This window comes from Odocoileus virginianus, chromosome 22, assembly GCF_023699985.2.
Source record: "Odocoileus virginianus isolate 20LAN1187 ecotype Illinois chromosome 22, Ovbor_1.2, whole genome shotgun sequence".
NCBI classification, from domain to species: domain Eukaryota; kingdom Metazoa; phylum Chordata; class Mammalia; order Artiodactyla; family Cervidae; genus Odocoileus; species Odocoileus virginianus.
Window position 1 is genome coordinate 47,129,874 of NC_069695.1, and position 72,089 is coordinate 47,201,962.

At 40.5% G+C, this 72,089-nt stretch overlaps 1 protein-coding gene and 1 non-coding gene across 2 annotated transcripts; one reads left to right on the plus strand and one right to left on the minus strand.

The window, feature by feature from the left end:
• Positions 1-9,458: 9,458 nt before the first annotated feature.
• DSEL (dermatan sulfate epimerase like) lies at positions 9,459-26,855 on the minus strand. The gene is made up of 3 exons (XM_020896711.2): positions 26,461-26,855; positions 21,060-25,603; positions 9,459-12,743 (listed from the first exon to the last, which is right to left on the minus strand). The coding sequence occupies exon 2, from the start codon at positions 24,705-24,707 to the stop codon at positions 21,069-21,071; it is 3,639 nt and encodes a 1,212-aa protein (XP_020752370.2). The 5' UTR covers positions 24,708-25,603; positions 26,461-26,855; the 3' UTR covers positions 9,459-12,743; positions 21,060-21,068.
• Positions 26,856-40,921: 14,066 nt separating this feature from the next.
• On the plus strand, positions 40,922-40,993 carry TRNAH-GUG (transfer RNA histidin (anticodon GUG)). The gene has a single exon. It is a non-coding gene; the product is annotated as a tRNA-His (tRNA).
• Positions 40,994-72,089: the final 31,096 nt, after the last annotated feature.

The window sequence follows — 72,089 nt, forward strand, 5'->3', positions numbered from 1 at the left end:
ATTTTTAAAATCATCTTACTTACTACTTCCATGCCTGGCAGGAAGTATTCACACATACTTACTTCAATGAATTTTTATTTTGTACGTTTGTGAAAAACGGCTTCCTGAGTAGTTCACAGTAAAGCTATGTCTGCAATGCAGGAGACCCAGGTTCGATCTCTGGGTCGGGAAGACCCCCTGGAGAAGGAAATGGCAACCCAGCCACTCTATTCTTGCCTGGAGAATCTCATAGACAGAGGAGCCTGGTGGACTATGGTCCTTGGGGTCTCAAAGAGTCAGACATGACTGAGCGGCTAACACACACACACACACACACACACACACACACTACCACCAAACACAAATGTTTTGAATTTTATTTTTGAATATTTTGAATTTTATTTTTCATCAAATATCCATACCAGGAAAAAAGATGAACTCCGTTTCTTTTATCAAAGTGTAACTTTAATTAAATTCACAAGATTAATGGCCAAAACTCACTGATGATGAAGGCTTGAAGATAAATTTTTAAAATATAGAATTATCTACTTTATGTTAAAAGTGAATTCAGTAAGTTAACTGAATTTACTTCAGATTCTTGTCTTCCAATCCACTCAGCATACCTGTCTCTGAGACAGTCTTCTCTGAGTGCTATGAAATCAAAACTGAGGTTAACCTGTATGAGTGGCAATGTCATTTATCCAATCCAAATTAGATCAGTTAACAAGCAAAATGTAAGTTCATCTGTCACATGAAAAAACATTACTGACAAACAGAATTGATTCAAAATGTGTACCCAGAAGTTTGATACAGGGATTGTTATTTCAACAACCCTTATTTGGTGAAAGTTGAAGAACAACAAAAAGTGATCATTGTAAAAATATTTCCTATATTAATTACCTATGTGCACAATTTCAATGAAAAATAGATATAGTTTTTGCAACAGTTTTATTTTCCTATCTATTTGATTGGATTATTGAAATGTGGTCTTATGTCTTTTGAATCTAATAATAAAATGGTTCTTATTTCATTTCTCTTTTATTTATCATTTTTCTAGGATTTTTTTTTTTTTTTACATTTCATTCATATTGTATTGGACAAAAACACAGGTACCTGACAAATGGAAATTAAAAAGAACAACTGTCCCTTACCACAGATGCTTTGGGAAACACTGCTATGAAATCCACCCCATACTTAAGGAGAATAAGCCAAAAGAAGATTAATGGTTTCTCACAGAAAAATCAAACTGTATTATAGCTAGACGCCCAAAGAATGCTAATAAATATTAAACTGCAAAGTGGAATAGTCTCTAGCAGAGTTCTACAGTATGTGTTGGCTCTTATCCCTATCTTGTTAAAAATTTGATTAATACCCAAGAGAAAGACAGATAAAGGGCACAGCTTTAAGATTTGTAGATGGCAGCAAGCTGGAAGTGATAACTAAAGCAATAGAAACAAAATCAAGAAAGGGGAAAAAGAAATGGTTTTGACCATCTGGTATGCTGTGTAGAAACTCAGACAAAAATTTATAGAAATTGAGCAGAAGTCTGGTGCTTTTCAAAACTCAGTGGTATAATTTCAGAAAAGAGGAAACTTCCTTTGCAGTAGTTCCTTTAAAAAATCTGGAGATTTGGACGTATATATACATTTTGATTAGCAGGATGAGATTCCTAAAAATGCTAACAGAGAAACGCTTGGTTTGCAGAATAGAAAGTTAATGCTAGAAGTTATATTCCTCCACCCTCCTGGGTTAAAGGGCAATTTCAAACAGTATTTTTATTTCTGCCTTTGTCAGATGAAAAGGATATTGCCTTCCATCACAATCAGTTCTCACTTTGCCCAAGTCTTAAATCTAATGGCCAAGGGGTTCATATGTAAAACCACACAACAGGCAAGGTCTAGTTCTTGCTTCTCAAATTTAAGTGAATATTTTTGCAGAGAAATTGTCTCATGATTGTTAACAATAGTTTAATAATTTTACTATTAAAACATATCTGTCTATATCATGGGATAGTCTATGACATTTTTACCTCCTTTGGTTATGAGGCTTTAAAGAAATTCTCCCTGGAGAAGGAAATGGTAACCCACTCTAATATTCTTGCCTGGGAAATCTCATGGACAGAGGACCCTAGTGGGCAACAACAGTCCATGGGATTGCAAAATAGTCAGACATGACTTAGTAACTAAACAACACAGTGTTTCATGTAGATGGACTCTTAAAAAAATAGAAAGAAACTTAGAGAAATTTGGAGTGTGTACTAGGCAGCTCGAAGGAATACCCACTTCCCTGCCTCCAGGTCCCCATTTCTCATCTGAGGATAATCACAGTACTGCATTCCCTCTTTATGCTCATATTATTGGCTCTATTTTCACTCCTTCTTGAGTAAACAAGGTTCCATCTGTTTGATTACTTTTCTACTTAAAGAACATCCCCTTAGCCTTTCTTGTAGCTCACGTGGGTTGATGATACATTTTATCAAGTTTTGTGCATAACATAATGTCTTTATATTTTCCTGAACTACCTGTTGGTTGTATAGAAACTTCTGCATTGAAAGGTTGTTGTTTTCATTCAGCACTATAAAGACATTGGCCCAATATCCTCTAAATTCTATTGTTTCTTTTTAATTAATTTATTTTTTATTGAAGGATAATGCTTTACAGAATTTTGCTGTTTTCTGTCAAATCTCAAATCTATTGTTCTTAAAGTCAGGAGTTGTTTGAATTATTTCCCAGTGTACACACGACACCACTTTGCTCTCACCGTATTTAAATGTTCTGTTGTCTTTGATTTATAGTATTTTTGACTGTGGTGTGTCTTGGCATAGTTTTCTTCACATTTACCATACTTGAGGTTTTCTGAGCTCACAGAATATAAATTTGTATCTTGCCACAAATTTGGGAACATGTCAGTTATTATTCTTTGAATATATTTTGTCCTATTTTTTCTCTCTTTATAGGACTACAAATATGTGTATGTTATTGCTTCCAAATATTACTAATATCTTCTTTAGCCTTTAAATAAGTTCTATGGATCTGTCAAGCTCACAGTGTTTGCTATATCCATTTTGCTGTATCACCATCAAGCATTTTTATTGTTTTTTTAAAAATTTCAAATATTGTGCTTTTTAGCTATGGAATTTTCCTTTTTATATTATATTTCCCAACGGAAATATTCTATTTTTTAGCTATTGCAAATTAAGCTTCCTTTATGCCGTGGAGCATGGTTATAACAGCTGCTTTAAAATCTTAGTCTGTTAATTCAAAAATCTGTGTCTTCTAGGAGCCAGTCTCAAAAAATTGTCTTTAATTTCAAATATAGGTCACATTTCTCTGTTTCTTGATATGTTGTGTGATTTTAAACTGTGTCCTGTGTGCTATGAAAAGCAATTTGTTGGAGAATTTGGATTCTGTTATTTTACCCTAAAGAGATATTTTTATTTTGTTGTGTTTTTAGTAGGCAACTAGTTCAGTTGTTCTGAAAATGAAAACTCAATCTTTTGAGTAGCAGGTATTAAAATTAAAAGCAAAATGAAGACCAGACTTGAGAATTTCCTGAGAAGACAAAACCATATAAGCCGTATAAGCAAAACTAAGTCTATTTCATGAGCACAAAAGAAAAAGCTTAGGTTATTTCTTGCAAATGCCTCTGATAATCATAAAAGAAACTTAAGTTATCTTCTTAAAAACAGTATGAAGTAATCACTTTTAAGCAATCCTTTGCCCTCCAGAAACCTCCATTGTAATCTCTCCAAAGGGTAAACAACTTCTTTGTTTTCCCTTTATAAGTCATCCTTGTAATAATGAAGCCCCTTTTGAAAGCTCCTGGTTTGCAAACGTATATGCATGATAATATAAGTAATGCTCAAAATTCTCCAAGCCAGACTTCAACAATACATGAACCTTGAACTTCCAGATGTTCAAACTGGACTTAGAAAAGGCAGAGGAACCAGAGATCAAATTGCCAACATCCGTTGGATCATCAAGAAAACAAGAGAGTTCCAGAAAAAACATCTATTTCTGCTTTATTGGCTATGCCAAAGCCTTTGACTGTGTAGATCACAGTAAACTGTGGGAAATTCTGAAAGAGATGGGAATACGAGACCACCTGACCTGTCTCTTGAGAAATCTATATGCAGGTCAGGAAGCAACAGTTAGAACTGGACATGGAACAACAGACGGGTTCCAAATAGGAAAAGGAGTACATCAAGGCTGTATACTGTCACCCTACTTATTTAAAATATATGCAGAGGACATCATGAAAAATGCTGGGCTGGATGAAGCACAACTCGGAATCAAGATTGCTGGGAGAAATATCAATAACCTCAGATATGCAGATGACATCACTCTTATGGCAGAAAGCAAAGAAGAACTAAAGAGCCTCTTGATGAAAGTGAAAGAGGAGAGTGAAAAAGTTGGCTTAAAGCTCAACATTCAGAAAATGAAGATCATGGCATCTGGTCCCATCACTTCATGACAAATCATGAGGAAACAGTGGAAACAGTGAGAGACTTTATTTTGGGGGACTCCAAAATCACTGCAGATGGTGATTGCAGCCATGAAATTAAAAGATGCTTACTCCTTGGAAGAAAAGTTACGACCAACCTAGACAGCATATTAAAAAGCAGAGATGTTACTTTGCCAACAAAATTCCATCTAGTCAAGGCTATGATTTTTCCAGTAGTCATATGGATGTGAGAGCTGGACTATAAAGAAAACTGAGCACCGAAGAATCGATGCTTTTGAACTGTGGTGTTAGAGGAGACTCTTGAGAGTCCCTTGGACTGCAGGGAGATCCAACCAGTCCATCCTAAAGGAAATCAGTCTTGAATATTCATTGGAAGGACTGATGTTGAAGCTGAAACTTCCAATACTTTGGCCACCTGATGCAGAGAACTGACTCATTTGAAAAGACTCTGATGGTGGGAAAGATTGAAGGCAGGAGGAGAAGGGGAAGACAGAGGATGAGATGGTTGGATGGCATCACTGACTCAACGGACATGCATTTGAGTAAGGTCAAGGAGTTGGTGATGGATAGGGAAGCCTGGCATACTGCAGTTCATGGGGTCACAAGGAGTTGGACATGACTGAGCGACTGAACTGAACTGAAGTGATGCATGATAAATTCTTACTAAAGACTGTTTATTGATTTAATGGTTTTAACTCTGCTAATTTTTGGACTTTTGACAGATTGAATCTTAGATTGGTCATTTTATCTTTATGTTTAAGCCAAGACTCTGCCCTTAGCTCTCATGGTTTAGGGATAGGCCAGGTATTTAGGGGCAGTGGTAAAGAATTCACCTGCCAAAGCAAGAGACCCAGGTTCGATCCCTGGGTCAGGAAGATCCTCTAGAGGTAGAAATGGCAACCCACTCCAGTATTTTTGCCTGGGAAATGCCATGGACAGAGTAGCCTGGTGGGCTACAGTCCATGGGGTCACCAAAGGGTCGGACATGAGGGAGCACACACTCAAAGATACTTAGGCAGAGTTTATGCGTGGGGTTTGTGCCCCGAGTCTCTGGCACTCCCCTTTTCCAGTTTCTTCTTTCACCAGAAAATGGCCTTTTCTAGTCTGTTGGAATTTTAGCTTCCATTTATGCTGTAGGCAAAGCCTACCTTCAAGCTAGAAGTGGTAAAATAAGAAAATCACTAGTGCCTCTTCCTTTTTCCAATAGTGAAATTCTTTCAGATTTCTGCTAATTTTGGGGTCACTCTCCAGTGCCTTCTATTAGTTGTGTGTGAGTGTGTGTTTATTATTTATTTTAAAAAGTTTTATACATGTAACTCCATGGCTGATTCATGTCATTGTATGACAAAACCCACTGAAATGTTGTGAAGTAGTTGGCCTCCAACTAATAAAAATAAATGAAAAAAAAAAAGTTTTCTCTAGAGTTAAATGCTGCTGTCTGTGGGAGGGTTGAGAAATCTTGGTTTCTTTGGTCCTTAACCAAAAGTGAACACAGGCATATGAATATTGAGTCTTAGTTAGAAAGTCTTTTCCTATACCCAGGTTGAAGAAAATATTCTAAAGTAATCAGATAACTCAAACTAGGTGACATTGATACTAATGTTTTCGCCAATATTTATTTTCTCCAGTTCTCATTACCGTTTAATTTTTTTGTTACTGATTCAATCTTCTTACTCATTATTGGTCTTTTCAGATTTATATTTCTTCATGATTCAGTCTTAGCAGGATGCATGTTTTTAGCAATGAATCTAATTTCTCTAGGATGTCCAGTTGATTGTTATATAACTGTTTATCATAATATCTTAAGAGCCTTTGTATTTATGTGGTATTAATTTTGATTTCTCTCCTTTTACATCTGCCTTTTATTTTTGAGTCCTCTCTCTGTTTTTCTTGGTAAACCATCCTACAATTTTTCATAATTTTGTTTATCTTTTTGAAGAATGAACACTTAGTTTTATTAATCATTTCTATTGTTTTTCTATTCTTTATTTCATTTATTTCTATACTAACCTTTATTATTTGCTTTCTTCTGTTAAATTTTGGCCTAATTTGTTCCTTTTCCTAGCCCCTTGAAATATGCTGTTGGGTTGTTTATTTGAGATCTGTTCTCTTAATGCAGTCACTCATAGTTATTAATATAACCTTTCCTCATAGAACTACTTTTGCTGCACCCCATGAGTTTTTTATATATTGTGTTCCATCTTGGTTTGTCTCAAGATATTTTTTTATATCTCTTTTGATTTTTTCTTTGGCCAATGGGTCTTTCAAGAGTGCATGCGTTAATATCCGGGTATTTATGGATTTTCCTGTTACTGATTTTCACTGATTAGTTCAGCTTTGCACATGTGCAGAGCTACTGTGTGGACTGTCCGCTCAGGTATCGCTGGAAGCAGGAATGCAGTCCGCGGAGATTTGAACACTGGTTGCTCTTAAGTCCCGCCCCTCTTCTCCATTTCCCCAGCTATTGAGCTCCCCGGATTCTTCCCGGGACCCCATGAGGTGAGACCAGAGGGGGCCCCCTGGGAAGTACCCTGCAATGACGGGGAAGCTGGATATCCACCTTAGATGTTCTTTCCCACTGGACTGGGTCAGGTGGTTTTCTGGCCATCTTATATCTCTATTTCCTGAAATAATCTGAATCAGGTTCCTTGGTGATTGCCGATTTCTTTCCTGAAGGATCCCAGGGCATTTGTGATCGTGAAGTGACCTGTAACGGATACCTCTTTTCAAAATCTGAAAGTAGAGAGCCCTTAAAAGTTGGTCCAGCATGGCCCTCAAAACAATTACTTGTTCAAGAAAGGACGAGAAAATACCTGAAATAACATTCCCCTGGGAGGGGATTTTAGGCTGGTAATCCAGTCTCTATAAAAATGTCTAATGGTTTTTGCAAGGATGGAGTGGAAAGTGGGAGTGATTTCTGTGTAGTATCAATACATACCTAATGGAGGCAAATTTTCTAGACCCAAGAACAGCGGTCCAGTAGCTGTGCTTTCAAGAATAAAATTAAGGAAAAAAAGGGGGGTGGGGGAGGTGAATTAAAATGAACCAGCCTTTTGTGCATGGGTCACTACTGTGAACTCTGCAGAAACAATATAAGCATGTGATTCTAGCTTCTGTAGAAAAGCGTCATTTGTTGCATTGGACAGGCCCAGTCATCTACAGTGATACATTATACCAGTGGGAAACAGGGAAAGTATTGGTCACATGGGATTAAAGCTCTTTCTTGATTTATGTTTGAAAGTAGTCCTAAACCTTCTGATTAAATCCCAAGGAATTTTAGACTTTTTCCCCTGTATTTTTTTTTTTTTTAATTTATTTAGTACTGGGAGGACAGGCCTTAAGTAGAAATAATTTGGAGGCCAAGATACAAACTGTAAAAGAAAAGGAAAGTGACAGTATTTGTACTTTGAATTAGTGAAACTGATTTTCTGCTTTATTGCTTTTAACTTCTGTCTCTTTTAAAGTTGTAATCATTGTTTGCTTACATATAAGTAAAATCTTTTCTATATTAAAGATATTGAATCTTTACTTGTTTGTGATAAAATCCTATTTTCTTTTTTTTCCATTTATTTTTATTAGTTGGAGGCCAATTACTCCACAACATTGCAGTGGCTTTTGTCACACATTGAAATGAATCAGCCATGGCTTTACATGTATTCCCCATCCCGGTCCCCCCTCCCACCTCCCTCTCCACCCGATCCCTCTGGGTCTTCCCAGTGCACCAGGCCCGAGCACTTGTCTCATGCATCCAACCTGGGCTGGTGATCTGTTTCACCCTAGATAATATACATGTTTTGATGCTGTTCTCTTGAAACATCCCACCCTCGCCTTCTCCCACAGAGTCCACAAGTCTGTTCTATATTGGTGCTTTTTTAAATGCTGTTTTTGTTAGTTCATTTTTTTATATAGGGCAGAGCAAAGCTGTACTGCTTAAAACCCTCTTACTGTAATAAATCCAGTTTGTTCTTGGTGGTTTTTGGCTGGTGGACATTGACAAAAATTAATGGGGCATATAATTAAAGATTAAAAAAGAAAAACAACTGATGTTAGATAAATAAAGGAAATACATAAGATTAGGAGCTGGGTATGCAATAGCAAATAAACATAAAATATTAGGTAAGAACAAAAAAGCTAAAAATTAGTCATTGCAAAGGACCTTCAATTTATATTACTAATAGAAAAGATAAATAGGGCTTCCCTGGTAGCTCAGTCAGTAAAGAATCTGCCTGCAATGCAGGAGACCAGGGTTCAATCCCTGGGTCAGGAAGATCCCTTGGAGAAGGAAATGGCAACCTGCTCCAGTATTTTGCCTGGAGAATTCCACGGACAGAGGAGCCTGGCGGGCTACCTTCTATGGGGTCCCTGGCAGGCTACAGTCCATGGGGTCGCAAAGGGTTGGATATGACTTAGCGACTAAACCACCACCAATATAGAAGGTAATTTAACTATATGGCCTATTATTGTCAATATCCACCAGCCAAAAGCATCAGGAACATAAAGAAATAAGTCACACATACTCAGTATTAGGGAGAGAAAATACATGTGTGGGAGATGGATAATTAGAAATGCAAATTAGGTAATTTGCATTTTAAGCAAATTTAGCTCAATAAATGTGAAAAATTAAGAGAATAGTACAGATTCCTTAAAAACATAATTTGCCAAAATAGGCTTCAAAATAAATTCATGAGGTAAATAAAAAGACCATACAACCTCCAGATAAAATTTTATATTTAGTTAAAGTGTTCCTACAAAGAAAACAGAATGCTCAGATAATTTTACAAATGAGTTCTAATAAACATTCTTGTATTAGGTCATTTCAATCCCATGCAAGCCCATCTAGAGAATATAAAAATAGAACATCCTCAACTTACTTTGTGTGACAAGTTTGTTGACTTCAAAATTAGACAAGTATATCATGAGAAAATCACAATTACAAATGTTGATATAAATATCTTAATTATTAATAAGCTCAATTCAGCCACAAATATAAATAGAATAAATCATTCCCAGTCTGGTTTCATCATAGCAAGCCAAATTTGGTTTAATCTCAAAAGAAAAAAATATTTTCACAAAATACATTGCATTAACAGATTAGGGCAAAGAAACATATTTATTTATCACAATAAATACAGCAAAAGCATGAATAAATTTCATCATGCATCGATGATAAAAAGGCAATTATCAACTGGCAATAGAAGGGAGTATCACATCCTGATAAAGGGAATCTATGAAATACACACAGCATCCATTCATTTGCTCAGTGGTGAAATGCACAATTACTCCATTCACATTAGGAACAGTACAAGAAAATTCACATTGCCAGATCCACTCAGTACTTTACAGGATGTCCTAACAAATCCAGTAAGAACATTAAAAAATTATAAAATTAAAAGGAAGGAAATGTATTCCATCAATTACAGATTACAAAATCATCTCATATAAGTATTTCAAAAAAATTTACAGGTAAATTATTAAATTAGTAATTTCCCTGATACAATATAAATACACAAAAGTCAACTGTATTTTCTACATACTATCATCAGTTAGGACATATCATTAAAATAAATATGATCCACTGTAATATATAAAGTGCTCATACTTAAATCTATCAAAGGATTAACAAATGTTATATAAAAGGAGCGCTATACCATGCTTATGAATTGAGATTAATTAAAGAGGTCAATTCTCCCAAAATTGATGTAATGCATTTACAATAACATGTATTGTTCTTTGTTTGCTTGCTTTGAGGATCTATGCAAACTAATTCTAAAATGCATATGGAAGAACAAAGTCTTAAGAAATAGAAAAAAGAAAATAAGAAGACTTGCCTTGCCAGATTTCAAGGCCAACAAAAAGACTGCAGTAATTAAGACAGTGCAGTATTGTCATCTGGTAATCAAATTTGCCAGTGGAGTACAGTAGGGAACTCAGAAATCAGCTCACACAACATGTAAGGACTTGAGATGCAGTAGAAATGGCATTGAAGGTTAGTGGAAGGGAGAGGGTACTGAATCCTTTCAGTCTAGGACAGCAGGTTATTCATACAGGGAAAAAAGAAAAACTCAGAATGGATTTAACAATTAATGTAAAGCAGATTAAATGGAGAAGGAAATGGCAACTCACTCCAGTATTCTTGCCTGGGAAATCCCAGGAAATTTCATGAACAGAGTTGCCTGGTGGGCTACAGTCCACGGGATCCCAAAGAGTTGGACTTGACTGACCAACTAAATTCGCATTAAGTATTTAAATATAAAAGGCAAAATGTGTGGCAGGGAGACTCTAAAATAAGCTCTCCATCTCCTGGTAGTCCTCTCCTTGTGGAAACCCTTTCCCCTGGGTGTAGGGGTAAGGGAACCTCTGACTAGCTTCTAACCAAAGCTGCCTGGCTGTCGCTTCCAAGATTATGATAGCGTGTTAGCAGTTTCTCTATAGATTCTCTCATCCTGACTTCATGAAGTTAACTGCCAATGGAGAAGCTCACATGGCAAGTGATTCAAGGTCTTCTGCCAACAGGCAGAAAAGAACTGAGGCTTTTAGTCCAATAGTCCACAAAGAATTCAGTCTTGCCAACAATCACATGAGCTTGGAAGTGGGTGCTTCTCAGATGAGATCCCAGTCCCAGCAACATCACGGCAGCCACATGTACAAGCAGACTGACCAAGTTCAGCCAGGCTTGGATTCCCGACCCACAGAAACTGTGAGACAATGTATGTGTGCTGCTCTAAGCCATTACATGTGTGGTAATATTGCTCGGCAGCAATTGATAATGATAGGAAAACACAGGAGAACTTTTTCAGTGTCAAGACGCTAAGATTCTTTGATAAGATGTAAAAAAGTATAAATAATAAAGAGAAATTATTTGTAAACATATTTTGTCTACAAGCAAATTAAGAACACCTGCATATCAAAATGTCATAAAAGTCATAGTACAAAGATCATAAAAATATAAGCCAAGAAGTTATTCACAGCAAGTATAACCAAAAAAGGGTTAGTATTATTAATATACAGTAAATGTCAATGAATCAGTGAGAAAAAAAAATGAATGCCATGGAAAAATGAATAAAAGACAGGGGCATGATTTCTTTTCACAAAAGAAGAAACACAAATGGGAAAAATAAAGGAATAGTGTGTGTGTGTGTACACTAGTGCATGTGCTGCACATGTGTTCTATGTTATTAACAGAACTGAAAAAAAAAACATAGCACTCTTTTATCCTATTAGACAGAAAAATATTTAAAAGTATGAAAATGCCAAGTACAGGAGAAGCTTTGGAGTAACACAAGCTTTTCAACAATTGCTAGAGTGTCAACTGGTACAAACAATCTGTGAAAATAATAATTTGGTATCAAGAATACTTGAGGATGCACTTTGAGCTTTCAATATATATATTAGGGTTCAGTGGGGCTGGATGGGAAGGTTTCTGGGTACAAAAAAAAAACACAATGACAAAATTCTTGCATTAACATATGTGCATTATATAGCACATATAAAATTTTATGTATAATGTTTAAAGTTACAAAAATTAAAAATATTCCCAAAATCCAACAAGATGAAAGATTCACAAAGTATGCTTTCTGGACAGTAGTCTATACTGGAACCCATCATGTTGGAAATAAGTGCTCTCCACCTACAAACATCAACATGCATTAGACAAAATTTTGAGTGAAGAAAAGCAAGCTGTGTAAGAATATATGCAGTATGTTACTGGTTTACACAATGTATAAAAACATGAAAAAATGCACAATGTGTTGGTAAATATAGAGACATATGTGGTGGAGCTATAAAGAAGAGCACAGGAATGGTAAACACAAAATCTAGGATAGTTGTTACCTCTGGGGTCGCTGGTAAGGGCAGGAGGATGTGGTAATGGAAGGTCAGAGGTATACGCTTTGTACCACAGGGTAGGGTGTGAGCATAGGAGTTCTGACTCAGTCCCAGCTCTGGTCACAGAGACTTATCAGTATCACAGAAGAGGGCTTCTGATAGGGTCAGCACGTCTTTTCAGCGTCCACATGCTAGCATAACCTATCCATCATACCTACAGTCGGAGAAGTGGGGGCAGCAGGCCTGACATGTGCAAGGCTCAGCAAAACAGCGCCTTCTGTTTGCAGATGGTGAGCCTCAGCCAGGGTTTGGATGGCAGTATCCAGGGAAAACCAGTCACAGAAGAGGAACTCCTGTCCTCAGTGGGATGAACCCTGTGATCGTAGGTGTGTGGCAGAGGCGCGTGCTGTCCCGGGCTCCTCGCTGGAAGGCTGAGGTTCCAACTGGAGGCTCTGGAACTGCTCCTGGGTTGTGACCTACAGCCACAGAAGAGAAAAAACATCCACACTTACAAAGCAGCAGGCAGATGATAACGTATCGTAGAACTTAACCCTGAGCCAAAGAATGTGTGTGAAGGATGTGGGCATTAAGTGTTCTGTAAAGAGTTCATTTTCTATTCAGAAAACCATTTGTTACATATGGTGTCAAGGTATATAATCATGACATGTGTAACTTGGATATGCTACTTCAGATTCTTGTTGCTTAGTTGCTAAGTCGTGTCTGACTCTTTTGCAACCCTGTGGGCTGTGGCCAACCAGGCTCCTCATTCCATGGGATTTCCCAGGCAAGAATGCTGGAGTGGGTTGCCATTTGCTTCTCCAACGGATCATCTTAACCCAGGGACTGAACCTGCATCTCCTGCATTAGCAGGCGGATTCTTTACCACTGAGCCACCAGCTTGGTCCTCACTTACTCCATCATAGCCAGTGGAGTAAATGTCATGTTCACACATAGTCTTCAACACTCCCAGCTTTTAAGCATATTTCATAATAAATAAATGAAAACATTAAAATAGGAAAAATACATTGATTATGATGCATAAGATCATAGTAATGTATCTACTGAATGAAGGTATGAACATAAAATTATGATAAATGTTATACAAATAGCTCTTGTAACACGATATAAAACTTTAAGTAATAGTATCATACTTAAATTCAATAGGCTTCCTTGATGGCTCAGAGGGTAAATAATTCTGCTGCAATGCAAGAGACACAAGAGACACAAGTTCGATCTCTGGGTCGGGAAGATCCCATGGAGGAGGAAATGTCAACCCCCTCCAGTACTCTTGCCTAAAAAATCCCCTGGACAGAGGAGCCTGTCGGCTACAGTCCATGGGGTTGCAAAGAGTTAGACACAACTGGGCAACTAAACATAAACTTAAGACAGTCTCTACCTTCATAAAACTCAGAAGGAGACACAATATTCTCTGTAATAACTCAAACCATGACTCTAGAAATAAAGCACTGAAGTAAGTGGAAATTTGAATGACTTTTTCTTAAAATGTGAACATGAAAAAAGCTCCAGATTATTTCCAAATTAATATATTAATTGCATACTTGTGATTTTACATGTTTTTACAACTCAGTTGATACATGAAACATTAAAATAGGTGTCTAACTGATCTATATGCCAACTATGTAGGCTCAAATTCTCTGGAGACATTTTAATATTTTCTTCTTGGGAGAATGGTGCATTCTGTTATATATGGGTTTGATAGAAAATGAATTGGAGGTGATTGCAAAGAGGAAACAAGTATCATTCTATTAATTTTCATGTGACTTTATTTAATCCTTATATCAACTCGGGGGGAGTTTTACAGATGGGGAAATGGTGATTTCAAATTAAGAAAACTGCCCAACACCTCACAGTTGGTCATTATTTATTGACCTAGGGATTTGTATTCAAATTTTATCAAATTTCAAAGTTCATATAACATACAAAGTGTTGTTAATATAACATTTTTAATAGAAATCTCCCTCTCCAAATTAACCAAGGAAATGGGAGAAAGGCATAAACATAGCCTGTGAAAAACCCATGAGTACAACATGTTGATTATACACAGAAAACCTTATACCTCATATGATAATGGAATCCTGCCAGATTTTCATGTGGGTGCCCAAGAAAGTCCTGGAGCAGGGAATGGCAACCCACTCCACTATTGTCTGGAGAATCCCATGGACAGAGGAGGCTGACAGGCAGTAGTCCATGGTGTTGCAAAGAGTCGGACACGGCTAAGTCACTGACTGAGCATAAAAGCAATTACCATTTAGTAATGGGGGTTTTGTTCAATAACTATAAACTCAAAATTTATAGTTAATTTTGAGTAAAAGATAAAGTATAACTGAGTGCATGTACATTTCATTTTATTTTGGTCAATCTAAAGAAGACTAACACAAGTTCTTTGGAGCACATAAGCCCACTGTGAGTGTGATATGCTTGAGTTAACACTGAATTGGCCAGGACACCCAGGTTAATGTCTGGAATAAAAAATGAAGAGCAGAACCCACCTATATCACTGTGTAGGGTTAACTTTTATTAACTGCACTCTTTATATGCAGTTGTCTTTTCATGGGTGTTTTATGGAAGCAATTTCATCACTTTTTGGTTGTATTGTGTTCTTGTAAATCTCCCTTCAAAGTTTTGTGAAATCCTGCATTAAGGCATCAAGTTAAAATGGCTCAACATAGTTTAAAAAGCCTTATTTTAAAATCCCAGAAACTTTAAAAAAATATATAAAACAAAATTAATCTTTTGGAACATGGCAAAGGAATAAATGCATACTTAAAACAATAAATAAACACTAATAAAGTTGAGCAGTTATCTTTCATTGCAGTAGAACAAAGTTTGGGAGCATTATTTCTATTATGCAATGAATAAGGTTAAGAAGTGCCTTATGCATTGTCCATAGAGGGATGTCAGATTTTAATGCAGGGATTAGACATTTCTGTGTTGTTCATTTACTCATGAAGTGAGAAAAGTGACAGTGATGGGAGCTGAATTAACTTCCAAAAGAATGGAGAGCACCATGGATGTCCCATGTGTATGAATATCTGCTTCCTTAAATCACTGGGATCATGGTATACACCCCTCACTTGGAAACAGCGAGGGAGACAGTATATAGGAAAACACCACACTATCTAGGAAGCTGTAAAACCTGACACTTAGATGAAATTCAACACCAGTGTTAATACCCTTGAAAGAAAAAATTCATCTCAAGAGTCACAGCAATACAGAAATAGTTTAAAGAAATAAGATAGAGCAACTGCAATGTACTATAGAAAAAATTTGCTCAGATTACAATCTATCCTTTTTTCTGACATTTTAGCTAGAATAATATTTCAAAGAGATTCTTAAATAGTTAACACAATAATGAGCTCAATTGTTAGAGGAACAGTTCTCCTTATGCACCTTATTTTGTGTTCAGATTTAGGTTCAGAGTTCCTTCCATTTTTCATTTCTTTCTTCTCTCCTTCCCTTTCTTCTGACATTATTTCCATAGTAGGGATAAGAACATTTTATTACCCCCCCCCCCACACACACACACATGAATTACTTTTAAAGATATTTGGTTGACTGTCTGCTCCATAGGTTTTGTTCACTGCTGCCTTCTCAGGATTGGCCGGCTCCGCCCGGTAATGTGAATCTGGAGGCACTGAGAGGGTAGGGGGAAGAAAAGAAATACTACTGGCCAGCAGGAGCCCGGAGGAGATGCTGAGTCATCCTTTACTGTTATTACCAGCAGCAATCTGCATGCACCCCGGTCCGACCACACGCACACAGCCTTCTCTTCAGGGCATCACTTGCTGTTCAGTCATGGACCACATTTCTCTATGTGAGAAATGTGTTGGGGCAATTAAGTCAGGGGAGGACTGGGAGAGAGCGAGTGTCCGCAGTTTGTTCCGCTTGTGCCTCTCACTGTTTATTGATGGAACATCCTGTGACGATAGAGTCAAATCTAACTAGGAATGGCATGGATGGTGATTTCTCTCCAAATGTACTGAAGCTCCATAAACTACTCCCTTTTCTCATAACCACCGTCCTACCACAGAGCAGCTGACACTGCGGTGCCTCCGGTAGTAATCACTACCGGTATGCCCTTCCTCTCCTTCTCCTCTGGATGAACTCCTACTAGCTCTGAAGTCTCTGGAGAGACCACCAGTTCTTCACAGGGCAGGAACAGAGTCAACTCATTTTTGTCTTCTTTCCTCCTGCAAATCAATACCTTGACGGTAGATACCCCAAACTACTGTGAATTGATAGCTGAGCTGTAAACCTGCTCCAAATGCCTTCACAAAAACAGATTCCCTGCAAAGAGAATATGGGCTTCAGATGTATCTGTAAAATCAAGACCAGTGAGTTGCTGTGAAGATTGTAACGATATACATGAAAACCTTATAGTTCTGTGCAGCACATTACTAATGTGCAGACTAATTTATAATAGATCCTTCTCTATCTTTGAAAACAAAAGTCTCCACTATGCTGACCTTTGGCACCATCTATCTACTAGAATGATTCAAGGGACCTGCGCTAACCTTCCTTTCATAGATCTCCTGCTCGAATGGAGATTCCACCAATGGTAGGAGGGGCAATTGTGGAGCCCAGGCATACAGTCCCGGGATGTTCTTGCTACTTAGTAAGTTAGGACAAAGTACAGAGAAGAGTGAAATGGACTGAAGGCAGGACTTAAAATTAACTTACAGGACTGGAGTCATGGCTTGTCCATCACTGAAGGGTGCAAGTTAAGTGGCTGAAGTCACGGGACTGCATTTCCCAATTCTACTTTCTCAGCTCCAAACAAAATCCTAGCACAGGTACCCAAAGACCTCAAGAGAGGGCTATTACAAATTATCCCAACCATAGCCAAGTTGCTTTTAGCTTTTTATTAACAGAGGAGTCACGTTATACATATAGTTGGAATAATCTGGGCTATGATCTCCAGTATGGGTTTTCTTCGCTGTGTAACTGGTTAGACGTGAAAGAAAAATGAAAATGAAGAACAAAAGCAAGACACCCGGCTAAGGTTCGGAAGCCTTCTCCAAACCTATCTTTGGAAATGGAGCTAAACATGTTACTTGGACTAAACACAACAGAAGCTCATGTAAATTACAGCTCAAGCATTTACAAGTTAGCTAGAAAATGTGAGAATCTGTTTTAAGTTCCTCCTATTCTTTGTGCAAAATAAAAAAAACTCAGTCTAGTTCTTAAAATGTTATTTGAATTTTTATGCCAACATGAAGGGAAATAATACTAGTCAAGTACTGAAAACACTGCCTTAGCAGCTATTTTTAGACTTACTTTGGTCTATATTTAAACAAGCAGTAGATAGCCCACATATGTATATTAAATTCCTAGATCTGTCTTAGAATATTAGGCTTCCTTACCTCTGTAAGTGGTGTTATAACATATTGTCTTCTACTTACACTTTTCACTAGTGCATTTTTCTAATTATGATCAGAATTAAGTCAGATTTTAAAACCATTGTCCATGTTTACTTATAGATAACTGAATGAGATAGACTTTATATAGTAGCTCAGATGGTAAAGCATCTGCCTGCAATGCAGGAGACCTGGGTTTGATCCCTGGGTTGGGAAGATACCCTGGAGAAGGAAATGGAAACCCACTTCAGTATCCTTGCCTGGAAAAATTCAAAGAACAGAGGTGCCTGGCAAGCTTCAGTTCATGGAGTTGCAGTTACACACGACTGAGTGATTAAATACACACAGCATCTATGATGATCCTAAACCAAATCACCAAAAACTCTGCTGATAAATGATGCCAATCAAAAGTCAATGGCACACAGAAGGGGTGGCATTTTTACAAAAAGAAAAAAACATACCTAGTGTGGAGGAGTCTCTTCTTCAAATATGAAGGTACTAATGGCAGATCCTATCCCATGCCTGGGAATTAGACATAAATAATTATCCCATTCCTCCCAGGCATATATAGTACTAATTATTCTGTTTGTCCAAAAAGCCAGTTAATCAAACATCTAATACTCAGGTTCTAGGCTCATTATGGAGGCGTTCAAGTGTATCTACCTAAAATTCATGCCTTTCAGGTTTCTATAGATTAAGTATAATCATAGACTTCTTTTTCCTGAGCAGGTTCTCCCATTTCCTTCCTTCCTGGAATTGTCATTATAGTAAATTCAGCTATGGATATGGACTCTCTCATCCAAAGTGAGTATTTGCATCATTTCTAACTTTTGAAAACTAGATCAACATTACCACCACCCTTAAGTTACTTTTTGGGTCAGCAAAAGTAACCCATTCTTTCAGAATTTCAATATGTAAATAGTATTATTTTAATGAATGCTTTTATTCCAATTGAGCCCAAGTTTGGGGAAATCAATGAAGGAAAGAATTATTTTTATGGAAAGAACTTTTTGTGTTTCCTTTGGAAATGTCACAAAGTCATCAGTGTTGCTTTAATTATTTTGTGATGATCAGAGTAGAAGTGCAGAGTCTGTTCACATTTTTCCTAGGATAACACTCTGGAAGTACAGGACCTTGGTGTTCTGAGATCATAATTAGGATGTTAAGGCAATGGGTCCCAAGCATGAACAAGTCCTTGCATATGCAATGGCTGAGCCAGCTTTCACCTATGTGTAACACTCCTCAGAAACAGAACCTGTGAACCTAAGGCATCTCCTCCCGCAAACTTTCCCTTGGGTCAGAAGTAGACAAGGAAATTCACCCTGACCTTCCTACGTGGTGAAAGATACCCTGTGAAGACCACCTTAAGTGCGTCCCTTTTCTTATCTATTAGTAACGCATTCTCATCTTGTTCCCATATTCATTCACAGAACTGCTTTCTTTTTCATTTTCCGCATCTCTCCCCCAACTCCTGTGCATACTCAACCTGGCTCTCTTCTGCCTGTGAGCATGTTTCTGTGCAAAGTTGAAGGCAAGGCAGTGGTCCAGAATCTGTGTTCTTTGCTGTTACCTGCACACATTGTTAATTCTTACCTAGATCGAACCTCATATTACTTTCAATCCAAAGCCTTTTTATTTGATATAAGATCACACATCCTGGGAATTGAAAGCAGACACTGAGACGCTGACCAGTAATGGAAATGGTGTTATCATCCATGTAGAAATGTTACATGCATCGTGATAACCCTGAGATAGGAAGAATAATCTTCCTTGAGAATAACAGTGCGGATTTGAGTCTTTGGTTGCCCTCTCAACCTGTATTAATACAACAGGATTTTCATTCATTTTGACATTGTAGAGAGAAGGCAGGGAGAGCTACTCCAGGAAGTAGACGTGGGGAAGGAGAGGGTGGCTTTCCTACTGTAAGGGAAGGAAAATGACAGCCTGGTTAGCTTCAGCTGGAATGTAACATACCCACAGCTTGATCACCCTGGAGGCACATTTTGACATAACAACAAACTACTGAGAAAGAGCCACTTTTATCTAGGTCAGAATGACAGAATCCCAAGTGTTAGTGCCTGGGGGGTGAGGGGGGTGGTGTGAAAATACAGTTTGAAGCATCAAGAAGAAGACTGCAGTCTAAAGAGATCTGCATCAAGTCTCCACACTGCCTCATCGTTTTCATCCAGTTCATTTTAACTGCTCCACTGGTCTCTAATGGCATCGCATTTTGATTTCAGCGTCTATCAAAATAAAACGAACCATGTGTTCTGACGACGACATTTATAATAAGATGCAGATGGTAAAGGAAACAGATGCCTCTGACATCATCTGCCATTGGCCTTCAACTTCTGCAGACACCAGCAGTCTGGAGACTCATTCAAAGGGACGCAGGATAAGTCAGGCAGTTTTCCAATTCTGTTTCCAGTCTAAAAAACACTGGCGGCAGCAGCACTGCTTTGACTCATAGAGTGATAATTCCACAAGGAGAAATCTGATTCTAAGGCGGTCAGGCTTTGATACAAAATTAATCATCAGGATGGGGGGGGGGGGAAATCCCCACAAATATCAGAGTTTAGCCATTAGTAACTACTGACTGTTTCGCGTGAGTGACAGAAAGGACAGGGTGGGAGTGGTGATGGTGAACAGCTGCAGTTTCAAGGAAGCAAGAAGGAGAGGGTTTTAAAGAGACAAGAGGGCCTAAAATACCCTACCAGCCCTTGGCATCCACCGTTCCAAAACTGATTACTTATGACTTTCCAGTAAAAAACTTTAAGGAGGATTTTCAGGTCACTGTTTCTTACCTCAAAAGAAAGAAAAAAAAAATCCATTCTGTATTTCCATCTGTATTTTCCAGAAGAGATCTGATAATTCCGATAGGAGCTTTCACCATTTCCCCAGTGATGTCTGTGAACATTCTACACAGTAAAAGGATTTGTGCGTATGTGTGGGGTGCAAGAGAAATGTGTTGGGACACCTTCTAAAAAAGATAAGAAACTTTTGTACTTTGTCTTGAAAGCAAGAGGCCCTTGGGTAAAGCAGTAACTGCCAGGCTTTCAGCAGTGCATGAGACTCTGCGCTAGATCAGCTGAGTTACAGATGAAGCGGAGAGTTAAGACAAAAACCTTTAAAATCCTCCTATCTCCCCTGACCATGGTAATATAACTTCATCTACACCTCCGTGGCACAAACATCTGAGCAGAAAAAAATTCAGAAACAAAGGCAAGGAAAGTGGTGACATAAAAATAAATCCTGCTAGGCCAAATACAGTGCTTATTTTTAAAATAATCTCTCTCTGCATGTAACGAATTGATCACAAACACACACACAAACACACACAGTGCAAGAATAAACAAACTTCTAATTCATATCCACAAACTGGGTTGGAAAGTATTAGTGCAAATCTCTGCTGACCTGCAGCACTCAGTCCATAAACTTTGGGTATCCTAGACGATCCATCAGCGTCCAGCAGATGTTCTCAATTAGTTTAATTTCATCCTTCGGCAAGTTTCGTTCCCAAACGTTAGTATTAGCGGGTGATATCTCCCCTTCGTAGGGAAGGTAGAAAAGGTTTGTGGAGGTGGCAAACAATATTTGGTTTAAAGTAGCAGGAGATACAGGAATTCCAAGGAAGGCAAAAATCCTTTCCGTGGTTTTCTGAGGGAAATGCACAAGATCTTCAAACTTGATCAGCTGGTAGTTGGTGGGCAGCAGGTCGGCATTTATCCTCAGGGCAGCGGCCGTGTTTGCCAGCCACGCATGGGCCAGCAGCGAGACTGGGTGAGGTCTGGATGCCAGCAGTTCCTTCCGCAGCAATTCATACTCGACAGCATAGCCTGAGTTCAAGGTACAACGGCCTGCACTTCCCTCCGTTTTAAACAGCTTAGCTAAGTGCTCCTGTACATTCTTCAAAGAGTAAAGGCTAGGTTTACTACTGTACAGCATGGAATAAACCCACGCCCGAGGGTCCCTCACCACGTACAAGGCCCTCATGGAGGCTCCCAACACCTCATGAAAGAAATGCAGCTTTACGGTCCAGCTCCCGCTGCCCAGGCTGAGCACCGGCCGCGCGCTGGGGTAGTGGACCAGGTGTCTCCGCAGAGCCCGGACGTATTCAGCGTCTCTGTCAAAGGCGCCTTTCATTCTGCTTCTTTGTTCTGCCAGAGACTCTCTCCTTTTCAACTTCCTTTTCTTGTCTTTATTCATGGTAAAATACTGGGCCAGTTTTCCCCTACTGGGTTCGTGCAGATGGATGTTCTGCAAGTGGAGTTTCGTGTCTCGGACCAAGGACTGCAGCCAGCCTCGGAGTAAACGGAAACGCACCCCGTGGACGTCGGACGCTGTCCATTCACAGGCGTCCACAAAGGAGTCAATTTCCAATTCCGTTTCCGGGATGTCAATGTAGGCTGTGGGGACCCGGATGTAGAGGAAGTCACTGCTGTTGAAGAAGAGTTGTTTGAGAATCTCGGCTCCGGAACCAGGAAGTGAGGTAATGATGACGTCCGGCGGGTCTGCGCGCTGGCCTCCCGGGGCCGGCGCCTGCGCGCTCGCCTCAGTCTCCGGCCTCGCCCATTTGGCACAGATGGGCTGCGTGCAAGTGCTCCACACGTCCAGCAGCTCAACGGACCACAAGGCAATAACAAGGATGAGGATCCACCGCATAAGCTTTCTAAAAGAAAGGTAAAACCGCCACTGAAAAGTTAAGATCACCAGGCCGATGCACAAAATCAACCCAACTGCTACATTAAATTTAAATCCAAAGGGGAAAATAACTCTATCCCGTCTTACTGGCTTTACTATTGCCTCAGCGCCCAAACCAAAGCGGGTTACTTGGGCCTGATCAGCCACAGTGGCAAAGCCGCCAAATCCCAGGTAGTCAAACCTTGTCTTCAAGTTCTGGTAGTCGGTCACGATCGAAACAACATGGTCGGTGTTATTGACATTGAGAGAAAGCTGAAGTCCAGAGTTGGAATTATCAATAAATCTGCAGCTGGAAACATTGACATATGGCCCATAGAAGACATACGCGATTCTTGTGATTGCGGATTCCATCTGAAACGTAACATTGACAAACTGAGTCCAGCGTTTCTTAAATTCAGCGGCTTGCTCTGCTTCCTGGATGCTAGCAAGGGGGCTACTGCCGCGATGGTCAAACCAAAACATCTTGTAGTGAGCATCCCACACGTCCATCAAGGCGCCACTGTACCTGTTCATGAATCTATATGGGATGTACTTAAAATCAATATCCAGATTATGGAAGAAGGCACTGACAGATTTTATTGGGGAATCTTCTTGCTTCTCGACGTGATCAACAACTAGCAGAGTCTGAGAGTTTAAGAGAAGCAAAGCCCGATACACACTTTTCAGCTTCATTGCTGAAGAGTAAGCCGACACGGCTTCCCCACTCACAAATATCATGTCCCCGTGCTGAGAGGCAGTAATGATTTCCCCGGCCGCATCACCAACCTCCTCGCCGGTCCACTTGAGCCACTGTGCACATTCTCCCAGCTGACCTTCCCAGGGCTTATTACACTGGCTCGTGGGTGACGGCGCGAACACCAGCACGTTGTTCAGGTGGCTCAACTTGGGTCCATAGAGAGCTTCGGAAACAAACACCTGCCCGTTGGGGGCAAAGGTAAATGAGTTCTGATCCGGATGTTCATGTCCAGGGTTGAAGCTCCTCCACCCATCAATCCAGGAATATGGCTGGAAGTGAACTATGTCATACACAGCACGCCCTCCTAGCTTCCCAGACTTAAAAGACACAAAGGTATTGGTCTGTGTATTTGGCAGCCCAGCCCCATAAGTGACCACACCCCAGTTAGGGAACATGTGCAATTTTGCAGTGCCATATTCCGCAGGAGGCTGTGGGGTAAGCTGGGGGTCATACCAGATGTATTCAGTGTGAAGGGTACTCCACCTCTGGGCAGTGGAGGGGACCATGGGTCCGTCTTTAGGTCGGTGCCTTCTGATTTGCTGAGCTAACCAATTCCCAGCTCCATTCTTTAAGACAAATTTATCCAAAAAAACTAACTGGCTCTCAGGACCATAAAACCAGTTATAATTGGAATCTGCTATCCCCACGGTCCTTTGGAAGCCTGGCAAAAGGGTGGAATAATAGAACCAAAAGTGCATTTTTAACCAGTTGTTATCCAAGTTGTTGATATTAAAGTGGCGCTGGGCCAGAAAAACATACTGTGTGACTGATTTAGCTGTGTAGCTTCCATAGGCCACACCTTCATCCAAAGAGCCATCAACAATGTGATTCAACAGAAACATGGTCTTTTCCATCACATCTACTACAACCTGTTTCCACAGATTTACCTTAGTCGCTTTATCTACCCCAGTCACCAAAGCCCCGGTGAGCAGTGCTATCATGTTAGTAGCTTGGTGGTTGTGAAGAAGTTGTTTGCCCCAGGAACGGACCTTAGAAAACTCATACATTTCCTCAGTAATAACCCATATTTTTTCTAGGTATCTTTGTCTCCGACGACCATCTAATAAATTATATAAAAAGTCAAAGGCAGTGGCAAAACCTGTTAGGGAATGGCCAACTGGAACCTCATCCCCTGGTGCATTCTCCACCAGCCAGTTTTTGTAGCCCACCATCCTATCCATGTATTCCAATGCAAATTCAAAGGCAACTTTGTCTTCCGGGCACAGCAAACAGTACAGCGCTAAAGGAGGCAGATTGTTACCATAGATTTCATTCCACTTGGCAGCAAAATCAGCATGCTTGGGTGGAGGTAGGTAGTATGTCGGGTTTGACAGCATAGCAGTCACCGCGCTCCTGATTGCTCTAAAAAGGTGCAAATGGGTCGTGCGAGACTTCTGTCTCATTGCTTGGATCTCTCCAGCATCAAAATACAAACGTGGATGAAGCATACTCTTCTTCGGTTTTTGATTGGGTCTGACATCTTGCACTCTTTGTGTCTTAAATGGATCTATGTCATCTGTGAAAACTGCCCAGTCAGAGTAATTGCTCACAGATTCCTCCAAAGTAGAGAAAGCAAACATCACTAATACTAAAAATAAGCAATGTCCTGTAAACATTAACGCCATGATCCATCGGGGAGCTCCTTTCCTCAGGCATACATGTCAAATGCAGCGCTCAATGTGCTTCCCATCTGCTGAGTATAAAACATACATTTAAGGCCTTGATAAAACAAAGACTGTAAATTGTATGTGCTGTGAAATCCTGCTGACATTCAGCTCATTCAAAGTATAGTTGCCAAAAAGAGAAACCTTACACTGTGAATCTGCCTCCCTGATGCAGTGTTGCTTCCAATAAAACTTCAAGGAATGTTAAAGCCTCTGATTTTCCCATGTCACATAGAAAACAGGAGTGGAGATAGTCAAGAATACTATGAATTCACAATTTACTTCTGTGACAGAAATCTACCTAACATGAAGAGTCAAAAACCCCACATTGTAAAAAAAGAAAAAAAAAAAAGCACTCCAAAATCCAAATTAAGAACTCATTCCTGGCACAGGATACCATCCCTGGTGATAAGGTCATCATACAGGTCTGATGCCTTTGTCTGTGTGCTCTCAAAGAAGTTGATGAAGTACTGAAATCCTTGGAGCAGACTGGGTTGTTACTCCGCTCAGCTTTTTACACTTCTGGCTGTGAAAATTTTTTTTCTTCCTCCATTTTTGGGAGAAAAACATCCTCAGCAAGTGTTCAAAGTCCTACTTGGTTTTAAAACACTCCGGATTCCTGCCCTCATTTCCAATCTGTCTTGTTCAGGCTTACTTACTCATCAGCCTATTATGACCCATCTGAGAAAGCATATTCTCATCTTCTTTTAACAAAGCTTCATCCGTACAACTATGAAAATCTAATCTTTGCAACCACCTAGGTACTTCTTTTCCAATCATGAAGTAACCGCCAACTGGGCAAGAAAACTCCCCTTTCACCAACAGTGACGTCTCTTTTCCGTTCCTTTTTCATGACACTGAAAAAACAAAACAGAAATTTTGTTCTGGGGGACAAAACAAAACAGAAATTCTCTGAGGCTACAGGTATGCTGGGACATAAAAGGAAGATTTAAACGTTCTACCATCTCCTAATAGAAATTTTAGAATGACAATAAGATCTGTTATTTAATACAACTGAAGTTACACTAAATGATTCCTTTTTCTCATACTTTTCAAGGCACATATTAGGATAACAATGGTGGTAGAAGACAAGCGGCTACAAGATGTAACTTTCCCAAGAGTATTTATTCTAACGGTGGCTTGCTTTCGTAATTTAAAATGTTTTTACTCAAATACAGTCAAGAGAAGATTGAGTACCGCTGTCATTCTTGTTTTGATCACGGAAGACTCAGAGACAAAAACCCAAAGTTGAAAGGACCATTTTATGATTCTCGATGAGGGTTTAGCTTTCAAGGGCTCAAGGTGTCTTTGCCAGAGGAACTATAATACTAAGCGCAATCACTTTTCTCGAAAAAGAAATCATGACAATGTGTGGGAGCCAAGAACGCCGGTTCTGCTCCACTCTCCCTCCCGAAAAGCCTGGTTTTCCATCCTTACAAGAAGCCGCCAGAGGGAGCTCAGACCCAAACCCGGACTCAAGGAGCAGCTTCGCGGCTGCCCGTCTGGGTTGCGAAGAACCTCACCAAGTTTCAGTCTTGGACAAGTCTCCTCTCTGTGGGAAACATGAACGCTAGGAGTTTCCTGCTCCGCTCCGCCTGTTGCATTTTGTGATTCGCTTCCTACGAACCTGCCCGCTCCATCCTCCGCTCCCCATCCCCGACCCCTGGCAAGTGGTCTGGGGACAAGAGACTCCTCAATGGCCAAGTCCGCTTACCTCTGCAGATCTGGACGGGGTCTCTCCGGGTGGCGGTGGGCCCCGATGAGACGCAGGCGGAGAGTTGGAAAACACTGCTCTGCGTGGGACCCGGGCGGCCCGGCCCCCGCAGGGCTCCCGACGCCCCCGGTCCGGCGCCCCCGGCGCTCCAACAGGCTGAGGCCCCGCGCCCGTGCCCCGCCCGGCGCCGCGCGGACACGCCCGCCCTCCGGGAGCGCCGGACGCCCCCGGGCAGCCCGGGACCGTGGAAGGCAGATCTGCGCGCGCCGGGCGCTCTCGGGGACGCCGTGTCCTGCGAGGCGCTGGCGTGCCTAGAACGCGAGGCCGCCGCGGCCGCTAGTGCTCAGTGCCAGCTCCGGCCGCGCGGCCCGGGGAGGGCGAGAGACGGCGACGCGGGCCGGGGGCGGGGCGGGAACGGCCGGGGGCGGGGCCGGGGCGGGGCCTCGGGTCCTGGGAGGGCGAGGCGGGTGGTGGGCGGGGCGGGGAGGACGTGGGCGGGGCGGGGGCGGGGCCTCGGGCTGAGTGGAGAGAGCACAGACGACGCCGGAGATGGGTCGGGGGCGGGGCTAGAAGGAGATGGGGCGGGGCCGAGGGCGGGGCCGACCGCCCCCGGCATCTGAACCCGAGGGCCTTCCGAGTGCGCGTGTTCCCTGTTGCGGTGGCGGCGCGCGCTCCCGGAGCGGCGGAGCCAGAGAAGGAGGGTGGGATGGATTTGGGAGTGCGAGGGTCCGAGGACTTCTCCCTGCCGGCCGAGTCCCGCTGCTGTTACCCCTTTGGTTGTGGGGAAAGGGCCGACCTCACAGGGCTAGGAATGGGAGGAAGATAGAGGAGGTTCTGGGCCGGATTACAAACGAAGGGGGAAGCGGGGATGGGCGGGGTGACGCCGTGGGGTGTCTGGGATCGGCCTTCCGGAAGAGCAAGGGCTGAGGAGAGGAATGTGCGGCAGCTGGGCTGGAGTTGCTGTCATTTAGAAATGCAAAATCAATTTACCGTATTAATACAGGATGGACTTCAGGAGCACAGATGCTAAAGATCAGGGGAAGACAAAAAAGACTAATCAGCCTTATTGATTGCAATAATTTCTCTGGCAGTGTAAATATGGAAAGGTATGTGACAAACAGGTGGAAGGAACCTCTTTCTTATTCAAAAAATGGAATCTGCACTTCAGTAAAGACCCACAGGCAGCGAAGACTGTGTGACTCAGTTATTGTGACACGTGTGTGCAATTCCAGATTTTGGAAATCGTCGAGCAGCTGTAATTCCTGTGGTACTGGACATATGGAACCTCTCACTAACATCTGAGATTACACTTGGACATGAGTCAACCTGAGTCTGCTGTCTAATATAGTGAAATACCAGTTGTTGCAAATAAACAAACTCAACCCCGTTGGGGACTGGTGATGCCTTCAATTTCCTCCTACTCCATTCCATTTTGGTAGAAAGGGACAGATATGTCTACTAAAAAATGAGTGTCTTGCTCTGATCACTTCCTGGTAAAACCAAACAGTAGACTGTTGCTAGCAGAATACATTTCAAAATAATTTACCTTGGGTGTGAAATGTGGTCTCTGCTTCCCTGTCAGTCTTGTATTTGAGCCCCTTGGGAACCCTACCTCTGTCCAAATGGCCAATCTTGCTTTTCGCCTGCTGCTTCCATAACTATGCTTATCCAGCTCCTTCCTGCATAGCTTTCTCTGCCCCCGACACCCCAATTTATTGGTTGAAAGTTTTTCTGACTGTTGAAGTTCTCTCATTAGACTTGTCCCAGCTCAGATGCTAAAAATTCTTCTGTAAATACACCCTAGGTTTTTCCCTAACCAGCTATAGTTTTTATCTGTAAATATATCCAGCCTCAGATCATTTGTTTTATGTGTCATACTTTCCCTGGCTGACTACTGTGCTCTCTGCAAAGCTCTGTCAGGTCATGGTCAGTCACCCAGCCCCTCTCATAAGGACTGTACCTGCGTGTGAAATGAGTTGAAGCGTCAACAGTTGGGCTCATGTAGAGTCTCATATCCTCCACTGAGATTCATTCTGAAACCAGGAGCCTCCTCCAATCTCTAGAAACAGAACTTTCTATAAACGTCGGGACTGTCCCTGTATATGTTCCACAATGGAGAAAGATGACCCCTGGTTTTAGCCTCCCTTACAGGAGAAAGTAGAGTTGGAGGAAAGAGGGGCCCAGATGCAAAGACTGGTATAAGTTTCTGCAAAGAGGAACTTTAGAAAGTGACTAGGAATCCATGTTAGTAAATACAGTGAGTAAATATGCAGACCGTTTCTCAGAACAAAATGTGTGGATGGGATTCTTTCATTCTGTGAATCCAAAGTGCCTCATGACACAGGGCAAAAGTGAACCATGGAAAACAATTACAAATACTAACATCTGCCAGGGGAATATTTTAACTTCCATCCAAGCCTTTGCTTTTTCTTTTCAGATTTAACATCAATATGATCGTTTTCACTTTACAGATGAATGCATTCCGTTACAGACATTATGACTTTCAGGTCTGCCCCGAACATCTGCACCTAAGCTGTGGGGTGCAGCAGGCCTTTCAGCATTTCCAGATGAACTTTCAGGTTAATTCACTTTGAACTGGCATCGTCTCCCAGTTGTGAGTCTGTTGAAACAAAACAGGAGCTATAGCTGACCGTTTCAAATCATTGGCAAGAAAGGGTGGCAAGTAAACGGCTCTGTGAAAAATGAAGAGCATCTTACTTCCTATGAACTAAAAACGGATAGCTCCAATTATTGCTCCTTCCACACATGAAGATGGTACGAAGTCAGTTAATTATAAATAATGCATCCAGCCATAGAAGGCATGAGGTATATATTATGTTATTGCACATTAAAAATCTTTATGAGTGTGGCAAGAGACACATATACCAACAGCTGCTAAATTCAGAATCCTGGAGCAGTATCTTATTTTAATAGAAGAGAAGAACCAGAGAGTCTGTCACTCTAGCTCTAGGGATTTCCTGCTATATCCTATTATATAAAAAGATCTTAAATCTACATGAGATTTTGCTTGTGATTTCAAAGCACTTAATGAAAATCTTTTTTTTTTTTTAATTTTAATATCTTTCAACCCTACCCCCAGCCGGAAAAGGCAATGGCATCCCACTTCAGTACTATTGCCTGGAAAATTCCATGGACGTAGGAGCCTGGTGGGCTGCAGTCCATGGGGCCGCTAAGAGTGGACACAGTTGAGCGACTTCACTTTCACTTTTCACTTTCATGCACTGGAGAAGGAAACGGCAACCCACTCCAGTGTTCTTGCCTGGAGAATTCCAGGAATGGGGAAGCCTGGTGGGCTGTCATCCATGGGGTCGCACAGAGTCGAACATAACTGAAGTGACTTAGCAGCAGCAGCTACCCCCAGCCACCCTACTTACATCAGAGATGATGCTTTCTCAACTAGATTCCCCAAAACAGAAGGTTTCCTTTCCTCCTCCCTTCCTCTTTCTTTCTTTTTTCTTACCTTTTCTTTTTCTTCTTTTCTGTTTTTAAACTCTTCAACACATAACTCAGAGCCCAGCACTTTGTGTCAAGTGTGTATCGACTGTTGAACATGAATTCTCACCCTCATTTTATGGCAGGCGAGGAAACAATCATAAAAATCTAAAGTGGGTTGCTGAGTTCTGAGAACTGAAGCCCTTACTCTCTCAGTGGTGCAGAGGAACTTGCCACAGCTCAGAGTCAGAGCTATGTCTTGGAGGGACTTAATTCAAGTGAAACCTCAGAAGGAAGCTGGCCAACATTTTAAGGAGAATTTCTGCAAGACGTTTTATGTCTTAAGATAAGTAAATTCAAGTTCTGAGCCTTAGAACATAGGTAAATACTGCATCACCTTACAGAAGGATAAAGAGCAAGCAATAAAACAAACCAAGACACTACATAAAGTCCCTTGACTGAAATCGTATTTGTTCGTGATCTGTTATTCTGGTGGACTCTTAATAACTGGGGCAAGGATGTCAAGGAACTAATTGCTGTGTGTTCAGCAGCTGACTGTGCACAGGTCTCCGAGGCATAGGCTGGTGCAGAGCTCGGGTGTTTGAATCTAGGGAAGATTTAGTTATTCTTCCCTTAGCACATCTCTTCCTTGGCATGGTTTTGTCTGCGTGAGCTCAGTCGCAGATTCCTTGAACCAGTTATCAAGGACAGAGGTGCGTTGTATTGATCCGTGAGTGCTGCTGTGACTAGAGTCACACCAGAGTTTGGGAGGGTAGCAGCTCAGCTCTGTACAGAAACAGACACCAAACTTAAGCTGCAAATGTTATTACACAACTGGCCAGCAGTAATAGGCTACCCCAATGATAAAAACAAAACCACAGATTTAAAGCAGGCAGTAGGATCTGGAAATACTCTCTGCAATTGCTTTGAATACAAAACATCTCAAAGTGACTCGGATTCTGCATGCAGAGCTGCTAATGAAGATGTGGCTGAGTTTGTTTATCCAGCTGTACAAGTCTGTATGACAGTAACGGGATTTATGAAAATTCAAAAATACCAAAGCCAGCTTCTGAGGAGCGAAGTTTCCCCGAAAGTCCACTAAAAGCTCGTGTTTTGTAAATGAGACATTTTACTGCTACCGCTTCTGCTTACCTATAGTCCTGCTTTTACTATGCAAGACAGTTTTAAAGGGGATGAAACTTACTAAGGGAGCCCAGCGTGGGGCCCTTCCTCTTTCCCTCCACCCACCCCTACCCCCACCCCGTGCATCTGGAACCGTGGTCTCTACTGGGAACAGTTTTGCCCCTCAGCACCTTCAGCAAAGTCTGGAGAAATGCTCCATCATCACAGTTGGGGGTGAAAAACTGCTGGCATCTAGAGAGAAAAGGCCAAGGGGACTGTTCAACACCCGACAATGCACACAGCCTCCCCGCCTCTAACCTCAAAGAATTTTCCGACCCAGAATGTCAATACTCCTGAGTTTGAGAAACTTTGCCCTAGCCCCCTGACTCTAAAAATTGATTATGTGCAAATGGTTAGTAGTTGTTCAATTCAAGTCCTGAATTCTCCCCTAGGTTTTCAGTCATCTCTTCACCACTGGTTCTTGAGCTAGCTGTTACCTCATTTGTTCACACATGACTTTCTGTTTAGCGGGTACTGGGTCCATTTGTCTTCTCTTGACCAAAAACACTGCTGAACCCAGCTGTTTCACCTCAAATGAAAGCCTGGACTAGGCTTCCAGGCAAAACTGGCAGTAAATCAATGACTTCAAAACAGTAAGGGAAAAATGTGACTTCAGGGTTATCAGAAATCCCCTCCTGATATTAAAAATATCAGAACACACACACACCCACACAGATACACACACACCACATACACCCCACAAACATCTTTTTGAATATCTGATTTTTTTTTCCTTTAGAGCTAATCCATCCATCATGTATTCAGTATTGTCTGCTTCTTTGCTACCCTGTGAAGTATAGCCCACTGGGCTCCTCTGTCCATGGGATTTTCCAGGAAAGAATACTGAAGTGGGTTGCCATTTCCTTCTCCCGGGGATCTTCCTGACCTAGGGACGGAACCTGAGTTTCCTGTGTCTCCTGCATTGTAGGCAAATTCTTTACCGCTTGAGCCATCCAGGTGACTCTCCTTTCCGACAGTGCTTTCGAAATTAAAATACTTGTACCCCCAGTATCAGAAAGACCAAGGTGTTATAAAAACATGCCAGTTTCTCAAATCTATCTTAGCCCTATGGATTAAGAATCCAATCCAATAGTCCACACCTTTGAAATGCTCCTGGGGTGCACACCTAGTTTGGAGTAACTATTCTAGGACAAGGATTTACACACCTGTGCGTGTGTCTCTGCTGGTTTGTCTGGATATGTAACCAAGCCATCCCCAGGCTGACCGGAGCGCAGGGCCTAACTCGGGATGGAAATTGGTGTTGTAGAAAAACCCAGAGAAAGGTGGGTAACTACTTCACAGTGAGTTTATTTTATATGCTAATTGTTTATTCTCACAATTAGGAAAGAGTGAAGTACAGAGGATTTCTAAGAGAGAGGAGAGAAAAAGTAAGACCATCTGGGAACAGTGGAACTTGTATTGCACGTTTTGGGGCAGAACAGTCGACTGGAAGGTAGCAGAGACATTAGTCTTGGGTCCTTGAGTTGCCAACTTGCAGTTCTTTATGGATTCCCCAGAAAGCAGTGAGAGCTTAGCCAATGTGACAGGCTGTCCTTGCCTGATGTCAGCCAGTGACGTTCTCTCAGTTTCGTCACCAAAATCAGAGCTAGTCTGCGCCCTGTCCTCGCTGAAAAGCCACTAGGATGTAAAGCAGGGTCCTTCTCTCCTTCCATCCAAGGCTGGGAGGTGCCTCTCTTTGCTTCTGAGCATTTGCTTCTTTGTTCTCTTTTCCTAGGAATCGCTCTACCAGATCCTTCATGGGGATCTGAATAAACCGGGCTGCCCCTCACCATAAATTTATATCATCTTGATTCTACCATGATTTCCTCTGTTTGAACTCCAAATTCAAAGTCTCAGGACAGAAAAGATGGCTGCCCAGCACGGTAGAGGTTCTACCACGATGCATACAATGATGGAAAGCAGTTCAAGGTCACATAGTTCAAACATCGCTGCAGGGGTAGCAGTTGTTGGTTTAGGAAATAAATCATCACAAGAGACCAGAGCTGGCTCATATCTGAAAAGTGCCTGTTAGGAAATGACTCAGCAGAGGGCCATACTCCCTCTTAGAGGCCCATGGGAAGGAATGGACTTGAGGGCGGGTGGTCGAGGTGGGGGAGGTTGGTTGAGGTGGGGCAGTGGAAGGCAAGCCGGGAGGTTGGCACTTGTTCAAAAACGTCTACACATTGCATGATGCAAGCTCACTCCTCTTCCTTATCCCTCTTTGAATTAAATTTACCTGATTCTAAGAATCACCTAGAAGATACTTGCTAAACATGTGTAATATGAGTTCTGAGTCCCTGCTTAGAATAGTGAAGGTAGGATGGGGAAGAAGATTCAAAGAATTCGTGTTTTTAAATGTCATTTTGTCATTGCAAACTGTTAAATTATCCTTGAAGACAATGGCCCCCAACCTCTGAGATCTAATGCCTGATGAACTGAGGTGGAACTGATGTAATAATAGAAATAAAGTGCAAGTACATGTAATGAACTGGAATTATCCCAAAAACATCTCCTGCCCCCCATCCATGGAAAATCTTCCCATGAAACCAGTCCCTGGTGCCAAAATGGTTGGGGACTGCTGCTTAAAGAGATAACCTGTATAAAATATTGCCAGTTTCTTATGATAGAACATAAATTAGTTTCAGGTCTGGAGAGCAGAGTTTGACAGGGGACGAAAAATAAGCTATATTTGAGTGAAACTTTGAAGCTGTGTGGTGCAGTATAGTAGCTGTTAGCCATGTATGGTTAGCTAAAGTTAAATAAAATCAGAAATTCAGTTCTTTAATTGTACTATCCACATTTCCCAGTGAGCAGTAGCTACTTGTGATTAGTAGCTGTAATACTGAACAGCACACATAGAGAACACTTCCTTTGCTGCAGGAAGTTCTGTTGGATAAGAACGCAGAGGAGGAGTCAAGGAGAAAGACAGTATAATATTTATGTCAGAGTCCCCATCCTAGGTCTGTGCAGAGTTGGTGGGTAAGTATCACAAGGTTGATGATGTTGGGGTGTTGAAGTACTGATGCTACTGCTGGTAATGACAGCATGTGTTGCTTCCATAAGATTCTACTGTAATCCTCCAAAGAACCTAAATACTGTAGGACCACACCATCTCCTTAGGTAACATCTATGGGTAATCCTTGATGGTTGTCTTGTGAAATTTAGAACCGCACCTAACCTAAATACTGTGGTACCACACTGTCTCACTAGGTAACATCTATGGGTAACCGTTAATGGTTGTCATGTGGAATTTAGAACCACGTCTAGCCAGATGATCTGATTTTGCAAGGATAAACAGAAACCTAGATTTTTATGTGAAACAATGTGATTTTTTAAATGGCTTATTTTTTTTTTTTTTTTCAAAAAAGTATGAAGACCAAATGAAATATGTCTGTGAGATGGATTCAGGTTATATAATGATAGGTTGTGACTCTATAGAAGCTGGATGCACTGAAAATTGACTTTCTGATTTAACTATCTTCATCCAACTCCACTCCAGGAATTCAACTTCCTTTTTGATGCTGGAGAGAAAAGTACCATTCTTTTAAATTATCTACTCCTATAGTCCATCTCAGTCTGGAATAGTCCAAGACTGATGATATGTTCAAATAATCTTATTCATATCTGTAGAGATGTGTTAAAGTTGTTACATTTATTCAATAAATATGCACAAAGTGCTCAATAAGACATTCTGCCAGGCACTGTCTGGAAAAACTTTATGAGCAAGAAAAAAAAAAAAAAATCCTAGCCAAATGGAGCTTATCTGAGATCTTATGGACAGAAAAGGCATAATGAAAAGTCATAATAGGTATGAGATGTTATTTCGTTGTTTGTATTTTAATCACTGCTTCATGAGATTTGTCTTTTGAAGGCGCCTCTATGTCTTGCTGTCCATTATTTTGAAAAGCACATTTGAATTGACAAGGATGGAAGATCAGTAATGACTCAGGAATGGGTTAAGTGGATAAAACCTTTCATTTTGTAAAAAATCCCGAGGCTATTTGCATTTTCTCAGAGCTGCACCCCCCTCTGTCAGAATCCCTGGAGTCCAGCCAGGCCCAAAATTCGGTGGATGACTAGTGCAGAAAGGAATCCTGGAAGCTCTGTTGCTGACCTGTCTCTAGACTTCCCAGCACCCTGCACTGGGCAGAGACTTCCTATGGACAATGAGGGGATTCAGCAACAATGAATGCGGCAGCGCAGCTGTTTATCTGGGGACTGCTGGGGATGAGACAGGGCTGTTATCATGCAGCAGGCAGCGAAGCCGGCCACGGAGGAGGCTCAGTCTGAAAGAACAAGGCCCTGCAACTGGCATACACCTCATTCTGAGCTAGACATTTTAATCATAGGATTCAGTCAAGCCCCAAATGCAAGATGAAAATCACCTCTCATTGATGAGTGCATGCTAACTCACTTCAATCATGTCAGACTTTTTGCAACCCTGTGGACTGTAGCTTGCCAGGCTCCTCTGTCCATGGGATTCTCCAGACAAGAATACTGGAGTGGGTTGCCATTCCCTTCTCCAGGGGATCTTCCCGACCCAAAGATCAAACCCACTCTCCTGCAGCTCCTGTATTGGCGGGCGGGTTCTTTACCGCTGAACCACCAGAGAAGCCAGCCTCTCCTAGGTACTCATAATCAATAGAAAAGAGATGGACAGAACCATGCTTTCCAAAAGTCCTTGATGGTAAGAATCACCAAAGGCATGTAGTGATTCTCCATGGTGGAAATGCAGATTCGGGGGCAAGGATGGAATCAGCAATAGGTGTCTAAGCGGATACATTCAGTGACTGTTACCACCAGAGATGTGAGATACTGGAGTGGGAGGATAAAGAAGGCTTCTCTCCCTGTGATGGTGTGAGTCCCAGTTATCCACGTATGTCAGCTTTCATGGTGAGATGGTCCTGAGTTTGAACCCGAACTGTGAGGCAATATTGTACGTTGCTCTGAGACGTGAGGTCACTTCTGTAACTTTTCCATCATTGTCCTTGACTGTAAAAATGCAATTGTTGTCTGGTCGCTAACTCATGTCCAACTCTGCTACCCCATGGATTGTAGCCCACTAGGCTCCTCTTTGCATGGAATTCTCCAAGCAAGAATACTGGAGTCAGTTGCCATTTCCTCCTCCACCAGGGGATCTTCTCAACCCAGGGATCTAACCCTCCTCTCTTGCATTGCAGACAGATTCTTTACCACTGAGCCACCAGAGAATACTAACTGCGCCATAGGAAGTTAGGAATTTTAAATGAGAAAAGGCAGGTAAAGTTCTTCCTGCAGAGTTTGGGGGATGTTCACTGAGCACTCTTTACAGTTAAAAAGCAATTTTACTTATGTTGTCTCATTTGGCCCTTTTAACAATCATATGAATAATACTTGACTAACTCAGTTTTGTATACTAAAAACTGAAGAAGAGACATTCTGGAGAGAAAACATATCTTGGGAGAGTGTGCCAAAAATAGTACACTGGTGTCTAGCAACTTGCTTTCTAAACTTGTCTAATTTTAAAGACTGAGAATGTTTTAAGGAAATATTGAATGCATTTCGCTCACTTTACAGGTGAAGACTCTGACACCCAGTGAAGTAAACTAATCTGTTCAGTGTGTGAGAGAGAGAGGTGGATGGACAAGTGGACCCAGAACTTGTTTTTTTTAAATTGATTGATAATTGGTTTACAATATTAGTTTGATTCCTCTCATACATCAACATGAATTAACCATAGGTATACATATGTCCCCTCCCTCTTGAATCTCTTCCCACCTCCCACCCATTCCCACCCCCTCCAGGCCATCACAGAGTCTCAGGCTCAGCTCCCTAGAACTCAGGATTTTAATGTCCATCCTGAAGCCTTGCCATTGCTTTGTTGAGGATGTGATTTATCTCTAAGCAAATCCATTGATGCATGTTTTAGATTTGCTTCTTTGACATTAAAAAAAAAATTAACTCCTAAATCACCATTCTATATGCATCCTAAAATAGGGCATTTTTTCAAAGGATTATCTAGCACACAGTTGTACCAAAATTCTACCAGAAACTTTTTAAATACATAGATTTCTATGTCCACTAGAGATCACTTTTGAATCAGAATCTTGATGGGGAATGAGAATTTGCATATTTATCAAGTTTACTAATTAAAGTTGGAGAACTAGCTAATTAAACCATTAAGTCCTTGAGAATAGGAATTGCATACTTTCCTTCTTTTGTATTCCTCTCACTTCCAGCCAGAATTTTACACAGACACTTTGTACTCACTTAACTCATTGAATTGAATGGTGATAGAATCAAATTATGGTAAAATGATTTGATTACATGAAAATCTGTGAAGCAGGTGTATGAATGAATCATTTCCAAAGATATATCATTTATAAAATTTGATCGGAATTAGAAGCATAATTCTCTTGCCAGATATATTGTTTGTTTGGAGAGAGAGAGAGTGTGTGTGTGTGTGTGTGTGTGTGAGTACTCTTTCTTTCCTATATATATGCAAGAGGGAGATCAGAAAAACTTAGCCTTCAGACAAAAGGAATCTAATTTAATGGAGAGGGGAAAAAGCCCAAATATCATGCCAATTTTGAGGAACATTAGCTTGAATGTTAGTTATCTATTGCTGCATAACAAATTATCCCCAAACTTGGCAGTCAAAAATAATCAAAGGTTTATTTTCTCCAAGTTTCTGAGGATTAACAGCTGGTAGCAGGGCTTCCCAGGTGGCACAGTGATAAGGAATCTGCCTGCCAATACAGGAGATGCAAGAGACATGGGTTTGATTCCTGGACTGGAAAGATGTCCTGCAGGAGGGCATGGCCACCCACTCCAGTAGTCTTGCCTGGAGAAGCCCAGAGGAGCCTGGTGGGCTATGGTCCATGGGGGTCGCCAAGAGTCAGACACCGTGGAGTACCACCATGTCATACCATATCTCAGAGGTTCTCGGGAGGCTGTAGTCAAGAGGTCTGTGTTTTAACCACATCATTTTGGCTGAAGTACAGTGAAGCCAAACTTGGATCAAGAGAGAAAAACCAGAAAGAGCCTCCCATCTTCGTTACTCCCAGCGCCCTGGGGAGAAAGACCAGACCCCGCAGGGTCTCTCGGCAGAGTAGTGAGTGGGTCGCAGGGAAAGGAAGCCGAAGCCGTGGACATGAGCCTGGCCTCAGGGGGAAGGACAGGCGATGCCGGTGTAGCAGGGTTAGGACGGCCCAGTTCACATCGTCTCAGCAGGTTCTGGGCAGAGGGTCCTTGTTGTCTGGGACAATTCAGGTGAGTGTGTAGCAGCCCTGAACTGAGACCCCATAATGCGGGTGGTTGGAATGTGGACTGAAGCTGGTAAGGGAAAGTGACTGGCCTCTAGCCAAGACCTCAAAACAAGTCAAGACAGCATTTTAAGGACTATGTTACAGTTAGAATTTCTCACCTTGCTTCCTGAGCAAGACTTTCCTCATCGCCACAAGGAAGATATGGGAGATCTTGGTAATACTTCCATATTCATGCAGACTTGTCATTTCTGTGGGCTAGTGTACTTAGGGGTGGTGGTCTGGTTCCTGCCATGAACACGCACCAGTCCCTTCCCTTCACGACAACTGTCAAACGTGATAACGTCTCTTTTTTAAGAACACCGAACCCATGGTGTGTTTCCAACAGCTCTGAGTGGGGAGAAGTTCACATTTCTTGTGCATGGAATAGCAAGTGCAAAATACCTGCAGTGGGAGTGAGGTGGGCAGATGAGAAAAAATAAAGAGAATTGTTTACCTGGAAAGGAGAAAGCTGAGGGTGATGTGATGTGAAAGAAGCTGGAGAGGGATGAAGTAGCTAAGCCAAGTACCATCTAATATACAAGGTAGTGCTCAATCCCATTTTGCCCAGGGCGATCTTACTTTACATTAGCTCTCCCAGCATCATTGCAAATAGTACATGCCATCAATCTTGAAAGGCTCCGGGGTTGGATGATATATTGTATGGTCACACTATTTGAGTTAAAGATTTTGGTCTTTGTCTTTGTAATAATAGGAAGCCATTAGGGGGGTTGACCATAGAATAATAGTGATAACAGATTTGTGTTTTTTGCTCTCTCTCTGGCTGTCATGAGCAGAACGAGTTAGAACGGACAGCAGAGTGGACAGGGAGGCTGTCTACTACTGTAACTCGGCAGATGGGGCTGCTTAGACCATGTTGGTGACAGTGAAGATGTGCAGAGTGGCCTGATTGAAGAAACAGTCCATCTCTCTGCATTGCAGTCCTTCTGTGCACCTCTGGGCAACTGACTTTTTCTCTTTCCATGACAAGGAGGAGCCTTTTTCATTCTCTTACAAGCTAGGACTACACCTCCACTTCCAAACGTCACTGTCTTTACCCTTAGCAGAGGAAATTGTTCCCTTTTCCTTGAAAAGTAAACCAATAAACAGAATCTCTCTCATCGTCCAGCTGTAAGATCTGCAAACCTGCCTACACCCACAAAAAATCTCTCTTGTTCTCAGATTACAGTATGGAAGATATCACTCCTTTTACCTACAGCCAGTAAAAGTGAAAAAAGTTCAAGTATCAATCACTCAGTCACGTCTGACTCTTTATGGCCCCGTGGACTGTAACCAGCCATGCTCCTCTGTTCATGAAATTCTCTAGGCAAGAATACTAGAGTGGGTTGCCATTGCCTTCTCCACGGGATCATCCTGACCCAGGGATCGAACTGCCATCTCCTGCATTTGCAGGCAGATTCTTTACCATCTGAGCCACCAAGAAAGCCCAGTAAAACCTCCTCTGATTTAGATCCTGGAAATTATCTGCCTATTCTACACAGCACTTGGTGGGTCTGTTTTCTTACCTCTTACTCACTTTTTAACCTACTGTCTTCTGCTTCCTTCCCCGGCCGTGTCCTGAAAGGATTCCGTCTCAGGGCAGCTGTGGCATCTGGAGATCTTTTTCAGGTCTCCTCCTACTTGTCATCTCTGCAGCAGATGATGTTGTTGTTCACTCTCTTCCTGAAACCATCACTTACACTGGAAATTTCCCTGCTTTTTCCTTCCACCTCTTTGCAGTCATTACATGTTGGAGGAACTTCAGACTCCTGGGCCACCCTCTTACCCATCCTTCCTCCCCACCTCTACAATCTTACACATGTCCATATCTCTAATAGCTATTCATAGATTATTGATTTCCCAGTTTTATATACCCAGGTCGAGGAAATAAAATGCTTTCTCAGTAGCATCAATTGAATGTCTTGTAAATGAAACAAACATTCACAAAGCCAAGCTCAAATTTGTGATTTCCTCCTACGCTAAAAGTGACCATCTTCCTCATTAGTGTTTTAGGGAGTGTCATGGCTTCCCTGGTGGCTCAGCTGGTAAAGAATCCGCCTGCAATGCGGGAGACCCGGGTTTGATTCCTGGGTTGGGAAGATCCCCTGGAGGAGGGAAGGGCTACCCCCTCCAGTGTTCTGGCCTGGAGAATTCCAGGGACTGTACAGACCATGGGGTTGCAAAGAGTCGGACACGACTGAGTGACTTTGGTCTTCCCTTGTAGCTCAGTTGGTGAAGAATCTGCCTGCAATGCAGGAGATCCCAGTTAGATTCCTGGGTCGGGAAGATCGCCTGGAGAAGGGAATGGCAACCCACTCCAGGATTCTTGCCTGGAGACTCCCACGGACAGAGGAGCCTGGCAGGCTACAGTCGCAAGAGTCGGACATGACTTAGTGACTAAACCACCACCATGTACATCTAGTCCAAGTCAGGATACCAGTCATCATTTACTTCTCCTTCTCCCGTAATGTGTCTTCAAACAAGTGATGTCAGTTTGATCCCCTGAATACCTAAAATAACGGTATTAGCTCTCCTCTCTGGCTTTCCTGGTGGCTCAGAGGGTAAAGCGTCTGCCTGTGATGCAGGAGACCCAGGTTCAATCCCTGGGTCGGAAAGATCCCCTGGAGGAGGAAATGGCAGCCTACTCCAGTATTCGTGCCTGGAAAATTCCATGGACTGAGGAGCTTGGTAGGCTACAGTCCATGGGGTCACAAGGACTTGGGCACAACTGAGTGACTTCCCTTTCACTTATTCCGTGTGGTAGCAGTGAATTGTGTGGGTTCATTCAAGGAAGAAGCAGATTATAAAGTCAACCCAATACTATGTCTTTCCCTTGGACACAGTACAAGGAGGCTGGTGTTTGTGGCGGTGCTGCTGATGACGACCCATCATTAATCTAGCTGCATCCAGAGGAAGGAGAGGCAAGTTTCTTTATTGAAGTTGAGCTGAATCTGACAAATGGCCTTTAGAGAAACAGCTGTACAAGTGAGCTGTAAGAGGCAGCACTTTCAGGAGGAAAGGTTCTTTTCTCTCCTTTTTTTTTGGTTGCTATTTTTTTTTTTTTTTTTGGTATTGTTTGTATTCACATTTTTTAAGTGTATTCGTGTATTCTAGCTAAGTTCAGTGCTAAAGGGGGACCAGTGAATCACACAAATAAAGCCCTTGTCCCTCGGGAGATTTATTGTACCTTCAAGGGGGACAATAAACATGTAAACAAATACAATGTTATGTAGCAATAAATACTAAGAAAAAAATAAAGTAGATTAAGGGGTAACAGAAGCTTGGAATGTTCATTTAGAGCTGTCACCCCTCTTTGAGAAGTGATGTTTAAGACCAAAAGAAGGGAGAGGAATCCAGGCTGATGGGTCAGTGGGTGCACAGTCCTGGGGGTGCGGGTGCTGAGTGAGACTGAGGATTGGCTAGGATGGGGGTTGTGAGGATTTGAAGACCTTTGAGCACAGATCCCGTCTGTGGCCCCTGGTAAGGCCCTTGGGTTGTGTTCTTATTGTGATGGGAGGCTGTGAGAGTATTTGGGAAGAGTATTCCCAGAAACTGGGAAGATTTGACCTGTGTTTCAAAGGAATTTCTCTGACAACTGTTGAGAGAATAGGCTTTGGTGGAACAAGAGTGACATTGGGAAAAGCCAGAGCAGGATGTAGAAATTCATCATTTATTAATAGCATCATGAGAAGGTCCAGAGCATGACCACAAGTGGAGAGAAGAGGAAATTTCATTGGAATGTGTTGCTCAAGTGGCTGAGGGGCCACAAAAGGTGAATGTTTGCAGGAAATGGCCTAGCGAGAATATTCCACAGTTGAGCAGGCTTAAGCAGTATGTGAACCATGAACTTCCAGATGGTCAAGCTGGTTTTAGAAAAGGCAGAGGAACCAGAAATCAAATTGCCAACATCTGCTGGATCATCGAAAAAGCAAGAGAGTTCCAGAAAAACTTCTATTTCTGCTTTATTGACTATGCCAAGGCCTTTGTGTGGATCACAATAAACTATGGAAGATTCTGAAAGAGATGGGAATACCAGACCACCTGATCTGTCTCTTGAGAAATCTGTATGCAAGTCAAGAAGTAACAGTTAGAACTGGACATGGAGCAACAGACTGGTTCCAAATAGGAAAAGGAGTATGTCGAGGCTGTATATTGTTACCCTGCTTATTTAACTTATATGCAGAGTACATCATGAGAAACGCTGGGCTGGATGAAGCACAAGCTAGAATCAAGATTGCCAGGAGAAATATCAATAACCTCAGATATGCAGATGACACCACCCTTATGGCAGAAAGTGAAGAAGAACTAAAGAGCCTCTTGATGAAAGTGAAAGAGGAGGGTGAAAAAGTTGGCTTAAAGCTCAACATTCAGAAAACTAAGCTCATGGCCTCTGGTCCCATCACTTCATGGCAAATAGATGGGGAAACACTGGCAACAGTGTCAGACTATTTTTGGGGCTCCAAAATCACTGCAGATGGTGACTGCAGCCATGAAATTAAAACACGCTTGCTCCTGGGAAGAATAGTTATGACCAACCTGGCATATTATAGAGCAGAGACATTACTTAACCAACAAATGTCTGTCTAACAGTCAAAGCTATGGTTTTTCCAGTGGTCATGTATGGATGTGAGAGTTGGACTATAAAGAAAGCTGAGTGCCAAAGAATTGATGCTTTTGAACTGTGGTGTTGGAGAAAACTCTTGAGAGTCCCTTGAACTGCAAGGAGATCCAACCAGTCCCTCCTAAAGGAGGTCAGTCCTGAGTGTTCATTGGGAGGACTGATGTTGAAGCTGAACCTGCAATATATTGGCCATTTGATACAAAGAGCTGACTCATTTGAAAAGACCGTGATGCTGGGAAAGATTGAAGGCAGGAGAAGGGGACGACAGAGGATGAGATGGTTGTATGGCATCACCGACTCAATGGACATGAGTTTGGGTAAACTCCGGGAGCTGGTGACGGACAGGGAGGCCTGGTGTGCTACGGTCCATGGGGATGCAGAGTCGGACACGACTGAGGACTGAACTGAGCTGCACTGAGGAGGAATCACGTGAGGCCCTTAGGGACCGAAGGAGAGGCAGATGTGATGGAGGTGGCTATCATGATTTCAAAGGAAATAGTGTTTGTCAAGAACAGGAGATATAAGCCTAGAGCCAGTTCTAGCTCCTCTATGAAGTTGTATCAAGTCATCAGGTGCATCTCAGAAATAGTGTTTGAGAACTAAACAAAAATGTTGAAATGTGATGGGATCTGTCTCTTTAAAACACATCCCCTCCCTGCTAGGAGGAGGAAAACAGGAAGTTAGGACCATTTATTTAGATGCTAAGAGCTGAACCACAGGTTAAAAATAATTCCAGTTATTTTACTCTTTTGTCAAGTAATTTTAAAATCAAATAGTACATTTAAATTAGACCAGATTTTATGTGTCTCCTTCCTTTAAAAGGGGGGGAAAGAATCTTAATGTAAAAGGATCTTTGATAAAAGATGTTGCAAATATTAGAAAAAAGTAAACATAGAACATAAAAAATCAATTCAACTGTTTTCTTAAAAAGAGATAAACATTTAGCTCTAAAAGCTTATTTTTTTGGTAAATCATGCTACTTTTAAAAAAATGAGGATCAACCTCATAGAGATGATCATTTTATTGTTTCCTTTAAAATTAACTTTGATGCAATCCTGAATATTAAAATCAGCATTTTCACTATTTGTGCATAGATTTAATATTACTCTTCTGTCATTAATTAATACTCTGTCTAAATGGATAGGAATAACAATTTGACAGAAAATATGAAGACCACCAAAGTTTTCTTAACTTGTGGAAAAGAAGTTGCCTTGGCCTGAAGAAATTATCATTAGGGACTTTGCCAGAACCCGGTACCTTGTATTATGAAAGGTGGTCTGGATCCTGATTCAGAGCACATGCTAATGAGGATTTTCCTGTGCCCAGGTCAACAGGGTAGAACACGATGTCATGAATGAATCCTAAATTTTTCACATATCTCTTGTTTATATTCTCCTTTTGGCAACTTGAAAAACTTCTCTCTCTCTCTCTCTTTTTTTTTTTTTTTGGTGCAAAAATAAAGAATAGTTATCACAGCAAGAACCTTAACAGGGAATTATTTCTTTTGAGCTTTGCTGCTAGTTACAGAGTTCCAACATCTCATGAAAAAACAGTGCATTTCTTAGAACGAAGATATATTTTATCCTACGGCCTTTGAATTGTTCTTCTGTGGTATATAGTAATTTAAAATCAGAAATTAAAAACTTTTGTGTGCATAATTTAAAAAGAAAATCTACGGGTATTTAAAAATGGATCCAAATGGTCACTTTTCCCCCATTCGTTTAGTTAACTTAATTTCTGTTATTCTTTCCAGAGGCTATTATCTTTGCATTTCATACTTGTGCTGTGAATAGCATTGTTCAATGTGCATTTAATTTTGACTCATTTTTGCTTCTCGAGTACATATTATTTTTTAAAGCATGAAACCCAGTATAGTTCAATAGCTTCAACTATTTCATTTTAGTTTTTTGTAATTGCTATTTAAATTTCTAAAACCTTTTAAATTATATAATCAAATGGCTTTAGCAAAGGAAAAAAAAACAATTTCCTCATTTTCTGCAGATATATTCTTCTTTTTTCATATAAAAGACTTGTTAACCTGTAATCAAACTGAACCACATGGCCTTTAAATTGTCAATTTAATTACATTACTTGCCCTTGTGAGAATCTAAGAATTTTGAATATAGTGGTATTAGATTTTAAAAAGTCAAGTGAATTAGAAGCAAATCAAATAATTCTTCTGTGATCATGAAGACGACTACACACAAATACACACACATGCATATGTATATACATATATATATATATATATATATATATATAATTAAGCAAAACTCTTTACTTGCAAGAATATGAACTTTTTCTACAACCATATAGATTATTTGGAAGTGAAAGGAAAGAGCTTGGTGTAAATAGATTCAATTTTTCAAAGCGGCTCTGTATAATTCCACTGTTTGGGTTGGCATTATATGACTCTTACTTTCAAAGCTTTGCACACACAGTGAACCTAGTGGTCTAAAAATAGTTTACAATTAAATTTACAATGAATCATACAAATATTATATTCTACCTAATCAGACATACAATTAAACCTCTATAAATATTTTACATTCAAGTTATTGCTAGATAATATAAGATTTTTTAAAAATAAATAGTTTTATATCACAATTATTGAGGATCATTTACTTTACCAAAATTTGGCTTGTTCAAGTCAACTAAGATGTTAAGACCTTAGCCATGGGGAGTATATGAAGATAGAGAAGAAATAGAAAGTATTTTGTGAGCATCATAGGAAGCTAGAATTTTGTTCAAGATTCCGTGAAGATCTAGAACTTAGATATACTGATAATCTTGATCTTTATTTACTGGTTTTCTGCCATTATTTTTCTATGATTCTGCTTCTATGGCAGTTGGCACTAGTAGCTAACCCAGTCCTCTGTATGGGCTCCTATTAATGAACTCCCCAAGCCCTGGATCTCACTGAGTCACTCAGCCAGGGCTATCATCACAGTCCTACTTCGACTATGCTAGCCAGTCAGCTGTGACCAGGTGGACAGTTCTGTGGTCAAAATCCTGATGGCTTATTTGAGGACCCCTTGAAAGAGGTCCGTGTATGCAGGCTTCTTGCATGACTGTGTCACAGAGTAGCTCTGTACTTTGATTCTCAATCCCCAGATGTTTAGAACAGGAAGGGACTCTAGTGGTGATATAAGTTAACCTCTCATTTTGTCCTGGGGAAGCAATCACTGTTCCACTTGCTGATCTTTGCCAAGTTCAAAAATTCTAAGGTATCATCATTTCAGAGGCTGCCTTTAGAATGCAAAGAATGAAATGAGGTTATAAAAAAATAGAAAACTTCAGGAATAGTAGCAACAGTAGACATTTTACTAAGTCATTGTTAGAGATTAAAGAGAATCAATGGGTTTCCCTGCTGGCTTAGTGGTAAAGAAACCACCTGCCAATGCAGGAGACGCAGGTTTAATCTGTGGGTTGGGAAGATCCCCTGGAGGAGGAAATGGGATCCCACTCTGGCATTCTTGCCTGGAAAATCCCATGGACAGAGCAGCCTGGTGGGCTACAGGCCATGGGGTTGCGAAGAGTCAGACACTGCTGAGCGACTGAGCATGCACACAAAAATAATCTGTACCTATGATATAAATACCACATCACAGTTAACCTTGGGTAAGAAGAGCAGCAAAAGAAGGAAGGTCCCTAGATATCCAGGCCCCTAGATACCGTTGGATTCAGCTCAAGACAAGTGTGCTTCTGAACAAAGCACTGGACTGGCTCACGATGCCATCCACAGCCTTGCCCAGTTAATTTTGTAGGAATAACAGAGGTCATCTATTGAAAAGAAGTGTTCCTTTGCAGCTAATCGAATTACAAAGGGAGGTCATGTTAATTATTACAATTTATGGGATTCTAGAATCATTGTGAAGTTGGTAATATTTTTTATAGCAAGTCCATTTCTAAGCAAGGCAAATTCATTTGCTGAGTGAGATTAAAGAAGGAATGGAAAGGGAGACAAAACCACAGTCTGATTTACACAGCACTTTTCTTTCTTTCTTTTTAATAATGCCAGAACATCCATTCGAAAGGAGAAAAAAGTGAAGAACACATAGGCAATTTTGCATGAATAATGTCAGTTTATGGATGTTCTTTTTCCCACCAAATTGACCAGATGTTTTTTTGTTTATTATTATTCTGGAGAAACTGTCTCTATAAAAGTATATATTCTAGTCAGATTAGTTAAAACAAAACTACAGCCCGTGCAGTTATCTGACATGGTGGCAAAGGGCATGTGACTGAGCTGACTTAACAAATATTTATTGCAAGGCTAAGATGGTCTAAATAATACAGTATATTTCTCATCAATAGAGTTAGAGAGTCCCAAAATAAGTAAGTCTTGGTTTCTGTCCTTGAAAATGTCACTGTTTATTCAAGGAAGAAAAATAGAAACAAATAATTACAAATGTGAAAATAGAGTTGCATTACCAAGCTAGACCTAGAGTGCTGAGTTAACCCCTGACTTTTAGGATTGGTGGCGCTAGTGGTAAAAAACCTACCTGTCATTGCAGGAGACCTAAGAGACCTGAGTTCAATCTCTGGGTTGGGAAGATCCCCTGGAGAAGGGAATGGTGACCCAAGAATTCTCCTGTATTCTTGCCTGGAGAATCCCATGGACAGAGGAGCCTGGCAGGCTACAGTCCATGGGGTCACAAAGAGCTGGACACGATCGAGCGACTGAGCAGACAGCACACATAGTTACTAGACAGGAGGGAGAAGGATGCAAAGATAGTAAATTCAAACAGTGAAACTAGTGATGGTGGTTGTTAGTGGTAGCTCTTCAGAATTTATAAGCGTGGTAATATAGTCTACCAAATGATAAATTCATTGATAGAATCTATAATTCCTACTAGAGAAATTTAGGAAACACAGCCCCAAACTGAAAATCATTCTTAAGGAAAAAATATCGATCAGTCAAAGAAGTATATAAATGAAAAAAAGTAATTAAAAATTTTACTTGGGGACAGAAAGAAATTATATATACATGAGATTCACTCATTTACACACTCATATTTCATTTATTTAATGTTGGTAAAACACTTTAGAGATTCCACTTACTTTCAGGGGTCAAGTAATTAGATGTTCTAAGTTATAAGAACACATACTCCGTAAAATCATATTGTTTTCCAAATTCTTTACTGGCCAGTCTGAACAGGCAATATTTATCAGTGGGCTGGTAATTTTTTACCCTCAGATACAGAATCAAAAGGTTAAATAATACAAGGTTATAAAAGTATAAATCTAACAAAAGGCCATGTGCAGAAATTCTATCAATACTTGGTTTTATCAATGACAGTAAAGAATAGGAAGCCATTGATATTGCTTAGTAAAAGGCTTTTAGGAAAAGTTAAAATCTAAAGTGTTTACATGTTTGCCACAATGTCAGACTGTGTGTTGAAAAATATAATAGGGAAGAGCAGATAAAGGTATGAGATTAAATACCGAATAGCTTTATCTGCTAGAACACAGCAGCCCCCCATCCCTTCCCAAGATAACATGTCAAATCCATGTAGGCATGTTGTATTAGCTATTTCCGGTTTGCCCAAGAATTGGCATTTCTAACAAGTCCCCATTGACCCAGGTGCTGCCTTTCCATGGATGACACCAATGTGTATCAGGCTGAGAAAGAGAATTTGTCTCATGCACCAGTGGTTCTCAAACTTTACATGGTTCATAACAGCCTGCCGGCTTTTGCTGGGTTCCTGGTTTCAGGAGACCTGGGTGGGGCTGATAAGTTACAGTTCCAACTGGTCCCCAGGTGATGCTGATGCTGTTAATCTCAGAAACACTCTTTGAGAAATACCACTCTAGACAGAGATGCTTGATTTTAAGTCAATTAATATTTTAGATATTCCTCTCTGGCTTCAGGGTGATCAATGTGATGGAGAAAAGAATGTACTGAATAGGAAATTTTAGGAAGCCGGAGACATGAGGAAGGCTACTGTCCTGTCATTAGTGGGGAAGGAGATAGCAAATATTTAATAAAAAATGTGGGAGAAGATGTGGGATTCTTCCTCAGGGAGAGGGATGATGCAAATCAAAATCGTAGACCTCTGAGCAAAATAAAAAGGCAAACGGTCATGCATACTAAGTGAAGAAAATAATTTTAGAGGATGAATTGGCTTCTGGGAAAAAATAAAAGCTCAGTTCAGTGGTATGACAAGATCAGTATATGTGCATGAAAACATAACATTTCACTTCAAATATTTTTGCAATTTCAAAAATATGATAAAATATTTATACTCAATGTCTGTATTATGGGAAGGAAATCATCTAAACTCTTTGATTTTGTTTTTACTTTGAAAAAAATAGTTAGAATTTCTTGTATTTGTGTGTAAGATAATTAAATCAGATAAAATGCATTCCTGAGTAAAAAGCTACTCTATTAAACCCAGGAACTCTGTGGGACCCTAAATGTGGAAATCTGGGGGGAAAAAACCATATGATAGTGGTGTGTGTGCATAGCCCTGTAGGCTCCTCTGTCCATGGGATTTCCCAGGCAAGAATACTGCAGTGGTTGTCGTTTCCTTCTCCAGGGGTTTTTCCTGACCCAGGGATCGAACCTGGGTCTCCCACATTGCAGGTAGATTTGTTACCACTCTGCCACCTGGGAAGCCTCAAGGTAATGGTAGGAGACAAATTCAGCAGGAGGCAGATTCAACACCATTGCTGTGTGATTTTACATAAAAATGGTAGTTTTGTGTCAATTCCTCAAATTGGATCTGAGTTGCAGTACAGTCAAGGGGGAGATAAATGTTGTCAGAATTTGCTTTGGTCCTTTTGTTTACTAGTTATTGGGCAGCCACTCTATTACTTGTCTCCTGTAAAATACATCAAGCGGTAGAAATATTAGAGGCTTCAGTCCCTGTTGACAATGGCACAAAGACAGATTCTTGTTCAAGAATCTCAGTCTCTCTCCATCTTGGTCTCTTTTTCTAAAATCTCAGCCTTTCTCCCCCTTCCCCTCCACCACCTCTCTCCCATATTGTACTGAAGAAAGCTAATAAGTTATAGATTCTCAAGCATTTAAAAATGTAAACTTAATGGAATTGCCTATCAACCTACTACTAAATTCGGCATCTTTTAAAATAAACATCTGGTCTTTAAAAATTAATCAGCATATTTATTGCCAAATAAATTGTTGGGGTGGGGTATATTCCAAAAGTGAGTGAATGAGTGTGTGTGTGCATGTGTGTGTGTGTCTGTATCTTACCAAAAAGATTCCTGAAAGAGTGTGATTCAGTTTTCCTGAATTCTGTCTGGCTTCTGGAACATCGCCACCTTGGATCTGCAGACCTGAGAACAAGACTCTGGACCATAATGCAGCCAGCTGCTCTCCCTAGAGAAATAAGAACGGTACTTCCTCTTCACTTTGTCTCATTTGTTTGCTGTATATAAATATATATTTAAGTGGTAAAAACTGTATTTTTAAGGAAATCACCTACACTATTATATAATATATATATATACATTAATTTCCTTTTCACTCTCTTCCCATAATTATATGTAAATTATCTGTGAAGTGGTTAAATTTTCATTTTCATATTTCTCTCATGTTACCAAAGAACCTCAAAGTGCTAATATGACTGAACTAGATGAGGAAGGAGTAATTTATTAGAGATTCTGGACTTGAAGCTGATCCAGACGTTGATGAGATGTGGGACCCCTCATTAGAAAGTGAACTTCTTTTCATTTTTGTAAGGCAATTCTATTTTTCTGGGTTGGGGGAGTGTAGCCTGTGGCTCTCCTTTTTTTTTTTTTTTTTTTTTTTTGCATATAGGAGAGTGTTGGTCTATGTTGGGAAGTTTTAAGTTTGGGCTACCATAGTATGTTGAAATCCTTCTTTGTATTTTGAGATTTCCAAATATTTTCAGCAGAGAATCTAATAAACTGCATTTCCCAGTTTCCCTTACCACCAGAATTTATACATGTGACTTGAGTTATGCCAAATTAACATTCCTTTGGGAGACGCAGATTTGATAACTCGTTTTAGAGGAAATATGGGATAAAGGATTCTTGTGGTTTGCGTGGTCTCGGGGCAGGGTTTCCTGTTGGCTCAGTTAGTAAAGAATCTGCCTGCAATGCAGGAAACCTGGGTTTGATCCCTGGGTGGGGAAGATCTGGAGGAGGGAATGGCTACCCACTCCAGAATTCTTGCCTGAGAAATCCCATGGAAAAAGAAGCCTAGCGGGCTACAGTCTATGGAGTCACAAGGAGTCGGACACACCTGAGCAACTTTCATTCACTCACCCAGGGGAGGGGAGCTCCCATCATGGTGCTGGACCTTCAGTAGACTCTGCTTTCATTGTCTCTTCCAGACAGGATTCTGCAGCAATAAGAGTAACTAAGCTCAGTGATTTCTCCACAGTTACCTTCTAACTACCCCGTATAGTCCCTGCCACTCAAAGCCAACTTTCCAGAACCACCCTGAACATATTTGAAAGCAAATAATTTAAAAAAAATTAAACCTCACAGGGAAAACAAAAGCAGATAATTAAAAGATGCAAAAATCACAGCATTTTGCAGTGCCTGGGGAAGAAATTGGCCACATACAACCTGGTGTGAGTTATTTAACCTCCCTCAACCGCAGTTCTCTCAACCGTGAAGATAAATGGAGCCATCAATAAATACTTAAAGTAATTATGTATGATAAAGCCCAAATAGAGGTGCTTAGCCATGATCTTGGTGAAGAGCTCACCTTCTGTAAATGTTAGTTCCCTTATCTTACCCTCAGGATCAATTAAGAGCTTATCCATCCCTTACAGAAGAGTAATTGACATGGGTGATAGGACAACATAAGAAGGGAAAAAGAGCATGAGATGCAACTTTTCTTCTAACCACACACACAAAATGAGGGGGGAAGACTGCAGTCTAAGAGTCTTGGTGTTCCTAGCAATGAACTGCCCATTTTGAGCAAGTCATACACTTCACAGGCCCTTAATTTCCTGTTCTGAGAAGTGAAGTGTTTGGGTCATCCGATGCCCAAGTCTCTTTCGGCTTTATGAAATTATATTGATTAATAGTAAAGATAAATTTCTCTATAGCAACTTGGATTTATTCCTTAGAAGATGAAGGCATAATTTAATTCTTACATTTGCTTTGTATTCCCTAAAACCGGATTTTTGTTTTTATGAGATTTTAAAAATCAAATTTACATAATGTAGCTCAGAAATAGGTATCCATCTATTCTTTGTTATTCTGAGCTAGCCTGAATTTTTAAAAAGAGTCCTCACTTTTCCTGCTTTTTATGTAGAGTAATATCACCATATGGTCACTTTGTAATGATTTTTTCAGGTTTCTTGCACAGTGAAATCATTAGAAATATGATGAAAATGACTGTTCTTCCCTCATGCATTCAGGCAATAATTCCTTTGGCAAGTGTTTTAAGAGTAACTCCTCCACACTCTCCCTGCTTTATAAAGAATGTTGAGAGGCAGCCTTGCTTTCTTCTTCATTAAGTAAAAGAGAGATTGCAGATACTAAGAACCTCCACTTCTTAACTCTTCTTTTTAAAAATGCTATAAGCATCTGACCTACCTTTACGTCATTTCCTCGGGTCCCGGAGAATTGTTCTTTCAGATTAAGCCTTCATCTGCCCTTTTGTTGCGTCACATCTCCTCTGGGACTTCATTCATTCTCTCCTCTCTCTCTAGTGGGACACAGTTGTGAGTTCAAGAGCCCAGTGTTAGCCTCTATCACTACTAGCTATAGTGGTAGACTTGAGTATATTATTTAGGATTCTGTGCCTCTGTTTCCTTAACTATAAAATATGATACAAATACAACTTCCCTGTTGTGATATTTTGGGGGAGGGTTATTTTTTCCGTTACCTTTTAATTGGACGATAATTGCTTTACAACATTATATTGGTTTCTGCCCTACAACAATGCAAATCAGTCAATTATATACACATATATAATGTGTATATATATATCCACCCACACATTGAGCCTCTGTCCCTCTTCCCATCACAGAGCGCCAGGCTGATATGATATTTGTGTGTGGTAGTTGCTCAATTGTGTCCGACTTGTGTCCAACTCTTTGTGACCCCATGGACTGTAGCCTGCCAGGCTCCTCTGTCCTTGGAATTCTCCAGGCAAGAACACTGGTGTGGGTAGTTGTGAGTGTTGAATGAGATACTTGCAAAGTACTTAGAAGGAGGCTTCAATAAATATTGGTTATCACTGTATCTTTCACCTCTCCCTCTCATGTAACCTGAATATATAAAGCACAACGTCTCTTCCACCGTAAAGATTATATCTCTTAGCTTTTTTATTTTTATTTGGATCCTGCCTTTCAGTCACTCCTCTCATTCACATCTAAGCTACAAAGAGTTTATATTTCCTGATTTCACCAATCGATCACGAAGTCCTACTGATTTCATGACCTATTTCTAAAATGGATATCCTCCTCTCTGTATTACCACCCTAATGAATGCTTTTTATCATCTCTCACCTATTCTAAGCCAGGAGCCTCATATCTGCTTTAAATAAAAGTGCAATTTTAATCCTAAAGACATATATAATTTAATAAAAGAATAAACTGAAGATATGACCATACACATCTACAGTGTTAGCATTTATTAAATGAATTACAAGTTAATGACCATCTATTACTAGATAATTTGTGGAGGAAAAGAAGCTAGAAATGTGATGACAGAGTTAGTCAAATATTGGGAACAATTCCATCTAAATTGTTTGTTTACTGATCCAGGAGGCAAACATGAATTACCTCCATTTATTGGAGGATGGATCATTTCTAAACATTTTGATGCAATTTGCCCTTAGAATTAGCAACATTTAATTTTTATTTTTCTCCAGAGTTTTTTTTTTTAATTTAGTAAATAGACCATTTATTTGGTAGCGGAATAATTTACTTTTGTGACTCTTCGCTATAGTGTATAGCATTGAAGACAAAAAAATGGCTATCATTCACTAGAGGAAAATTAATAAACAGATTAATAAACTATGATCCTATTAATAATTCTGTTGTGAAAAATAATTTTTATTTATTTTGGAGGTAAAACTCTGCATCTTTAATAACATTAATGGCTGCTGCAATGTGAGATGTATAATTTGTTTTTCAGGTCTTGCATTTTATATGTATCTTACTAGAATTATCATTTTATTTCTATTTATTGGTTCAGAAAAATATTCCTAAAATTGGTGGTGTACATTCATTGCCTCTATTTACCTTCACCCATAGATTAAAACTTTGAAATATGAATATTAATTCATATTTTACTAAAGTGTTGGAAGATAGCTTCCAACACTTTGGTAAAATGACTGTCTTGTATTAAATTAAGTCATTTAAATTCTTCTGTCTTTCTTGGGTAATATGAGGCTACCTTTTCTTGATCTTCTATCTATCCTCTAATTGCATTTTGATTTCTTGATGTTGGGTTATTTTCTCCTTCATGTTCTCAAAATCAGGGTCAGAGACTAACCAATTCTTTACCAACACAACATTCAACATTTCTAAAATTTAATTCACAATGTGCCCTACCAAATACCATCTATTTCCTGTTTTTTTATAAAGAAGGTTCAGTCTTGGAATTGCATGTTACCACAAAATGTATCTAAGATGATTAAATAATAAATTCTCAGTGCCTTCAGGTCAAGACGGAGAGGGGATGAGACATTTGGATATGTAGGAGTGCATGACTTGGGCTCCAGGCAGAGTCAGGGTCAAGCCCGTCTTGGAAACCGTTCCTGACAAAACACCAGGAAGCATAAAGCATCCCACCAGCAAAGCACCATTCAAGGACAACCCTGAGGGAACTGAAGCGGGGACAATAAACAATGTGCAGAAACAAATGGAGGCCCTCAGGAGGCGACAGCTTAATGAGGGAGATGCAGAGCAGAGGGCGGAAGCACACTGCAAGGGCGGAGAAGCCGCCTTGTCACGAGAAGGCGGCAGCGGACTCCGACATGGAGATGGCACTCACGTTGTGCTGCAGGGGACGGAAGCACTTAGAACTCAGAAAACAGCTAACGCCAAGGGTGCAGCTCGTCTGCCGATTACAGCCAAAGACATAGAATTTTTGATAATTAATAACAAATGCTCTCTTCATTCAGTACTCTTAATTGGAACGTACAGAATCTACACTAGCAAGGTTGAAAAGCAAGTTTGTACTAAAGGAAATTAGAGAATTAACAGAATTTTCCAGGAGGGGCAAACGATCAGGCTTGGTGCTTAGAGTCCAAAATAACAGAGCCCAGAGCTATGCCCAGCCACGTAGCGAGACTCTCCTAGTGAAAACACCATCACTGCCACTTGGCGTCGACAAGGCTACCGAATGGACCAGCCATCGCACCACTGTGCTTGTCCGAAGATTGGCCTGATGGTTGTGGCGGTCACTTCAGGCTTCCCTCTTCCCACCTCCAATTCTCATTTGAGTGCATCTATTTGAATAACTATGGTAACAAGGTTACCAGTGGGAAATGTAGTATTTGGATATCTACTTTGGGAGGGCGGGACACGTACAACATGAAACAATCAACATACTGAGTGGAGTTTCACAACAATGCTGGATACTCAAGCAGAGCAGACGGCCACTTAATTCCTGAGACACGGAAATGGCCATTCTCATGAAAGGCGTCAACAATGGGGCATGAGGTGGACAGAAGGCGACTTAGGGTGAGTGATGAGAGAAGCTGACTTACCTGTGAGTGATGAGAGAAGTTGGAATAAACTAGACTAGCAGTCCCTAACTTTCATGTGCATGGAAACTATCTGGAGAGTTTGTCAGAACACAGGTCGCTTAGCCCCAGCCCCTCATTTTTAATTCAGACCTGGGCTGGGCTGGGAGATTCTCCAGTTAGTAACTAACTTCCAGGCAACCAAGATAAGATAACCCCAGGTACACACCTTGTGAACCACTAGACAACCAGACCACAAACATTCCTTTCAGTAATAGCTGGTTTGCCTTTTCATACTGTTTGTGGGGTTCTCAAGGCAAGAATACCGAAGTGGTTTGCCATTCCCCTCTCCAGTGGATCACATTTAGTCTGATGAAGCACAAGGTAGAATCAAGATTGCTGGGAGAAATATCAATAACCTCAGATACACAGATGACACCGCCCTTATGGGAGAAAGTGAAGAGGAACTAAAAAGCCTCTTGATGAAAGTGAAAGAGGAGACTGAAAAAGTTGGCTTAAAACTCAACATTCAGAAAACTAAGATCATGGCATCTGGTCCCATCACCTCATGGCAAACAGATGGGGAAACAGTGGAAACAGTGAGAGACTTTATTTTGGGGGGCTCTAAAATCACTGCAGATGGTGACTGCAGCCATGAAATTAAAAGAAGCTTTCTACTTGGAAGAAAAGCCATGACCAACCTAGACACCATATTAAAAAGCAGAGACATTACTTTGCTGACAAAGGTCTATCTATTCAAAGCTATGGTTTTTCCAGTAGTCGTGGATGGATGTGAGAGTTGGGTTATAAAGAAAGCTGAGCACCAAAGAATTGATACTTTTGAACTATGGTGTTGAAGACTCTTGAATGTCCCCCTGGACTGCAAGGAGATCCTATCAGTCCATCCTAAAGGAAATCAGTCCTGAATATTCATTGCAAGGACTGATGTTGAAGTTGAAACTCCAATACTTTGGCCACTTGATGGGAAGAACTGACTCATTTGAAAAGACCCTGATGCTGGAAAAGGTTGAAGGCAGGAGGATAAGGGGCTGACAGAGGATGAGATGGTTGGATGGCATCACCGACTTGATGGACATTGTTTGAGCAAGCTCCAGGAGTTGGTGAAGGACAGGGAAGCCTGGTGTGCTGCAAGCCATGGAGTCATAAAGAATTGGACAAGACTGAGTGACTGAACTGAACTGAATAGCTGGTAAAATGTTCACAAATTCAGTCTTGATGCTACATTGAAAATCAGTAGCAGAGGCACAATTTAAGTTATTAATAATTTTATATGTTTAAAATAAATATACTTAAAATTACCTGTGTGATTTTCAAAAACATTTTTTTGGGGGAGAGAGCTGTTTTAGTTTTACAGTCAAATTGAGAGGAAGATACAGAGGTTTTTCAGGTATCCCTTGCCTCCAACATGCATGACCTCCATCATTATAGATGTTTCTCACCAGAGTGACCCAACTGTCACAGCAGGTAAAGCCACATTAATACATTGTTTTCCCCTGAAACTTACCTTAGGGTGTACTCTTGATGCTGCATGTTCTATGCATTTGGACAAATGTGTAATGGTGTATACCCATCATTGTATCATCATCCAGGATAGTTTCACTGCCTAAAAATCTGTGCTCCACCAGTTCTTCCTCTTTCTAACCCCACCTCAATAACCAACGATCTTTTACTGTCTCCATAGTCTGCCTTTTGCATAATGTCATATACAGTCATATGTTGTTTAGCCTTTTTGGATGACTTTCTTACACTTAGGAATGTGCATTTAAGATTCCTCCATGTCCTTTCATTGCTCGATAGCTCATTTCCTTTCAGCGTTGAATAATATTGCACTATCTGGATGTATATTGTCACCTTGCTTATTTAACATATATGCAGAGTACATCATGAGAAACGCTGGGCTGGATGAAGCACAAGCTGGAATCAAGATTGTGGGAGAAATACCAATAACCTCAGATATGCAGATCACACCACCCTTATGGCAGAAACTGAAGAAGAACTAAAGGGCCTCTTGATGAAAGTCAAAGAGGAGAGTGAAAATGTTGGTGTAAAGCTCAACATTCATAAAACTAAGATCATGGCATCTGGTTCCATCACTTCATGGCAAATAGTTGGGAAAACAGTAGAAACAGTGGCTGACTTTATTTTTCTGGGCTCCAAAATCACTGCAGATGGTGATTGTAACCATGAAATTAAAAGACGCTTACTCCTTGGAAGGAAAGTTATGATCAACCTAGATAGCATATTAAAAAGCAGAGACATTACTTTGCCAACAAAGGTCTGTCTAGTCAAGGCTATGGTTTTTCCAGTGGTCATGTATGGATGTGAGAGTTGGACTATAAAGAAAGCTGAGCACTGAAGAATTGATGCTTTTGAGCTGTGGTGTTGGAGAAGACTCTTGAGAGTCCGTTGGACTGCAAGGAGATCCAACCAGTCCATTCTAAAGGAGGTCAGTCTGGGTGTACATTGGAAGGGCTGATGTTGAAGCTGAAACTCCCAATACTTTGGCCACCTGATGTGAAGAGCTGACTCATTTGAAAAGACCCTGATGCTGGGAAAGATTGAAGGCAGGAGGAGAAGGGGCCAACAGAGGCTGAGATGGTTGGATGGCATCACCGACTCAATGGACATGGGTTTGGGTGGACTCCAGGATTTGGTGATGGACAGGGAGCACTGGCATGCTACAGTTTCTCAGGTCTCAAAGAGTCAGACATGACTGAGCGACTGAACTGAACTGATCTGGATGTACTGCAGTTTTTTGTGTTTTTTTTTTCTCCCCCACTCATGTACTGAAGGACATGGAGAAGGAAATGGCAACCCACTCCAGTATTCTTGCCTAGAGAATCCTGTGGACAGGGGAGCCTGGTGGGCTGCTGTCCATAGGGTCGCACAGAGTCGGACTCGACTGAAGCAACTTGGCATGCATGCGTGCATTGGAGAAGGGAATGGCAACCCACTCCAGTATTCTTGCCCGGAGAATTCCAGGGCAGAGGAACCTGGTGGTCTGCCATCTATGGGGTCGCACAGAGTTGGACACGACTGAAGTGACTTAGCAGCAGCAGCAGCAGCAACTGAAGGATATCTTGGTTGCTTCTAAATTTTGGCAATGATGAATAAAGCTGCTACAGAGATCCATGTGCAAGCTCTTGTGTGGAAATACATTTTCAGTTTCTTCAAGTAAAGAACAAGAATCATGATTGCTGGGTCCCATACTAAGTGTGTGTTTAATTTTGTAAGGAATCACCAAGCTGTCCTCCAAAGTGGCTGCATCATTTTGCCTTCCCACCATCAGTGAATGAGAGTTCCTGTTGTCCCCACATCCTTGCTGGCATTTGGTGTGGTCATCATTCCAGATTTTGGCCATTCTAATAGATATGTATGTAGAGGTGTCTGACTGTTTTTAGTTTGCACTTTCTTGATGACATATGATGTGGGGCATGTATTATTTTTTAATTAAACCTATTATTGTCTATGTGAATTCTAGGGTTAGAGGGTTACTTCAAGGATCCTGAAGGTATATATCTAAACTACATGTTTCCAATCTGACAGTAGCTCTCAGAATTCAAGAGCGTAATAAACCGGGGCAGCTGTGTGTTCCTACTGGGTACATTACGCGTCACAGTATGAAACTTCAAAATAATTTGTTATTTAGTGTAGGTTTTAGTAACTCATCAGAGAAAGTATTGGAGCCAGCATAGCCAAGTGTTAATTTTAAAGATCTTATGAATTTTGGAAACCATGTTATTGAGGGAGCAGGGATATTTAAAGACAGTGTACCAGATGGAAATGAATATGCTCTATTTTCATTTTTCTATTTTGTAAATAAAAGCTGATATAACCAAGATGCCCTCATGAAAATGAAACATTTCTATTGACACACAATTTGCCTAATAGACACAGATATCTGTATCTAGGGACCAAAATGAGGGTATGATATAATGGAAAATATCCTCAGTGGTTAACGATTATTTTTATAATTTTTTCCTTCCCTCTAGCTTATCAGTTCAGAAAGCAGAAGCAAAACATTATGGTGAAGATTGGTGCCTATGTTTTGGTTGATATTGTTACATATTATAATTTCCCTTCCTATGGTCCTAAACAGTAATAAAGCTTCAAAATCACATATGACTATATGCCAGTGAATATTTCCTCTTTTTTTCATAGACATTATTTTTCTGCCTTTGAGTTCTCTGAGTTGAATGCAGTTATTTCAAAGTCAAGAAATCTCAGATTACAAAAAAAAATTCCCAGTAAATTTTGAGTTTTAAAAGTTATTTTGTTCACAAGTTTGAGAGAAAAATGCCATTTTTCAAAGCATAAAATTCTTGATCAAATACAGTTCTAACTGGATACATTTGTGTTTTCAATTAAGTACACAGGCATAATAAATTATACATTCACCTTACCTATAATGCTGAATTTCTGCACCGTGAGAGAATGGTTAGCCCCTGGTGATAATTACACAACAGATGGTTCTTTCTGAAGCAGAACAACACATATCATGTGATTTAACCATGAAGAAAATGAAGAGAGAAGTTATAAAAATAAATGGAGATAGGCGTCTGATTAAGTGGCAGTACTTAGCGATATGTTGAGTCAGACACAAGCAAACATTTATTTTCCCCCCATAAATTTGGCTGATTTTCATAGCACCATCCTAGGTAAGGATGTAAACAAATCCGTCCTGATTGCATCCTTTGTCATGTGCAGTCTGTCTTTATGAACATCAAATATTTTTTAATCTGCTTTTGCCATAGCCTTTTAAAATCTGATCTTAGCTATTTCAGCTTCCTGAAGCATGAACAATACCTTTTTGGTGCAGGGGACTCAAAAGATATTTTACCTGGACAAGTCCAATGCCCTTTCCTTAACAGCTTTATTCAGATATAATTCACATACCATAAAATTCACTTTTTAAGTGTTCAATTCACTGGTATTAGTGGCTTTCCAGGTGGCACTAGTGGTAAAGAACATGACTGCCAGTCCAGGAGACAAGAAATGCTGGTTCGATCCCTAGTTTGGGAAGATCCCCTGGAGGAGGGCATGGCAACCCACTCTAGTATTCTTGCCTGGAGAATCCCATGGACAGAGGAGCCTGGCGGGCTACAGTCCATAGGGTCACACAGAGTCTGACATGACTGAAGCAACTCAGCACAGGTGGATATATATTTACTATGTTTGTGCAACTGTCACGGATATCTGTCATTTCAGCACCTCAAAACATGTACCCTTCCACAGTCATTCTTGATGGACCCACATCCATTTAGCAACCCTCCCCTCCCAGCCACAGACAAGCAAATTTGTCTGTTTGAGTATAGTACAAAAATGGAATGATACAATGTGAACTCTTTTTAAACTTCTTTTCACTTAGCATAATACTTTTAAGGCTCATCCATGTTATAGCATGTCAACAATGCCTCATTTAGTTTTATGGCTGAATAACACTCCTTTATATGGATATACCAAATTTTGTCTCTCTATTCTTTAACTGGTGGACAGTTTTGGCTATTATGAATAGTACTACTATGAACATAAACTTTTATGTGGGCACTGTTTTTCAATTATCTTGGATATATAGTTAGGAGTACAATTACTGAATCTTATGATAGCTCCAATTTAAAATTCTGAAGAAATGCCATTTTTTTTTCTAAAAGCTTCTGCACCATTTTATACTCTCACCAGCCTGAGGGTTCCAGCTTCTCCATATCTTCACCAACACTTGCTATTGACTACTTTTTCTTTTTTTAATTTTAGTTATCCTAGTGAGTGTGAGATGACATCTCCTTGTGTTTTTAACTTGCAATTATTTATTTTATTTTTTGGCCACACCACAAGACTTGTGGGATCTTAATTCTCTGACCAGGGATTGAACCCAGGTCCCTGATAGTGAAAGTGCTGATTCCTAACCACTGGATTGCCAGGGAATCCCTAAACTTGCATTTCTCTAATAAGTAATGATATTGAGCGTCTTTTCATGAGCTTATGTACTTTGCCTTTATACATTGTATATTGTGCTTAGTTGTATAACTTCTTTGGACAACTGTCTCCTCAAATACTTTGCCCAATTTTAATTGGACTTTTTGTCTTTCTACTGATGAATTATCATAAATCTTTATATATCTACATGAAAATCTCTTAGATATATGATTGCAATTATTTTCTCTCATTGTGTGTGCTCTGTGTACTTTCTTGCTGGTATTCTTTGAAGCAAAAGGTTTTAATTTTGATCAAGCTAAATTATCTACTTGTTTTCTTTCGTTGCTTCTGCCTTTTGCTGTTGTTGCTAAGAAACTGTTGTCTAACTCTCACCCACAAAGATTTACTTCTCTGTTTTCTCCTAAGGATTGTATAATTTTAACTCTTTTGCCTAAGTCAATGATCCATTTTGAGTTCATGTTTATGTGCATATGAGGTGGAGGTCCGATGTAATTCTTTTACTTGAGGAGATCCCATTATCTCAGCGTCTTTCTCTAGAAGGCTCTTCACACTCCCTGTTGAATTGACAAGTTCATCATGGCAGGTGGCTGTATGAGGCTCTTATACACAAGTTTACATGTAGAGAAATAGCGAGAACACAAGCTGAGTAGGCCATAACGCAGGTGTGCACAGTCTTGATCTTTTCATTCCCAGACCCAGTTCTTTCTTCTCTCCTATTTCTTTCTGCCTTCCAAGCTCTGTTTATCGTAGTCAAAGGCAACAACAGAGACCATAAGCTGGGAGAAAAGGATGTGTGTCACCTTGGGCAGGATGAAATTAAGTACTGTGGAACTAGGTTTATGACTCTCAAAGCAAGCCCACTTTTAGCACCTACATTCATTTTATCAACACAGACCTTGCTGTTTAGTAATTATGAGCACTTTAAACACATACTGTTGAAGACCACAGCCCTCCCAAACCTGCTTCATTTGACAGTTTTACAGGAGTGTTTCTGTTTTTTTGAAAATGAACATTGTATTGAGTGAGCGTCTTATGCAAATGATGTATTCTTTTTAATCATTGTTGAATCGCAACTTCTTCCTATGGGTTGTCTCTGTTTAACAGACCTTTTTTGACTTATCAGAATACATATGTTATCACATATTCACATCAAAATATGCAGGTTTTAAAACTTATGTTGAAAGTGTAATATATTTATGGGCTTCCCTGGTGGCTCAGATGGTAAAGAATCTGCCTGCAATGTGGGAGACCTGGGTTCAATCCTTGGGTTGGGAAGATCCCCTGGAGGAGGGCATGGCAACCCACTCCAGTATTCTTGCTTGACGAGAGAATCCCCACGGACAGAGGAGTCTGGCAGGCTACAGTCTATGGGGTCGCAAAGAGTTGTACACAGCTGAGTGACTAAGCCCAGCGCAGTAGCGTTTATATATATGAATGTGACTTTATACCAAATAAAGCCACTTCACCAGCCAGCTATCCAACTTCTGGCTCTTCATTACCAATGAATATTAGGTACACAAAATAATTTTATTTTTACCAATTTAATATTTTTAGTTTTCCTCTAAATTATCTTTAAATTTAATTTCTGACTTTATTATAAACATAAAAATAAAAATACTGTAATTCATTCACTGTAAAATTATTTAGGTTAATATTTTGTTTAAAAATTATGAAAGGAAATAATAGTGATGATTATAATTATTAGCATAAAGTCTATCATCACAATTTGAGATTAGAGTTCAAATTATAGTATTAAAGATTTTATGTAAGGATATACATTTTAATACAGGATCACCATTATTTTATTTTTTTGATACTTTAAATTCTTCATTAGTTCAGTTCAGCTCAGTCACTCAGTCGTGTCTGACTCTCTGCGACCCCATGAATCGCAGCACGCCGGCCTCCCTGTCCATCACCAGCTCCCAGAGTCCACTCAAACCCATGTCCATTGAGTTGGTGATACCATCCAACCATCTCATCCTCTGTCGTCCCCTTCTCCTCCTCCTTCACAATGTATGCTAATTACAGCTTTTAATACTAGTAATATATCCTTCATTCCTTCTTTTATTTTCTTTCTGTTTTCAGTGATTTTTTTTGTTGATAACAGTAGGCAGCCTCAAAAAACAATCACTAACGTTGACTTTCTTATCGTTCTTAGAAACCTCTTTATTACAAGTGCTCTTCTACACTTCTCTGCGTGCATTACAGAAAAGGTATAACTTCATTGACTGACGTGATGCTGTTCTCAATGTAGTGAGCAAGTAGTATTTCTAGAAACATCTTTATTACAAGTGTCTTTAAGCAGTTCTCCACTGTGCACTGCAGAATGAGTATTAACAACTGACTTACTATGCAATACTCCCTCCAAATTGTGCCTCTGGAAATATATCAGAGAAAGAAAGTAATTTAGAAAAAATAAAGTTTGTCATTTTCCTAACAATTCACCCTGCTGAGATTTAGAGAAGCTGTTATTTTTTTTCCAAAGGTAGAACTCTTTGAAACATTTAAACATATTTGATTGTATGCATTTGAAGCCCTATATTTAACTGCATGCAATCAAAGATGTTTAAATGTTTCCAATGTAAGCAGAGGACACAGCAGCAATTCTTGGAGTGTGTTTTCCTCTCTGGAATATAAGTATAACAATAATGATACCTTTGGAAAGCTCACCACTTTCTTTTTTGTTTTTTTTTTAATGGACCAAATGATCTTTTCATATTTGAATTTGTAGTTGATTAGAAATTCATTCAACTGTTCCTTTGGTGAATAAGCTCAGAAGAGATCAGGAAATAACTGCTTTAAATGTGCTAGTGGATGTTTCATTTAGCTCAGTAATAGGTCTATAAACCATTAATTTTTATAATCCATTCAAGTCTTATAAGATGGTCAAAATTTTCAAAGCATGTATTAACTCTGCTTTTAGGCTGTATCAAATCCCACCTCTGCCACAAACCTGGTTACTTACCTTTGTTGTTTTTGTGGGGATTCTCAATTTCCTCACCTTAAACAACAGATTATGAAAGAAATTTCATTTTTACAATTTTACTTCCTTTTGGATTTTACTAGAACCAACTCTGCTAGCAAATTTTTGGCTAAATTAAAGAATTCCCTGGAGCAGAGCCTCTTAGGTGATTTTCCAGGCTGGAGGGTTTTAGGTCCTGCCTTTGTACTTGGACGTCCTGAGTGAAATTTATGCACCCTGCCGTTTCTCTCCCACCGTATTGTGTGGACTACACTCTCCCCATCATGGGGTGCTTCTGTCAATGAGCAACATTTCTCCTTTTCGTTACTTTTAACTAGAATTGTTTGATTCTTCACACTGAAGTTTCAAATGACAATCTGGATATAAGTGTTTACTGGGTAGAAATGTTTACTTATGTATCTCTCTACTTAGAAAGCTTACCCTTTGAGCTGTTCAGCATTTCAGGAGTATTTGCTAATCATCAACTATTTCTGTGATACTGGAGACAAAATTCCAAAATGCAATTGTGAGAGTCTTTGCAGTTATGAAGCTTAAAGCCTAATATTTGTACAATTAATTAAACTCTGAATTACACAGTAGATTATTTAAGTGCGGTCTCCAAGCACGCAGTGAATGAGATGAATGGCACTTTGAGGCTCTGACTTCTGGGGAGGTCAGAGGTGAGAGGAGAGATGTCCCTGAGGAGCAATAATTGAGTTAAATTCTAAAGGAAGAAGAATCAACCAGAGAAAGAGAAGAGGAAGTCTTTTCAAAAGGGGAAGTCAAGGCCAGAAGGTCAAGGGCTTGGAAATGCCTGTCTGATTAGAGAGAGAGAGTGAGAACAATTTTGAACAGTATATAGTCTGGGGTCATGTCCTTGAGGACTTGGTAGGACATGTTCAGTACTTGGGTCTTTAAGAATAAAGGAAGCAATTAAATGGGAAGTACGTGATAAGACTTGAATTTGCAGAGGCTCAGCCTCACTGAGTTAGAAACGCCCGAGTGCTTTCCCCTCTCTTGCTATTGTTGCCGGTCAGTCACCTAGTCGTGTCCTCTTTGCGACCCCATGGACTGCAGCACGCCAGGCCTCCCTGTCCATCACCAACTCCCAGAGCTCATGCAAACTCATGTCCATTGAGTCCGTGATGCCATCCAACCTTCTCATCTGTCGTCCCCTTTTCCTCCTGCCTTCAACCTTTCCCAACATCAGGGTCTTTTATAATGAGTTGGCTCTTTGCATCAGGTGGCCAAAGTACTGGAGCTTCCAGTTTCAGCATCAGTCCTTCCAATGAATATTCAGGACTGATTTCCTTTAGGATGGACTGGTTAGATGTCCTTGCAGTCCAAGGGACTCTCATGAGTCTTCTCCAACACCACAGTTCAAAAGCATCAATTATTCGGGGTTCAACTTTCTTTATGGTCCAATTTTCACATCTATACATGACTACTGGAAAAACGATAGCTTTGACTATACGGACCTTTGCTGGCAAAGTAACGTCTCTGCTTTTTAATACGCTGTCATGGGCTGAGAAACCTGGGGAACTACAGTCCATGGGGTTGAAAAGAGTCGGACATGGCTGAAGTGACTGAGCACTAAGTTTGTCATTGATTTTCTTTTTTTTTTTTCATTTATTTTTATTAGTTGGAGGCTAATTACTTTACATCATTGCAGTGGTTTTTGTCATACATTGAAATGAATTAGCCATGGATTTACATGTATTCCCCATCCCAGTCCCCCCTCCCACCTCCCTCTCCACCCGATCCCTCTGGGTCTTCCCAGTGCACCAGGCCCGAGCACTTGTCTCATGCACCCAACCTGGGCTGGTGATCTGTTTCACCCTAGATAATATACATATTTTGATGCTGTTCTCTTGAAACATCTCACCCTCGCCTTCTCCCAGAGTCCACAAGTCTGTTCTATACTTCTGAGTCTCTTTTTCTGTTTTGCATATAGGGTTATTGTTACCATCTTTCTAAATTCCATATATATGTGTTAGTATACTGTAATGGTCTTTACCTTTCTGGCTTACTTCGCTCTGTATAATGACCCAGCAATCCCACTTCTGGGCATACACACCGAGGAAACCAGATCTGAAAGAGACATGTGCACCCCAATGTTCATTGCAGCACTGTTTATAATAGCCAGGACACGGAAGCAACCTAGATGCCCATCAGCAGATGAATGGATGAGGAAGCTGTGGTACATATACACCATGGAATATTACTCAGCCATTAAAAAGAATTCATTTGAATCAGTTCTAATGAGATGGATGTCATTGATTTTCTTCCAAGGACCAAGTGTCTTTTAATTTCTGCTCTCTAGAGATGAACTAATGGTAACTTGGTTAGAAGAGTGGCAGTTTACCTGGATGAATGCAGATTAATTCTAGGAGTAGTTTGGAAGTAAATTTTACATGACCTGATATTAGAATGGGCATCATTCAGGCATGACTCAGCAAGGGATATGAATGAGAACCTCCACATGCCCACCTTGATGGATGCTGTTAATTATGCCAGGGCTTGGGGAGGAGGACCAGAGCTATCCTAAGTTAGTTCTTGCTTGGTGTTTCTTCAAGGAATGAGTGCCCATCTACTGGTGGTTATTTAAATCTAACTTTATTAAGGTTGTACATTTGTGAGCGTTCAGGTTAGGATCATGTACACATGTACTACGTAACGCCCACCAGTTTGTCATGGCTCGAGAAATATTTGTCAGTTATATCAGAGAGGTGGTTGGAACCAAGAGTTAAACACTCTAGCTTTGGGGACTTCTCTGGTGGCCTAGTGGTTAAGATTCATGCTTCCCGTGCAGGGGATTCAGGTTCAATCCTTGGTAAGGGAACTAAGATCCCACATGCCTCTAGGCTAAAAAACCAAAACATAAAACTGAAGCAGTGTTGTAACAAATTCAATAAAGACTTTAAAAGTGGTCCACATAAAAAAAAATCTTAAAAAAGTAAAAAAGGAATTCTAGTTTTGGAATCTGATTATCTACACCAGTGACTTCCTACAGATAACACAAGCCAGTAAGTAGTCTAAGTGAGATTTAAATATAATTTTTACTTAATGTAAGCAGGGCATAGACATTTTCTAGATTTTGTGGGGCTATGTGTATGTGTTAGTCACTCAGTCGTGTCTGACTCTTTGCCACCCCATGGAGTATAGCCCATTAGACTCCTCTGTCCACGGGATTCTCCAGGCAAGAATACTGGAGTGGGTAGCCATTCCCTTCTCCAGGGGATCTTCCTAACCTAGGAATTGAACCCAGGTCTCCTGCATTGCAGGCAGATTATTTACCATCTGAGTCAGCTATATTTTGTTTTTATTTATATCAGCACACATCTTTGCTTGGGATTTTCTCTCTCTTTCCAGAGCCATCTATTGGACTCCGTGGTAGGCTGAATCATGCCCCCAAAGATATCCATCTCCTAATTTTGGAGCCTGTGAATGTGTTACCTTCCATGGGCAAAGGGACTTTGCAAACATCATTAAGTATCTTCATATTGTGGGATCAATCTGGTTCATCAGGTGCACTCAATTTAATTATGAGTCTCCTTTTTCCTTTTAAGAGCAAAAAAGCCAGTCAGTAGTTGAAGATGTGATGTGATAGCAGAAGTAAGAATTCTAAATGATGCAAGGAAGGGACCAGAAACCAACGAATGCAGGTAGGCTCCAGAAGATAAAAGAGAAGTAAACAGCTTTCTCCCCTTGAGAACTCCAGGATGGACTAGTCCTGCTGACTAGCTTCATAAGATTGATTTTTAGCCTAATACCATATTTAAAGCTTGCCATTTACAGTCCCATCAAATAATACATTTGCATTGTTTTAAGTCCCAGTCAATCCTAAAGGAAATCAATCCTGAATATTCACTGGAAGGACTGATGCTGAAGCTGAAACTCCAATACTTTGGCCACCTGGTGTGAAGAGCCAACTCATTGGAAAAGTCCCTGATGCTGGAAAAGACTGAAGGCAGGAGGAGAAGGGGGTGGCAGAGGATGAGATAGTTGGATGGCATCATTGACTCAATGGACATGAGTTTGAGCAAATTCTGTGACGTGGTAAAGGACAGGGAAACCTGGCACGCTGCAATTCACAGGGTCACAAAAAATCGTACACAACTTAGCGACTGAACAGCAAGACTAGGTCAGGGAAAGAGCCTCTCTCAGCCCTTTCTCAGTCTTCTCCTGAAATTGACTACTACTCACCTTATGAGTATCTCCTTTACCCTGGACAACTACCAAGTACCCCTCAATTTTTCTATGAAACTGTTTTTTTTTTATCATTTAAATAAATTTTCCTAGAGCAATCATATTATTTTATCTAAATTTCATCTCAGAGTAAAAGGACATATGGCTAATACAAGAATTTTTATCACAGCATTATTTATAGCAGCAAAATAAATGGAAAGAAATAAGGGTTTATTGATAATTCTGTTGAATAAATGCGGCCCAATTAGACAATGGAGGATCAATCAGTCATTGCAAATAATGCGTTAGATCTGTGCCAGCTGACCCAATGGTGGGCCATTCCATAATATACTAAGTGTGAACAGCAAGAGGTAGGAAGGTGTATACATGGCATACTCCCGTAGCTGTAAAACAACAGAAAAAAACCTTGTACACGAGTCAGTGCATCCCTTTGTGTCTGCACACATATCAGGAAAGAGAAAGAAGGCCATAAAGAACAGGTTTTTTGAAATTGGTTAGAAGTTTGGAGAGAAGCCGGCAGCTGTAAGTAAGAGGCAGGTGATGATGGAAAAGGTGAGAACAAGGAAGTTCCAACCTTAGGCTTTTCTTGAAGTTCTCACAGTATTTTTCTAACATACAGAAAAATAGATGCAGTATACATAGTATAACATTTAGATTGTGAAGTGGAAAATTCTATCCACAATATTATAACCATGCATATTGAATATGCACGTAGGAAAGTCCTAGATGGTATCAAGGATAAATGCAAACTAATTTGATTTTAAAGTATAAATTGTCCAAAAAAAGTACCCTTATATCTTGGTTATTTCAAAGGAGCATGTGAAACAAATTATTTCTAAAGAAAAATAGATATTGCAATACTCTGCCAAATAGTTTAGTTGTAGAAAAGAAATCCCTGAGGGACCAATTAGCTTTGCTGGGTTCTGTGGTGGAAAATTTTACCAAGACAGGGACGGTCCTGACTCTCTCACCACCATTAGGCATCCGAGAGGATTTGTGAGTGCAAAGGACTCATAAACCAACCCTTCAGCATGAGATGAAGAAAAGAAGGAGGAGGAAGGAGAGAAAGAAAAGGAAAATCAAAGCAATCATCCTGATAAAGAGAAGTGCTTCTGGCTGAGTTCCTAAGAAACGCCAGCCAGGTTCCTAAAGAGAAAAATGTATAGCATCTGATTTAATCTTCCAACCAATAGAAGCATGAATTAATACTATTTTCTTGAAGCCCATGGTAGCTGTGATGGTAAAGAAACTACCTGCAATGTGGGAGACCCAGGTTTGATCCTTGGGTCAGGAAGATCCCCTGGAGAAGGAAATGGCAACTCACTCTAGTATTCTTTCCTGGAGAATCCCATGCATGGAGGAGCCTGATGGGTTACAGTCTATAGTGTCACAAAGACTCAGACACCACTGGGCAACTAACAGTTTCACAATACTATTTTCTTACTTATTTTGTACATAAAGAAACAGAACCTTTCAGTTTCAGTAACCTGCCGAGCTTCACATAGTCAGTAGGGACTAGTAAAGAATTCCCAGGCTATTAACTCTAAAGCCTGTGAAGTTTATCTCTCTGCTATATCGCTATGCCTGCATTTCCTTCCCCAGTTTTCTAAGCTGTTTTTGTAATTTTCAAAACTATCTTATTTGAATTTTGAGGTTTATGCATTCGAATTTTCCTAATTCAAGCAAGCACACACACCCACACACACCCACCCTGTATTCCACATTCTCCTCCCTCACCCCCAGCAATAACTAGTCTCAGCATCTCCACATTTTGGGTTATATTCTTTGTTGACAGACCTTCCTTGTAACAGCTCTCACTGCACAGGAAGCAAGGCTCTGGACGAAATACAGACAGATGCTGATAGAGACTTGCGCTTAGGAACAGCCCAGAGTAATAGATGCTTCTGGAGGAATCCAGTTCCCAGGAAAGCCCTGCAGGGAAGGGATTGCCCTTCCCTGGTGTTGAGGTGGTGTTGAGGGCAGCTGGACACCCGTATGCGGGAGGAAAGAGTCGAGAATAAACAAACAGAGCACAATAATTCTTCTTTTTCCTAAAGATAAACTCTCATTTTTACCCACACTGAATCTTCACCTAATGCTAAGCAACTGAATTGAGAGACCCAGACCTGAAAAACACAACTCATGAAGCTGGATAGTATCTTTGTCCAGTGGTCCTTTTGATAAATAAGGTCCTTTTTGACTTTTAGAATTTCCACTTGAAGTAGAAAAGAACTCAGAGATTTTCCCCCCATACTACTCCACCTAATCTTATGGAAATTTATGCAAAACAGTGTCAATTTTCCAAATCACTGAAATATTGCAAGTAGGGATCTTAATTCCTGCTCAAAAGCAATGATCAATTTCAAAATCTAACCTAACTCTTGTACTGAGATTTTCAGTGGCATAATGACACTTCTTTATCTCTCAGGAATATCACACTTCTTTGGACAGAATCTGTTGCTTCTTAAAAAAAACTTATTTTGGACAGAAGTTTAGCTGCCTATTAGTCATCACTCTATTTTCTCTTTCAGCTGCACCTCTGTTGATTTGTAAGACGTCATTTGTTCTACATCCAGAGTATCTCATTCCTCTCCTGGCTCCTCTCCCTCCTTCCTTCCTTCCAGGAGCTCTGGGAAATCACTGCAGCACCCCTCCTCCTCCCCCCAACTCCAGCTGTTCTGTCTACCTCTCATTTTCCCCTGTTCTGAGGATCCTTTCCCAGAGCTGGCTGCCAGATCAATTTTCTAAAGACCCCCACTTACCATACCCCTCCCTTCTTCACAAATATTTGATGTTTCCTCATTGTCTGTAGAATGATGCCCAAGTATATTAGTCACTCTTCCATGCTCTGAACCCAACAGCCGATTTAAATGGTTTTCTCATCATTCACTATACACAGCCAGATGCTGGCCACAATGAACTGTAAGCCACTTTGAGCCAAAAGTAAGAATTTTCTGTGAGCTTTTCCTCCTGCTATTTTTTTGGGCAGGGTGGTGGTGGTGGGGGGGGGGGGTCTGGATTATCTTTTTTCTCAAACTGTAATGCAAACCTGTCCTTCTCTCTACCTCAAATTCTCCATTTTACACAAACTTCCTATATCTAAAGTGAAAATTATAAAATCTTCCTTTGAATTCCCAAGTGCCTTAATAGGTACTCTTTATAGCATACAGATGTAATTACTAATATAATTAGTTTCTTTCTCTGTATATATTACTCAGAAATGTATTGCACTTGCTTACATTTATAATTATATCCCAAGAACTTGAAGACAATATAATTTATATATTTGTTTGCTTATGTATCCCTTAGAATCGCCAG

Bases quoted from the DNA above. Each gene is read 5' to 3' on its own strand.
- DSEL (XM_020896711.2), bottom strand. From the start codon at position 24,707: ATGGCGTTAATGTTTACAGGACATTGCTTATTTTTAGTATTAGTGATG.